Genomic DNA, 72,089 nt, shown 5'->3' on the forward strand with positions numbered 1-72,089 from the left:
GATTCGTGCGGGGTCACGATATGTAGGCAATCTCTATAGGATTCGACCATAGTATGAAAAAAAAAGAATAAATAAATAAATATATAATATATATATATATATATATATGTCAGAACAAAATAAGCCGGGATGATGCATGCGGTCAGAGCAAAAGCATGTTAGAAATGATTAACTGCCTAAGAGCATTGCATCCCCCAACGTGCAATTACAATATCTGTTAAGACTCTAACATTGACAAGTTTGTTGTTTTACCAATCATACCAGTTAGTTGTTAGAGCGTACTGGCACCGTACCATTATCAAACAAGATCGAAAGGTCCTATACCAGAAAGCATGACTGGATCAGACAACAGTGTTGAGTCGGAAAAGACGGCACATCAGATGCTGAAGGAAGCCATGGAAAAAATGGAAAAAATGAGGCTGGAAATGAATGAAATGCAGATAGCCTTAGCTAGAGCCCAAAAAGGGCAGGAACTACCTGTTACTCCTACTCTCCAACCAGGACACACGTCAGAATATCCCTCTCCCGGTCCTTCAACGAGTTTCCCAAGCCATCATTACTATCAGGGAAGAGAGGCTTATGATCCCCAAGCTCCACCACCCAGTCAAAACCCTCCTCCACCAAATGTTCCCGTCTTTGTGGCACCTCCCCCAGCCCCATTGCATAGTGTCACACCTCCTTTTTGCGCGCCCCCAGCCCCGAGGGGTTAGATGCGCGGGTGGAGTTTTTCCAATTTAAGTGACAATATTCGAAATGGGATTATTTATTTAATTCAGAGTCGCCACTTGGGAAAGGTTTGGCTTTTGGTGTCCCAAGTCACCGGTTTATCTCGAATCCCAAATCGAGGAAATTTTAGACTTTTCCAAATGAAGTCTGCGAACCAGAAATTCTAAGTAAGGAATTCTGTTGACCCGAGGGAAGGTGTTAGGCACCCCCGAATCCCGTGGTTCTAGCACGGTCGCTTAAATTGTTATAATGGCTAAATATCTGGTTTAAATACATGTTGTGACTTATGTGCTTTTATTAAGTTTAAACCGCTTTTATTATTATCACTTATTTTTTATAGAATTGCAACGTCGTGAAAATGCATCTCGAACCACGTCACAATCAATGCACCCGTGATCGTCGACACATTTGGACTTCGTTGAGATTTGGATTTGGGTCACATCAATGTGCACCCGAATTTAAGAATATGATTTAATTAAGCCGCGCCTAGAGAGTCTAACGCGTTATTATTTTGTAGAAGGCCATGAAATTTATTAAATGGCCTATCCTGAATTCTAAATAATTATCATGGTTATTTATTGAGGGCCCCGCAATTTTACATTTTTATTTGGCGAGGCTCATCTCTATTTTAGAAAGGATATCCTAAAGTGGCTACATTTCTAATGCATTTGTCTCTAAAACTAGAAGAAAAGGTACATGCTAATTCAATTATAAGCCTTTGCCTAATCTGGATTCTTGTCAATTTCTGATTAGTTATTTACAAAGTGGAGAGGCGTCATACCTTGTGAGACATGCTTCAATTGGACAAAGAAGTTACATTCGAGATTGACCCAATGCTATACGTGCGTCCAAAACCTTTCTTGAATTGAATTTAACTAGACTTATTTAGGCTGGATTAAAGGAACTAACTACTACGTCTTATTACTAATGGGGATTCGAACGCGCTGCTAGATGCTGCCTAGCGGGTGCTGATAAAGGAAAACTAAAAAAATAACACCAAATATCATTGCGTAAAACAGAAGTTCTCTATTGTATGCATCTCATTATAGTTAAACAGGAATCCGGTCGAAAATTCTATGTCAATTATCCATGCATTCTACATATTATACTATTGCATCTTGTACTGGCAAACAACTATGAACTAAGATGCAAGAGGCTAAACTTGATTAAGTATTATCTAACTAATCTTTCATTACTGAATCAAGCTAATCAATTTATACAACAGAAATCAGTATATCACAAACATTACGAAACAGACATCTAAATCTTCTTCAAGAACTCCTTTCATTTCATGCTTTTGAATTGTTACAGTTAACACCAAAATTGGATCTGAAATGTGTACCTGGAGAACACTGAATACTGAAATGCAAAGAAGAAATGAAGCAGAAAGGTCAGCAGCAGCAGGAAACCAAATAGCAGCAGCAACAGCAGGTAACCAAATAGAAGCAAAACCCAGTGCAAGAATGCAACTTAGAACCAATGAAAGATGGCAGAATGTAGCAAATTCCCAACAATATGGAATCAGATTTTAACTAGAATGGGTCCAGAACTGGACTGACACTTCACACAACCAGTAATCTCAAACAAGACTCAGGATAAGTCAATATGGAACAGGCACAATCAGACCAGTTGAGAATCAAAACAAAAGATGAGAAAAATGCAGTTCCCCTTTTTTGTGTTAGGCCTCTCTTTGTTCTATTTTTGTCCGTGTGTTTTCAGACAACTCTCTTTTCCTGCTTTCTTATCAAATCCCTCTTCTATCAGTGTATTCCCCTCCCTTTATTATCAATCTCTATCTGTGTGTGTGTGTGTGTGTGTATCAAAATCTTTGTATCTATCAATCTCCCTCTCTCTGTGTATTACTCTAATATCAGATGGTATCCCTTTTCCTCCTCTCTTCTTCCATCAGCCCCTTTTCTAATTCTCTATATGACTATCTCTAATCTCTCTGTATATCTCTGTCTCTCTCCCTGTGTCCCCAGGTCCTCCTCTTATAAGCCTTCCCCTTCCCCTTTTAACAGCCTGTTTAGAGTATATCAAACACCCCTCCCATGTGCCCTTTTCTTTTCAGTCCCACTTTAGCTAATTAAATATAAAACCCCATCATTCCCCTGGCAGCCTTAAACTTTCCCATTTTATTAACCAAAAGAAAATATGGGCAGTAGAATATATCTGACAGCATATGCTGTCAAACCATTTTTAAAATCAAAAGCCTTTTTATGTAGGAAAACAGGCTGTGCACAATGCACATGCTGTGCACAAGTGCACATGCCATCAACTCAGATTTCAGTTACAGACCAAGCCTTAGGTTTCTGAAATCATATTAACGACTATAATTTACAGGACTTGGTTCTTAATTGATTCAGGCAAATGTTCAACAGAAGCAACTCGATTTGTTATTGTTCGGACAGTTGAAACTAATTGACGACACATGTCGACTCGACTATATTAGCATTAACATACACAATCGTAGCCAAAAATCAGACATTTAAACAGTATCGATACATGGTTCGAATTATACTGACTAAGCAAAAATACATTCGAGGAGTCAACTAGTCAGTCCAAACTCGAAAATCAGCTACTTGCACAAACAAATACATAATGCCTTATCAGAATAGGAGGGGGGATTTAGACAAGCAAACAGAGGTTCAGGCAAAGTGGTTGAAGCACAGTTGATAGAGGTCAAGGACATAAACAGAAAACGAACAGACCCTTACAACAATCAAACGAACCAAAACAACTAAGAAAAGAAAGAAAACTCACCTTAAACCGCAAAAGATCAAAACCTTAACTCGGACTTGGTCAGGCCTTTCTTAAGGCTGAACGGACTTTAAACGAAGTGTTTCTCAGACGAGAAACACTTTGATTAAAGTCCATTAGACCTTAATCTCTTCGGTTGAACCAGTGACGGAGGAACACAAAATTTCCAAAACTCAGATCTGGGATTCATGCCTCCCTGATCAGATTCGGACCAAACTAAGTATGGTTTGGTCACGAGGGGGGTCTAGGGAGTGTCTGGTATGAAACTGGGGTTAAACTGAGTAGATCGAGTTTTGACTCGAATCTTCAAATGAAGATTCGAGAAGGTGGGGAGGGATTCGAACTACATGGTTGATAGATTTGGGTTCAGGATGGCAAGGGCGTTCTAGGGTGTTAAGGGGAAGGTCACCGGCGTTCATGCCGCCGGTTTTCATGGTGGGGGATACAAGGGCGGCTCTAGGGTTTGGGGGTTGTGGTAAAGACGACGGAGGCCGGGGTATTGGATAGGGGGGTAGGGTATGTTAAGGGCTTATATATGGAATGAGTAGGCGGATCTCGACCGTTAGATCAATTTAGATCTACGGTCTGGATCTGATGGCTTAAGTGGAACGGTGTCGTTTCGAGGGTAAGGGGTTTGGGTTGGTATGGGTGGAATGGGTCGGGTTTATTGATGGGTTATGGGCAATTGATCTTGGCCGTTGATCACTCTGAGATCAACGGCCCAGATCAGGCACGACTCAAACGACGTCGTTTGGACGTCCTGGGCATCAGGTGGCCTGGACCGGGCAGGCCTGGGTCTTGGGCTGTTTGTTTGGGCCAATTTTGTTAAAATTGGCCCAAGTCCGGAAGGGAAGGGGTCTTTTCTTTATTTTTTTTTTATTTTTATTTTTTATTTATTTCCTTTTTCTTATTTATTTTAAAACAAAACTAAGCCAAAAAATCAAATTAAAATTAAATACACACTCAATACAATTATTTGCACACACACTAAAAACGGGTAAAGTCAAACCAAATAAAATCACGGACGAAGATGCCTATTCATGATTTTCTATTTAACGACCGGATTACGGTTCGAATTATGCAGGACACATATATTTTTTTGAAATTTTATTTTAATAAAGTAAATAAATAAAAATGGGCCGAAGTCACAAATAAATCAACAAGGTGCCGCACAGAAATCCAAAATTGTACAGCAGGGCCAATTATTATTTTTTATTTCTTTTTGGAGCGATTGTCGTGTGAAACAAAAATCACGTGCTCACACATAGATCATCCAGTGAGCCGCTGTTTCAGGCTCACGACACACAATATTACCCCCCTGAACTCACATTCAAAGCACCCGAGCCACATACCTATAATCCCCACTTTGAGGTCCCGGCGGAGATTGAAAAGCCGGCTAAGAGCCCAGAGCAGGACGAGGTGATGCGGAAATTTAAAAGCCTGGAGCAGTCCTTCAGGAACATACACGGGTTAGGCAACCAGGTCAGCGTGGCTTACAAGGATCTATGCCCCATTTCCCTGACGTTCAATTACCAGCAGGGTTCAAGATGCCCAAGTTCGATTTATACGAAGGGCATGGCGATCCTATGACACATCTACGGGGTTTTTGTAGCAAAATGAGGGGAAAAGGGGGCAAAGATGAGCTACTGATAGCTTACTTTGGCCAGAGTTTGAGCGGGTCGGCATTAGAGTGGTATACAAGACAAGATCCGAGCAGGTGGTACACCTGGGATGACTTGGCACAGGCTTTCGCAGGACATTTCCAATACAACCTTGAGATAGTCCCAGACCGTCTCACATTGCTAAAGCTTGAGAAGAAACCCGGAGAGAGCTTCCGGGAATTTGGGTTCCGATGGAGAGAACAGGCAGCCAGAGTTGATCCCCCAATGAGAGAGGGAGAAATGGTGGATTACTTTCTACAAACTCTCGAGCCAACTTACTTTGGTCACTTGGTGACGTCAGTTGGCAAATCATTCAATGAAGTGGTGAAAATGGGAGGTATGATAGAAGAGGGACTTAAGTCCAATAAGATCCTGAGTTACTCGGCAATTAAGGCAACAACTCAGGCCATTCAGAGCGGCACGGGAGGTGCGCTCGGAAAGAAAAGGAGAGAGGAGGTCACGACAATAGAGGCCGGCAATTGGACCAGATCTAGAGGTCCTTCCCCTCATTACCAACCCAGACCCCATCATCTAAACTACCCACACATTCCAAATTACCCTCCACAACCCTACTACCCACCACAAGAACAACATTTCACCGTCCATCAAGCCCAGACATACACCCAGCCTCCGGTTCGCCCACAATAGCGCGCGCCGGCTCCCCACAATACATACCCACCTCCACATAACACATACCCACCACCACAAAACACCTATCCACCACCAAGAGCCTACAGGAACCCTCCAGGGATGGGTTTCAGGGGAAATCCGGCCGCCAGAAATGAAAGATTGCAGAGGCAAAGAACTTTTACTGAGTTGGGGGAAACTTATATTGCCTTGTTCCACAAATTGAGGCAGTTGGGTTTATTAAATCCTGTTGAGCCTAGATTACCAAATCCCTTACCCCAAAATATGGATCACTCGGTAAGATGTGAATATTGTTCGGGAGCTCCCGGACATGATACCGAGAAATGTTGGAGGCTGAAACATGCAATACAAGATCTTATTGATACCAACAAGATCGAGGTACAGGCACCGGAGGCACCTAACATTAACCAGAACCCATTGCCAAAGCACCCTGAAGCCCACATGATCGAGCTTGTGCACGAAGTAGGGGAGCCGAAGAAACCCCCACAGACAGTGATGATGATCCGTGCCACTCCAAAAGAAAAATCGATCAATGAGGAAGCAGGGGTACAGTTGAAGGGGGAAGATGTCAAGCCAGTGGTGATATTGGGGAAGAATCCATCTGCCGCTACAAGGAAACCAGAACCAGCCAAGTTGGTAATAACGGGAGCATCATCTGCACCCGTGGTTGTTGTGAAGGGGGTCTGCAGGGAACCGGTCATCATAAAACCAGTAGTCCAAACACCAGTGATTGATAGCAAGGCTGTGCCTTGGAAGTATGAGAAGGCAGTGGTGATGTACAAGGGACAACAAGTGGAGGAGAATAGTTGTGAGGCGCAGGGACTGACTCGATCAGGACGGTGTTTTGCTCCGGCGGAGTTGAGAAGACCCAATCCAGCTGCAACAAAGAAACCTGTGTCAGAAGAAGAAGCTGAGGATTTCTTAAAGAAGATGAAAGTGCAGGATTACTCCGTGGTCGAACAGTTGAAGAAAACACCGGCCCAGATCTCACTGCTATCATTACTAATCCATTCGGATGAACATCGTCGGGCCCTGATGAAGATACTGAATGAAGCTCATGTACCCAACGAGATTTCTATAAATCACCTGGAAACGATTGCCAACAAAATTTTCGAGGTGAACAGGGTAACATTTTCAGATGATGATCTGCCAGTGGAGGGCACAGAGCACAATAAAGCTCTCTACCTAACTGTCAAATGTGAAGATTCGGCAGTTACTCGGGCATTGGTGGATAACGGCTGAAGTGCCAATATTTTTCCATTATCCACCCTGAACCAGTTGAAGATCGACCACGGAAGAATCCAGAAGAATAACATTTGCGTCCGAGGATTTGACGGAAATGGAACAGCCACCGTGGGGGATATTGTACTTGAGTTGACCATCGGTCCAGTCCAGTTTACCATGGAATTCCAGGTATTAGATGCTGCGGTATCTTATAACCTTCTGTTGGGACGACCGTGGATCCATGCAGCCAAAGCAGTGACATCCACCTTGCATCAGATGGTCAAGTTCGAGTGGGATATACAAGAGGTCGTGTTGCACGGGGAGGACACTGCGTGCACCATGGGAGGCGCCATTGTACCTTCATAGAGACCAATGATGACAAAGGTCCCTGGGTCTACCAGATTTTCGATGCAGTGTCGGCAAACAAGATCCCCGAGGGTGAAATCATTCAGCACCCTAGGGTAGATTCCGCAATGGTCATGATGGTTTCAGAAATGCTGGGTAATGGGTTTGTGCCAGGAAAAGGCTTGGGAGCTGAGCTTCAGGGAATTGTTCAACCTGTTTCCTTGCCCAAGAATTTGGAGACCTTTGGGTTGGGGTTCAAACCGACTGCGGCAGATGTAAAACGAGCGCGGAAAATGAAGAAGAAAGTTTGGTTTCTTCCCAAACCTGTGCCACGTCTCTCAAGATCTTTTGTTAGAGCAAGCGCCAAGGGGTCACCGGTCCCGAAAATTCTCGGGCCATTGATTGGGATTGACGGGGATCTGAATCAGAGCTTCGAAAGATTGTTCGCTGATGTCAATATGGTAGAAGTCGAAGAGGGTTCCAGAGGAACAGACATACAGTTTATGGGGCCTGAGGCCAAAACCAACAATTGGACGGTTACTCCTCTTCCTACTCGGGGAGAGTCCTGGTAGTAGGCTTTGATTTTTGCTTTCTTGTTTTTCGGATTATTCAGGGTGTAATCCAAATCTCATTTTGTCTTGTAAAAGTGTGAACCCTGTTATCCCGCATTTTTAATAAAATTCTTTTTCTTGTCTCATTTTAATTTTGTTTTATTCTTTTCTCTTTCTGAACAGTTCTCTTTTTACTGGTTCTAATGACATGGCATGCACGGCGGATCTTCGACCTAGTCTATTAAATCAATCTGACTCTGATTTAATGATACAAGAGATCTATTGTATATGATAAGGATAAAGCCTTCGAAGAAATAAACCGAGAACTATGCCAATTTGAAGAGAAAACCAAGTCTAATCTGAATGACACCGAGGCTGTAAATCTAGGGGATGCGGATAATGTCCGAGAAACCAAAATCAGCATCCACATGGAGCCTGGCATCAGGGAAGAATTAATCAAAGCACTCATTGAGTTTAAAGATGTTTTTGCATGGTCGTATGATGACATGCCAGGTTTAAGCACCAAGCTAGTGGTTCACAAATTGCCCACTGACCTGGCGTGCCTTCCCGTCAAGTAGAAACTGAGAAAGTTCAAGACAGATATGAGTGTGAAGATTAAAGAAGAAGTAACCAAGCAGCTGCAAGCAAAGGTTATTCGGGTCACTCGATATCCTGATTGGTTGGCTAATGTGGTGCCAGTACCAAAGAAAGATGGGAAGATCAGGGTATGCGTCGACTACCGCAATCTAAACAGGGCAAGCCCAAAAGATAACTTTCCATTGCCCAATATCCATATCTTGATCGACAATTGCGCCGGACGAGAAATCGGCTCCTTTGTGGATTGCTACGCCGGGTGTCATCAGATTCTGATGGATGAAGAAGATGTAGAGAAAATAACTTTCATTACGCCATGGGGGACTTATTGCTATCGGGTAATGCCATTCGGTTTGAAGAACGCTGGGGCAACGTACATGAGAGCAATGACTACTGTGTTCCATGATATGATACACAAAGAGATCGAAGTGTACGTAGATGATGTGATCATCAAATCCAAGCGTCAGGAAGATCACGTAGCAGACCTTAGGAAGTTTTTCCAAAGACTTCGAAGGTACGACATTAAGCTCAACCCAACCAAATGTGCATTTGGTGTTCCATCTAGAAAGCTGTTGGGATTCATCGTCAGTCGGCGAGGCATTGAGTTGGATCCGTCAAAGATCAAATCTATCCAGGAATTGCCGCCACCGAGGAACAAAACAGATGTAATGAGTCTGTTGGGAAGATTGAACTATATCAGCAGATTCATCGCTCAGCTCACAACGACTTGTGAACCCATCTTTCGATTGCTGAGGAAAGATGCCGCGATAGAATGGACGGCAGAATGTCAGGAGGCATTTGACCAGATCAAAGGATATTTATCCAATCCACCTGTGTTGGTTCCACCTGAGTCGGGGAGGCCATTAATCCTTTATCTAACGGTCCTGGATCATTCGTTTGGTTGCGTGTTGGGTCAACACGACATCACAGGAAGAAAAGAGCAAGCCATCTATTATCTCAGCAAGAAGTTTACAGTCTATGAGAATAAGTACACTCAACTTGAGAAGACATGTTGTGCTCTAACTTGGGTAGCACAGAAGTTTAAGCATTATCTGTCGTCACATACTACTTACCTTATTTCACGCCTGGATCCATTAAAGTATATTTTCCAGAAGCCTATGCCCACAGGAAGATTGGCAAAATGGCAGATATTACTCACAGAGTTCGACATTGTCTATGTGACGAGGACGGCCATGAAAGCCCAAGCATTGGCCGATCACTTGGCTGAGAATCCTATTGATGAAGAATACGAGCCTTTGAGGACGTATTTTCCAGATGAAGAAGTGATGCATATAGAGGAGTTAGAACTGACTGAGGAACCAGGGTGGAAGCTTTTCTTCGATGGGGCTGCGAATGCGAAAGGAGTTGGAATAGGAGCGGTATTTATTTCCGAAACTGGATATCACTATCCTGTTACAGCTCATCTACGTTTCTATTGTACCAACAACATGGCTGAATATGAGGCATGTATTTTGGGCCTACGATTGGCTGCAGACATGGATGTTCAGGACGTCTTGGTCTTGGGAGACTCGGACCTCCTAGTACATCAGATCCAGGGTGAATGGGAAACACGGGATTTGAAGCTTATACCATATCGACAATGTTTGCACGATCTGAGCAAGCGATTTCGATCAGTGGAGTTCAGACACATCCCGAGAGTTCACAATGAGGTTGCCGATGCTTTGGCCACTTTAGCATCGATGTTGCACCATCCAGACAAAATCCATGTTGACCCATTGTATATTCAGGTTCGTGATCAGCATGCCTACTGCAACATAATAGAAGAAGAAATGGATGGCGAGCCATGGTTTTATGATATCAAGGAATACCTCAGGATGGGGATATACCCGGAGCAGGCAACCGGAGATCAAAAGAGAGCCATTCGACGACTGGCAAATGGATTTTTCCTCAGTGGAGGAATGTTGTACAAAAGAACCCCAGATCTGGGATTGCTGAGATGTATTGATGCAGGTCAAGCCACGATAGTGATGACAGAGGTACATGCTGGAGTCTGTGGGCCCCATATGAGCGGATATGTGTTGGCAAAGAAGATTCTGCGAGCGGGATATTATTGGCTCACTATGGAGCATGATTGTATCAGTTTCGTACGAAAATGCCATCAGTGTCAGATACACGGAGATCTGATTCATTCTCCACCAACGGAATTGCACACAATGTCAGCACCATGGCCATTTGTGGCATGGGGCATGGATGTCATTGGGCCTATCGAACCGGCAGCTTCGAACAGTCACAGGTTCATTCTAGTAGCCATCGATTATTTCACTAAGTGGGTTGAAGCCAAAACTTTCAAGTCAGTAACCAAGAAGGCAGTGGTGGATTTTTTCCATTCCCATATCATCTGTAGATTTGGGATCCCAAAAATAATAATCACGGACAATGGTGCTAATCTTAACAGCAACTTGATGAGAGAAGTATGTGAACAGTTTAAGATTACACACCGTAATTCCACCCCGTATCGGCCCAAGGCGAATGGAGCGGTTGAGGCAGCCAACAAAAACATAAAGAAGATATTGAGGAAAATGGTTGAAGGATCCAGACAATGGCATGAAAAGCTACCATTTGCATTGTTGGGATACCGCACTACTGTTCGTACTTCAATAGGAGCGACTCCTTATTTGTTGGTATATGGAACTGAAGCAGTAATACCAGCAGAAGTTGAAATTCCATCCCTTCGAATTGTCGCTGAGGCTGGGATTGATGATGATGAATGGGTCAAAGCCCGACTGGAGCAGTTGAGTTTAATTGATGAAAAAATATTGGCAGCAGTATACCATGGCCAGTTATATCAGAAGAGAATGACAAGAGTATACAATAAGAAGGTGCGCACCAGGAAATTTGAAGTAGGGCAGCAAGTATTGAAACGGATCCTCCCACATCAGATTGAGGCAAAAGGCAAGTTCGCTCCGAATTGGCAAGGGCCGTATATTGTGACAAGAGTATTATCCAACGGCGCTTTACGTCTGACAGATGTCGAAGGAAGATGCGTCGACATGGCTATCAATTCTGATGCAGTCAAAAGATATTATGTGTAATTTCTTTGGTTGTTTATTTGTTTGTTTGTACTTAGTGCTTATCGGATAATGAAATGACGGAGGCAATTCTTTCTTCTATCCAAACACTTTTAACTTTTGCTTTACCCCTTTGTGCCTTACTTATTCTTTCATACCCCTCCCTTGGAATCGTTAATGAAAACGAAAAATGAAAAAAAGAGAAAAGAAGGAAAATAATAACAAAAACAAAAAGGGAAGGTCGCAAGAAAAACAAATGAATTGAGTGAACTACGTTTGACCTGATTCCTCAAAGAGGATACGTAGGCGCCTCACGGCTCGGTCATAAGGTAACAAAAAAAAATCAAAAATTCCCCAAGCAAGAAAACTGGGGCAAAAGTTATGTTTTTAAATTTTGAAAAAAAGAAGAGAGTTTGATTCCAAGAGGTGTAATACTTTACCCATCAAAGTTATTTTGAATTTTATATCCTTTTCTTCTAAAACCTATATTGATGTCCAAAAAGACCTCCCGATCAGTATCCGAGGGGTGTTAAGACAGGCAAATGAAAACCGAGAATAAAATGCCGGTCCCCGACTGAATAAGGATCATGAGCTGAAAGAATTGATAGCCACAAGAATTCCCAACAGAGAAAATCTTATCGGCAACACTCTGATCCCCAGTTGAAAAAAAAAACAAAATGAGAGAGTCTTATCGGTGAAAACCTTCATAGGCACTATAAGGCGACGAGAGCTGTGAGAAATAAGAGAGTCTTATTAGTGAAAACCCCTCAAAGGGCACTATGAGGCGACAAGGTATATTGGCGGAAAGGATCCGCATTTTGCGAAAAATTGGGCACCTATTTATCCCCAGCAAGTGAAGACATCAGAAAGATTGATCGACACAAATAGACTGGGTTGATTAATCCGGAATGCACAACATGATCGTTGGAATCGGTTATATCACCCAGATAAGTTCATTTCTTTTCTTTTCCCCATCATTTGTTTAGAAAGATTTTCTCTTTTTCTATCTTTTCATTTCTTTGTTTAAAAAACTTTTTCCAGAAATTTATGTTTTAAGAAAGGTCTTTCAAAGCTTACTACCAATTGCCAAAATGGTACAACATAAAATGTGAAGAGGGCAGGCCAGAAACAAGGCAATAAGACAAAAGACGTTTGTTGCCAGGCCGAATAATATTGTCCTAAATTGGCAAGGAAAGTACGGGGAAGAACCGGAAAAAAAACATGTTGAGGAAATTGTGGGCCCAGTTGCAAGAGGATCCCCAGCAAGACTACGATCGAATATCGACCAAGTTCCGAGGGGGTCGGATAACACAGAATAGGAAAAGAAGAAAGGAAAATCCATCTTCAGCAAAATAACCCCCAACAAGTTTTGAGATATAGAACGGGGAAGGGATAAATGGAAAAGCCATCCCCAACAGAATGTTATCCCCAGCGAATAACATCATCCCCAACAAGTTTTGGGAACGCCAAACAGGAATAAGGGGAAGGGAACAATCATCCCCATCAGTAGTGACATGACCACTCGCCATATTTTTTTTTTTAAAAAAAACTAACTAAATTTTCTTTGATTTGAACAGGAAAATAAGGTGTTGATGATGGCCTAAAGACACGCCATAAGAAAGATCGCCAGAACTGGGGCATAAAATTTTCTGCCACAAGTGAAAGTTTTCTCGGAGAATCGAGGAAACAAATTCAAGTTATTCTTTACCAATTAGGCGCCCACCTGTATAACAAGGGAATATATTTCATGTCTTTACCATTAGGCGCCCACCTGTATAACAAGGGAATACATTTCATGTCTTTACCATTAGGCGCCCACCTATATAACAAGGGAATACATTTCATGTCTTTACCATTAGGCGCCCACCTGTATAACAAGGGAATACATTTCATGTCTTTATCATTAGGCGCCCACCAGTATAATGCGGGAATACATTTCTGTTTTCATTTCATGTCCTAGGTCGCCCACCAATATAATGCGGGAATACATTTCTGTTTTTCATTTCATGTCCTAGGTCGCCCACCAGTATAATGCGGGTATACATTTCAGTTTTTCATTTCTAGGTCGCCCACCAATATAATGCGGGTATACATTTCAGTTTTTCATTTCTAGGTCGCCCACCAGTATAATGCGGGTATGCATTTCTGTTTTTCATTTCGTGTTCTAGGTCGCCCACCAGTATAATGCGGGCATACATTTCAGTTTTTCATTTCTAGGTCGCCCACCAGTATAATGCGGGTATGCATTTCTGTTTTCATTTCATTTCTAGGTCGCCCACCAGTATAATACGGGTATACATTTCTATTTTTCATTTCATGTCCTAGGCGCCCACCAGTATAATGCGGGAATACATTTCTGTTTTTCATTTCGTGTTCTAGGTCGCCCACCAGTATAATGCATGCATACATTTCAGTTTTTCATTTATAGGTCGCCCACCAGTATAATGCGGGTATACATTTTCATTTCATGTCCTAGGTGCCCACCAGTATAACGAGAGAATACATTTCATATTTTTGCATTCAGGCGCCCACCTGTATAACGAGAGGAATACTTTTCAGTCTTATACTGCAGATCTTGAAATCAGTAACCCACCGGAAGGTAGAAGGTTACAACAGGAATTCCCAGCAGGAAACAATAAAAAATACCCAGTACCGGAAAGCAGAAGGTTGCAACAAGAGGTCCCAACACAAATTCAAGCGCATGAGTCAAAAGGAAGAAAAGACGCGTCTTGAAAGAAGCAGCCTGTGAACATTAAATTATGCCCAACATAACAAAGCTTAATGAAGGAAGCCATATCCCCAGCGGACCGAACAAAATGATGCAAACTGGTGATTCAGGAAAGAAAGAGGCCGGTGTCATCCCCGTCAGTTCTCGGAAGAAAGAAACACCGGAATCGACGCAAGCCGACAAGAAAGCAAGGCATCAAGAACAAATAAAGAGATCTTGTAATCCGTAGTCTAGCCTAACTTCTTCATTTTTCTTTTAGGCATGGTGTAATAAGGAGGTCAGCAAGCAGTAAAAGTAGCATGCAACAACAGTAACATTGCAGTCCCATGGTAGTCCCAGCTACCAAAACTTCCCGAACTACATTGACCTGATTCCTGTTTAGCCCAGGATATGTAGGAAACCTCTGAAGCAAAGGTTCGGTCAAATCTTTCAAAAAATGCTTCACACGGAGTACTCGAACGGGCAAAAATCGCTCGTATCCGCTCACTTTATCTTTGCACGAAAACCCTTTGTGTTTTCGGACAAAGAGGGCAACTGTGAGCACGTGATTTTCGCCCTATATGAGAATCACTCCCAAAAATTCAAAATAAAACAATTTTCCTTTATGTGCAATGTTTTTATTTTTGTGGTATTTTTGTATAATCATTTGTATTTTTGTCTGTGTATGTTTATTTGTTTAAATTAATAAAAATATAAAATATGTCGCATTTTCATTTAGTATTTATTTAAGTTTGTTTTACAAAAATGAGAAAATTATAAAAAAATAAATGTACGTTGCATTTTTAGCATTTAAACGTCTAAATTGTGCGATTTTGTCATTAATTGCTATCTAAATGTGCGATAATTATTTTTAGAGTTAATTAGTTTTTTTTATAAGATAATTTAGTTTATAAATTAATTTAGAATTTAGTTTTATTAATTAGGAAGTAAAAGAAAAGAGAACAAAAAATACAAAGAAAATCGGATTGGGCCTTTTCTTCAATTTTAAGTCATAGGCCCAAAGAGACCCAATCTTCCCAAACGACCCGGTCCATTTCAAACCGAGTCGACCCAGTCCATAACCCAACACCCCTATTTCCCTATCTTTCAAAAAAAAACCCTAACATTCTTTTCTTTCACTGTTGAAGCCCGCCCCCCCCTCTCTCTCCTTCTTCTTCCTCAAGCTCCAAGCAAGCCATCAATGGCTACCCTCTTCACCATCTCCACACACACACACCCCCTCACCTCGTCACACTCTCACACTCTCACACACACACACGTCAACACATACACACACATACACAATGGAAAATGCACACACGCAGCAGCCGTTCATGGCTGCTGCTTCTTCTTCGTTCTTCGTCCAAACGACCAAACGACCATACTATCATTGCGCAGCTGCTGCTCCGTCCAGCCAGTCACACTCAGTCCGTCGCATCGTCGACCACCTTAGATGTTTCTTCGTCTCCGAGCAGCCATGAACGAGCTCGAGCTCAAGCTTTCATGGTTGCCGACTTCGACCATGGCTTCGTCCAAATGAGCATCGTCGCTGCCACCAGTTGAGCAGCGTTGCTATTGCTGCTTCGCCCACCTGCTGCTGCTCCGACGAACTACTGCTTCCATGTCGTACGACAACATGAATTCATGTCGCTGCTACTGTTTCGTGTTGCTGCTACAGTTGAGCAGCGTTGCTAACTGCTTCGTTGCTGCTGCTGATTCGCCCTTCATCCTCGTCAGTTTGATTATAGCTTGAGCTCGAGCTCTCATGGCTGCTGCTCGTCGTTCCTCAGTTTCAATCCGTCGAGGTCGTCGTTTGTCGTTTTGAGTTCGTCGAGTTTAAAAGGAAGGTGGGTTTCGTTGAAGTCGAGATCCGTTAGGTCATTGGCAGACTTGGCTCGAGTTCATCGTCATTCTGATCCGGTTAGTTGGTTTAAGTTTCGTTTCTATCCGTAATTTGTTTGATATCTTTCGGATTTGAAATCAAATATGTTTGATATTAACTTCATGTTCATTGTTTTTTTTTATTTTCTTCAGTTTGTTTCATTCATTTTTCTTGTTTATTTTAGGTAGAAATTGATTAGTTAATTATAATGTTGCTAGATTTAAATTGAAGATTCATTTGATTATTTTTCAGTTTGTTTTATTAATTTAAAAGGATTTAATGTTAATATAAAAGAATGTTAGTTTAAATCGCTTGAATCCGTTGTTTGTTGTAGATTAAATTCGTGTTCATTTTGTTTAAAGTTCGTTTTTAATTCAGTGATTTAATGTGAAGTTATGTTTTGGTTTTTAATTTTTTGAATCATGTATCTTTGTTATAATTTTGTTCGAGTTAATTTAAAAAGATCAATTGATTATTTGAAGTTTAGTGATTTGAATATGTTTATTTGTTTTGTTTAAACTTAATTCGAGTTTAATTCGAATTTGAATAAAACTTGCTTGTTATTGTTGATGAATCTTTTCATTTATGTCCATACTTTGTTTGATTGTTCTTGAATCCGAAATTAGTATAAGTTTGATCTTCTTGTTTGTTGATTATCATTTTTGATTATTTCTTCAGTTTGCTTCATGATTTTGTTTAGTTTTAATATAGAAATTGTTGGTTGTAATGTTGTTAGATTTAATTTTAAGTTCAAATGATTATTGAATTTAGAAATCTGAATATACATGTTTGTTGGTGTTGAATCTGAAAGTAGGTTTGTTTGTTGTTAAAAATATTGTTCAATCAAAATAATTTTAATTGTTTCTTTGTTGTTCATCATTTAGTTTGAATTTGTTGTTAAAAATTTGTTTAGAAATTGGTTATATTTGTTGTATTTTGGGTTGAAATTAATTAGGTGAATTGGTTATAGCTGATGGGGGTAGTTTGATAATTTGCAGTACATTCAGGGGTAAAATGGTAATTTCAGTAAGGGCAGAGGGGTATTTTTGGAATTAAAATTCTGAATAATTATTTATTTTGAGTGTTCTTTCCATTAAAATTAAGATAATATTAAAATAATCAATAATAGGGGGACAAGATATAATGGTGGGGAATAATACATTTGTTTAATATAAGCATGGAGGACAAGATATAATGAGATATTTGTTTAATAAAGTGGAGGACAAAACATTAGGTAGTGAGATGAAAAGGGGGATGAGTGGAAGATAGTGGGTTTTAATTTTTTTAATGCTGAAAGATGTTAATAAAAGGAAGGACTTGATCAGATTTTGAGAGGACGGACAGATAAAGAGAGAGAGAAAAAAAAGAGCTGAATATTTAAGAGAGAAAGAAAAATTCCGAAAATATTAAAACTTTCAAGAAAAAAAAGAAAAGAAAAAATACAAATAAAAAAGGAGCTGGAAATTAGAAGAGAGAGTAGTACACACCTGATAAATATTCTGATATACGGGTTTAGAAATTAAGGGTTAAACATTAATTAGCTTTTCAAATCTGAAAATTCCCTTGGTTTCTGTCCGTTGTTTGTTGTCGGTGTTTCTGGATTTTATTTTGATTTTCAAATCCGTCACTGGGATTTCTGTTGATTGGATTGCTGGTTATTATTGTTGTTGCTGTGTTACGTACTACGTGGCTGACTTTCTTCTTCTTATATTGATAATACCAGGTACACAACTGTAATTTTGGCCTTTTGTAAGCTGAAATGAAGAATGGAATGTTAAATTTCTAATTTAGCTTTTTCCTTTTTTTTATTAATTGTATTTAGATTATTTTATGTATTATTATTCTGTAAATCGCCGTCGTTTTACATAACTAGACATATTGTAGCGATGTACTAAATAATGCTTTGCTTTAACCTAATTATTAGGTAGTATATATTTAAGCAGGTTTATTATTTATTAAACTGTCTAATAATTAGAATGAGAAGAAAATAACGTAAAAAATGACTTTATGAAATCAGTTTTGGCAAAAAATTGATTAAGTTCACTATTTATAAGGGTTTTAGTATCGCCAACATTAAGTTAATCGAAATCATGTAGCTAAATTTAGTTAAAACATGAATTTAAATTAATTTTGCAGATCAAGTATTAGGACATGATTTGAATTAAAACAAGGTTAGTTAAGGTTAAATTAATTAATTTTTACAAATACGGATTAGTAATCAAGATTGTTTCTAATTTCCAGTATTTGTAAATAATTAATTTCAATACCTCAAGTCATCTAACAATATGATTTTAATCCGGCTATGGGATAATTAGTTTCTTTTAAAAAAAATCAATTGACAATTCCATTGTGTTTATAATTAGAATTTTAGTAATATTACTTTCCATTAATATTTATTTTAAACCATTATTTAATATGTTATTTTTAAGTATGTAGATATTGATTTATATTTATAGACAAACTTAATAATAAAAAAAAATGTAGTCATTTTTAGATATTCATAAAATAAGGGAGGATTTCGCTAAAAAATAAATAAATATAAACAATACAAAAATTTGCAGGGTTCTCCAATCTTATTTATTTATTTTTTTTTAAAAAAATACTTAGATTCAGGGATGGGCGGTTTAGTAAATTTCATGGTTCTACCTAAAAGTATGACAACGCGTAGTCTTTAGGCGCATATTTAATAAGGGTATTTTCTTAAATATGGGTGTGCATTTATGTAACCCAAATCCCAATCTCGGCAGAGTCAAAATGCATCAACAAATCACGTGTACACTGGTTGTGACGTGGTTCGAGATGCGTTTTCACGACGTTGCAATTCTTGTATAAAATAATAAGAGGAATAATGATAAAAGCGGTTTTAAAAGCTAAATTTGCATATAAGTTCTTAATTATTTAAAAAATCAGATAAATAAGCCAAATATAATAGTTGAGCGACCGTGCTAGAACCACGGAACTCGGGAATGCCTAATACCTTCTCCCGGGTTAACAGAATTCCTTATCCGGATTTCTGGTTCGCAGACTGTAATACAGAGTCATTCTTTTCCTCGATTCGGGATTAAAATTGGTGACTTGGGACACCCCAAATCTCCCAAGTGGCGACTCTGATATAAATAAATAAATCCCGTTTCGATTGTTCTTTAATTGGAAAAAACTCTTTCGCCCCTCAATAGTATACCTTCAGTCCGCTAATAACCCGCTACCGGGTGAACAGTACCTGCAACTGCACGCGAGGTGCAGGGAGTAAAGTGAGTACTTCCAACTCAGTGGTAATAAGAGTAAATAATAACTGAGCGATAAGAAATCACGTAAGAACACTTCATCATGCTATCTAAGACGGTACAACCCTTTTTGAAAACAGTAATTCCATGAAAATCCTTTATAAAATATCTGACTCAGTTTTAAACCTCTTTTGAAAATAATCTTTTTAACAGTTGCAAAATAATTCCAGCCATCAGTGTCACTATGCACAGAAACCCGCCCCTCGGGCAATATCTTCGTTCCTGGTCAGCCACTCGGGCCCCAACACTCAAGGATCAGATAGCACCAGCAAAAGCAGATAAATATCTCCAGAAATATCACAACAACAAATAATGAACAAATGCATGAATGCAATGCAATGCATATGATGGTACATTCCAGTACCCACTGCGGCGTGCAGCCCGAGCCATCCATATTTATTTATCGTCGACGGCGCTCACTGGGGGTGTGTACAGACTCCGGAGGGGCTCCTACAGCCCAAGCGCAATATCTTGGTCAGTCATTGTTACCTGACCGGTCAGCCATTGTTACCTGACCAATTTATATCATACAGTGCCATTGTTACCACTGTTCAAGTATATCATCCAGTGTCATTGTTACCACTGTTTCAAGTATATCACACAGTGTCATTGTTACCACTGTTTCAAGTATATCACACAGTGTCATTGTTACCACTGTTTCAAGTCACTTTATAATCAGTCCAGAAAATAATATAATAAGCCCCTTGGGCATTTACAAAATCGAAGTTTCCAACCCGAAATGCATTTAAAATATCATTTAAGTTTTCAAAACTTAGAAATACGACTGGGTTTGCAAAACAGCATTTAAAACCTTGGACTGAAGTTAGATGATATGCAAATCATGCTAAGTAGTAATATCAATCCTCGAAGGATTTTATAAGCCGGCACAAGGCCCCAAACATGGCAATCAACCCAAATTATGATGATAACAAGTAATTTCAGTCAAATACACAGTAAAATCAACAACCGGGACGGACCAAGTCACAATCCCCAACGGTGCTCTACCCCACGCTCATATTCGGCGTGCAAGTCACCTCAATACAACACTATGATGTGCAAATCCGGGGTTTCAAACCCTCAAGATATCATTTACAAGTATTACTCACCTCGAACCGGTGAGATCTCTAGCCTGCGACGCCTTTGCCCCTCATCTCGGCCTCCACGCGCGTCGTATCTAACCAAAAATAGAGCGAATATATCACAATATGCTAAGGGAACAAAGCCCAAGCGAAAACAATCAAATTCGGGCACAAATTCCGAAATTACCAAAACCCGAGCCCCGGGCCCACTTCTCGAAATTCAGAAATTTTTACATATTTAGATTCCTCATCTTTCCACGAGTTCATACATACCAAGAATGTAAAAATCGGAGTTCAAATGACACCTCAAATCCTCAATTTAGAATCTCAAAACTCAAGCCCTAGTTCTTCCCAAATTCCATCACAAATCACGAATTAAATGATAAATTCAGTGATAGATTCATGTATTCTAGCCAAATCTGAGTTAAAATCACTTACCCCGATGAGTTCCTTGAAAAACCTTCAAAAATCACCAAAATCCGAGCTCTCTAGGTCAAAACATTAAATAAAACTCAAAACTTCGTATTTATATAGTACCCTTCGGATTCCGACACCGCTGACCGCATAAAAATGACCGCGGTCCGCGCAAAATCAGCGGGGTCCGCGCAAAAATGACTGCGGCCGCGCAGCTTTTTGACTGCAGTGACAGACTTCAGTATTTTGGCCATAACTTTGGCTACATATGTCTAAATTACAATATCTTTACCTTTCTGGAAACTATACACGAAGGGCTACAACTTTCGTTTTTGAATCACCTCAAAATTCCTTGTGGATCAAAATATATGAGCTTACAAAGTAGGACCAACATCCTGCAGTCTTCAGTGACCGCGGTCCGCGCCTACTTTGACGCGGTCAGCGCTGGCCAGCGCGCCCAGCGCGAAAAGGAGCGCCGTCCGCGCCACAACTGCTGGCCCCTCCATTTTCTAAGTTTCGGGGTGTCCGTACTCGCTCAAAACTCACCCGAAACATGCCCGAGGCCCCCGGGACCTCAACCAAAAGCACCAACGCGTCCTAAACATTATTCAATCTCGTTCCAATCATCAAAACACCTCGACTAACACCAAAAATCCTCAAATCACATCGAATTCAAGCCTATGAATCTCAAGAACTTTCAAATTCCATTTTTAATCAAAAACCCAACCAAACCACGTCCGAATGACCTCAAATTTTGCAGACAAGTCCAAAATGACATAACGAAGTTACAGAAACTCTCGGAATTCCATTCCGACCCTCGGATCAAAATCTCACATATCAATCGGAATTCACCAAAATACGAACTTCCGCCAATTCAAGCATAATTCTACACCGCACCTCCAAACCACTTCTGATCACTCTCCTAAGTCACAAATCACCTCCCGAAGCTAACTGAACCATCAGAACTCACATCCGAACCCTCTAACACATAAGTCAACATCCGATTGACTTTTCCAAAATAAGCCTTCCTTAAAGAGACTAAGTGTCTCATTTCCTATCAAAAACATTCCGATTTAACTCTAACACACCGAAGACTGATAACGAAACATGAAGAAGTATAAAATGGAAAGACGAATCGGTTCTCATGAGACGACGGGTTGGGTCGTCACATCCTCCCCAACTTAAACAAACGCTCGTCCTCGAGCATACCCAGAGTTATCCTAGAAGCTAACCAATAGCTGAATGACCTTACCAAGAATATACCCGGGGGTGATCCTACGTCACCCTATCTCGCATAGGCCCGATAACACAACATAGCTAAAATTTCACAATCCATCTAGTCTATAAACCATAGAACTACATTGCAATTTCCGAAATCATACACAAGATCTGATCCTCACATCCATACTCAGAATAGGCCCGAACCAGCTGTAGTAACCCTCAATCATATGATATACTACATAACCCAAACACTCGAAACAATAACTTCTATTCACAGCAGTTGCCCATAGTGCCCGAATACCGGTGGGGAACCTCTTATCAACTAAGGTCTTATTCTAACACTTCCATACACTGCCAACGATAAATGAAACACGCAACAAACCATAACCATTTCTCAGATCAACCACTCATGAAGCCACTTCCCTTTTGACTAATACCATAACAGGTTTCTGAGCCGAACCTCGATATTATCCTTCTAACAAGCTGAAATCAAATCTGTTCGTATTCATTAATGACCCCAACGATCACCTCGAATCCAATACACCACTCTGGTGATATGAAGCCTCAATACAGGTCTAAGCCACAACTTGCATAATACACGCACCAATAAGAAACGGTCTGAACATACTTAAATCATAAATAAAAAAAATGACTGAAACGAAAGAGCTGTACCTCAAGCTCATCAATACCATCACAACACAAGGCTGAGACCCCGTCTCACATCATATAAATAGAACACTGAATCCACCCCGAAAGGTCATGTCTCCATGTGGCCTCGCCACAACGCGCGATCCTATTCAATCACTGTTATACATAAAACACCTACAGTCACCATGCTCAAAATCGACAGCCACGCACAATTTGATGTTTGAAACCAAAGTAGATCATTACACCCACGGTGAAACAAGTAGCATATACCATGCAAACCCGATAGGATGTAACCGGTACGCCATCCACTAAGCAATACCCAATTATTCTTCCGCTCGACTTCCACTATGAACCCCAACAGAATCGCACCATTGGTGCCCATAACCAATAAATCATAACGTCTCGCAACACAGAAGACAACTCATGGACCTCCCGATCACTAATAGTCTCAATAACGGTCGAGTCAACCTAACCCTCAACGATACAATTCGGAGCCAACAGAGCCGACTCAAGCTAGAACACACATCCACATTAGCCTGCCAACGAACTCCTTACCGAGGAAGCCTGAAGCTGCTTCTTCCACTACCATAACTTTTGCCGGAGTCATACGATACGGTGCCCGACACCAAATCAATACTGAAATCCACAACTCCGTCCGATGACATGCCCGGCCACAAGAAACATATTCGAAAAGTCCCTCAACATCAGAACTGAATCAATGATGGCAACCTCTGCGCTGACATCCATCACGAGGCCCAAATAAGGAAAGCAACACTTCCCAGCCATCCGCTGGTTCTTTGAAACATAAACCACTCTACTAGAGCATACACCGACACACCTCGCCACTCACCTGTGGCATTTCCGGCATAACCCATAACGCAATAATCCATAATAACCCAACACTGAGAAATCCAGTCTAAACCCCGATATCATATCTAAAATCTGATATACCAGACTAGGAAAGGTCCACTCGGGCCCCCAAATCCCGATAGCCGTTACACACGATCCACAATCACAACATAGCTTAAATATGAGAACTTCCGTCTTCAAATCCACGCGACACATGAATCACCACATCATATCCCAATTTCACCGTCCGAAAGCATACCACACCTTAATACCCAATAATTCCACCATAGACTCTAAAAGTTCCCTGTACTACCAAGCCAACCCGAATATCACCAGTCGATCTGAAAAGAAAGTGCCGCAATACCACCGAAGTTCCATCCATTTAATCACATTGCCCTTTTCCTGAAACATATACTCTCGTCAAATCACTTTCAAATAGCAGTACCATTTTCCTTGATTATATGAGGCTACCCACTGCGTAAGTGTTTCATGAGCTTCCTTTCTGAACCGAACTGTAACCTAACACACGCAAGTCTCGGTCCTCCACAACATACCGCATATAACATACCATCCGAGGATACATGAAAACCTTACCTCCCTTCCGGGCCACATACATCTATGCACTCCACTAGTCAAGAACTTCCATCGATCCCATCTAGAAGAAAAATCATTACACATCCCATGTCTCTCATATTCATAGAAAATGTACCTCTTCACCACGGTAGAAATCAACAAGAACTCTCTCAATTCCGTTTGCATAAATTAAACTACCAGGACGGAATCCTTCTAACTCGACCAAGCTAAGCAAGCCAACAAAACCCAAGAGCATTTCTACAAAGTACTTGTATGAACTCATTACCTCGAACACATACCAAGAATTAATCATACCTTTACCATACCAATCCGGTCTACTATCAAGCTACTCCATCTATCTAAATTTCCTTCTGATTCATATTCAACTTGATATTTCTCCTTGCTGTAGCACCACAATTCCTCAACCCAGGCTCACTACACGAGACCCAAGCACAAGTCCACACCGTCTAAGACCCATAAGCCACTGAATCCTCTCTTAATTATTTCCAGATACCCCACATTCCAACATACTTCACTCCGAAGAACTTCCTGCGAATCTAAATCCGTTACCTTTGCTTTCCTGATACTGATACATAGGATCTTATAATCGATATAGAGATATCATAAGTCTTGACCTCATCCAATGAAAACACAGTTTCTAACCCCATATACAACTTTAAAGATACCCAATTGTTACATGTGGAACCTCGAACACATTAGGACCATTTTCGAGAGTCATTCACTCTATTCAACTTGCATTTAGCCTGCTCAACTAACAAAACCACCTGTGCCTCATTAGCACTCTGACACCGCAAGATACAACCTTATCCCAATACAATCAAGCATCTTCCTTCTCTATACGCTGAGCGTTCTTTACAACAGCTCAAGACATCCTATTATTTTCACACATCTACAAAGCACCATATAACCTTTATTAAAATTTTCCTTCACTCGTGCCATCTTCGGCTCAATTTCCACTCGCCAGCAGACCTCAATTCAAAACCAGCATAGCAACACCACCGTACAATCAGCTGACCAATAACAAGCTCCCCAACTTGGCTCGAAGCCATAGATCAGAACACACAATACTCATAACGTGTATACTCCACCGCTGCCTTAATACCATAGCGAGATTAAACTCAAATCATTTGTAAGCTTGTGAAAACACAGATCATCTAGTACTTTAAATCTTCTGCAAATCTCGCATTCATCCTCGCAACAGTTAAGCTCACTCTCTTGTGCGACCCCAAAATTTCAAACTTCAACACTTACAATTCACTGGCACATGAGGTATTCTATCATTCACATAAGGATCACACCGCCTCAGCACACCTCGCGGGAGATAACCTACCTGCTTCGCCTCAATATAACCTTTTCGTATACCTTCCATCGCCATAAGCATTACGCAGTCACTGGATCTTCTTGAGTCTGTACTCATACCGCAACGTGAAATTTACTTCACTCTCAACTAGGAGACTTGAAAAGATTCTTCACACACCTATAATCTCGGAACTACACTTCCACTCACAATGGAAATCCTACATTTAGTAGTCCATCTATCATCCAACAAATCTTCCTCGACACTTCCAAGTCATATAGAAACATCACACAGTACTAGCATATTCATCACATAGCTATCCAGTTGTCACTCCCACTATTAGGGACAATACTAAACGTATAAGTTTCAAAACACTTACTCGTACAATCAGCACCTCGGTGCTCAAGCCATAGGCAAAAATCCGGCCTCAAGTCCTCCAGACTAGCCCAACATAAACTCACAGGGATTACATCTCACCCCTCGATCGGGGATTCACAAGCCATCAAGGCACATCTGATACTGAGCACTCATGCGTGCATACGGACACGTGGAAGGAATTTCAAGAGTTACTTTTCAAGCTGAATCAAGGACGCACGATAAGAATTCAAGAATGTGAAGTTTTTCCTAAGGTTCTGCAGCCTCTCAAGGATAAATACAGACGTCTCCGTACCGATCCGCGAGACTTTAGTAAACCTGCTCATGACTCGTGAGACCTAGTAACCTAGGCTCTGATACCAACTTGTCACGGCCCAAAATCCCAACCCGGTCGTGATGGCGCCTCTCGTGGGGACAAGGCCAGCCAACAACAAAACAATACATCTCTTTATAATTACTTAGCAGGAATAAGTCTAATTCGCAGATAATATAATCACAAGTGCGAAGTAAACATGATAGAATAATGGAAACCATCCCGACTCAGCCCGAAATCGGGGTGTCACAAGCCACGAGCATCTAAAGATCTAAATACTAATACAAGACCAGCAATATACAGAATGGAATTTAGAATCAATGAAGAAATATGGTGCCGTGAACGCTGACGGTCACCTTGCTCAGCTACAATAGTATACCTTCAGTCCGCTAATAACCCGCTACCGGGTGAACAATACCTGCAACTGCACGCGAGGTGCAGGGAGTAAAGTGAGTACTTCCAACTCAGTGGTAATAAGAGTAAATAATAACTAAGCGATAAGAAATCAAGTAAGAACACTTCATCATGCTATCTAAGATGGTACAACCCTTTTTGAAAACAGTAATTCCATGAAAATCCTTTATAAAATATCTGACTCAGTTTTAAACATCTTTTGAAAATAATCCTTTTAACAGTTGCAAAATAATTCCAGCCATCAGTGTCACTATGCACAGAAACCCGCCCCTCGGGCAATATCTTCGTTCCTGGTCAGCCACTCGGGCCCCAACACTCAAGGATCAAATAGCACCAGCAAAAGCAGATAAATATCTCCAGAAATATCACAACAACAAATAATGAACAAATGCATGAATGCAATGCATATGATGGTACATTCCAGTACCCACTGCGGCGTGCAGCCCGAGCCATCCATATTTATTTATCGTCGACGGCGCTCACTGGGGGTGTGTACAGACTCCGGAGGGGCTCCTACAGCCCAAGCGCAATATCTTGGTCAGTCATTGTTACCTGACCGGTCAGCCATTGTTACCTGACCAATTTATATCATACAGTGCCATTGTTACCACTGTTCAAGTATATCATCCAGTGTCATTGTTACCACTGTTTCAAGTATATCACACAGTGTCATTGTTACCACTGTTTCAAGTATATCACACAGTGTCATTGTTACCACTGTTTCAAGTCACTTTATAATCAGTCCAGAAAATAATATAATAAGCCCCTTGGGCATTTACAAAATCGAAGTTTCCAACCCGAAATGCATTTAAAATATCATTTAAATTTTCAAAACTTAGAAATACGACTGGGTTTGCAAAACAACATTTAAAACCTTGGACAGAAGTTAGATGATATGCAAATCATGCTAAGTAGTAATATCAATCCTCGAAGGATTTTACAAGTCGGCACAAGGCCCCAAATATGGCAATCAGCCCAAATTATGATGATAACAAGTAATTTCAGTCAAATACGCAGTAAAATCAACAACCGGGACGGACCAAGTCACAATCCCCAACGATGCTCTACCCCACGCTCTTATTCGGCATGCAAGTCACCTCAATACAACACTATGATGTGCAAATCCGGGGTTTCAAACCCTCAAGATATCATTTATAAGTATTACTCACCTCGAACCGGTGAGATCTCTAGCCTGCGACGCTTTTGCCTCTCAACTCGGCCTCCACGTGCATCGTATCTAACCAAAAACAGAGCGAATATATCACAATATGCTAAGGGAACAAAGCCCAAGCGAAAACAATCAAATTCGGGCACAAATTCCGAAATTACCAAAACCCGAGCCCCGGTCCCACTTCTCGAAATTCAGAAATTTTTATATATTTAGATTCCTCATCTTTCCACGAGTTCATACATACCAAGAATGTAAAAATCGGAGTTCAAATGACCCCTCAAATCCTCAATTTAGAATCTCAAAACTCAAGCCCTAGTTCTTTCCAAATTCCATCTCAAATCACGAATTAAATGATGAATTCAGTGATAGATTCATGTATTGTAGCCAAATCTGAGTTAAAATCACTTACCCCGATGAGTTCCTTAAAAAACCTTCGAAAAATCACCAAAATCCGAGCTCTCTAGGTCAAAACAATAAATAAAACTCAAAACCTCGTATTTATATAGTACCCTTCGGATTCCGACACCGCTGACCGCATAAAAATGACCGCGGTCCGCGCAAAATCAGCGGGGTCCGCGCAAAAATGACTGCGGCCGCGCAGTTTTTTGACTGCAGTGACAGGCTTCGGTATGTTTGGCCATAACTTTCTCTACAGGTGTCCAAATTGCAATATCTTTACCTTTCTGAAAACTAAACATGAAGGGCTACAACTTTCGTTTTTGAATCACCTCAAAATTCCTTGTGAATCAAAAGATATGAGCTTCCGAAGTAGGACCAGCAACCTGTAGTCTTCAGTGACCGCGGTCCGCGCCCACTTTGACGCGGTCAGTGCTGGCCAGCGCGCCCAGCGCGAAAAGGAGCGCGGTCCGCGCCACAACTGCTGCCCCCTCCATTTTCTAAGTTTCGGGGTGTCCGTACTCGCTCAAAACTCACCCGAAACATGCCCGAGGCCCCCGGGACCTCAACCAAAAGCACCAACGCGTCCTAAACATTATTCAATCTCGTTCCAATCATCAAAACACCTCGACTAACACCAAAAATCCTCAAATCACATCGAATTCAAGCCTATGAATCTCAAGAACTTTCAAATTCCATTTTTGATCAAAAACCCAACCAAACCACGTCCGAATGACCTCAAATTTTGCAGACAAGTCCAAAATGACATAACGAAGTTACAGAAACTCTCGGAATTCCATTCCAACCCTCGGATCAAAATCTCACCGATCAACCGGAATTCGCCAAAATACGAACTTCCGCCAATTCAAGCCTAATTCTACACCGCACCTCCAAAACCACTTCTGATCACTCTCCTAAGTCACAAATCACCTCCCGAAGCTAACCGAACCATCAAAACTCACATCCGAACCCTCTAACACATAAGTCAACATCCGGTTGACTTTTCCAAAATAAGCCTTCCTTAAAGAGACTAAGTGTCTCATTTCCTATCAAAACCAATCCGATTTAACTCTAACACACCGAAGACTGATAACGAAACATGAAGAAGCATAAAATGGGAAAGACGAAGCGGTTCTCATGAGACGACGGGTTGGGTCGTCACAATAAGAGATATGAAATACATAATACAAAATATGAAATAGATGGCTGGTATAGTAAAAACTAGCAGGTAAAGCCCTGCATCAATAGACGACCAATGACATTCTTAGTCTAACTCCTAATTGGCTAGTCTCACTCTATTGTGCTGTAGAAATATTCACAACTTTCCCCTAACTTACAACCTTAATGCTCGACCTCCATAATTCCCTGTCAAGGGTCATGTCCTCAGTAACAAGAATTAGAAGAGCCTCTACCATAAATAAAACTAGTTCAAACACTGAAACCAAAATATACAATTTGCTGGAAAAGACAACCTATTTTAGTTGAATACAGTAAACCTTAACCAATGCTTGTATCTTCTAATATCAAGAGGGGTGAATCTTGTTGTATGCTCTTATAATATGAGACATTTCTAATAGTATATGAGTCCCTTGATATATTTTCCATGTGGCTGCCACGTTGCCTTAATCTTTATCCAAAGTTTTTCCATCCAATAGTCTTGATATCTTTCCTTAGCCACTTGATATATTTCCATCTCATTATCCAATAATTCACATGAGTAAGGATTATATCAAATTATTTAAAATACTACTTACTTTTAATATAATTTATACACCTTACTATTATGGTCATGTGGTACCATATAAAATCAATACATACACTATTATTTCATTAAAACATCCATGTAAAAAAAATGCACATATTTTCTCAACTTCTAATTTTCCTAATCTTATATAAAAGGTAAAAATTTTCTTATGCTTAATTCTTAAAATGGTAAAAAGATAACCTTCTTTTCTGTGAAAAAATAATTTCTATCTTTACAATAAAGAAAATCTCATAAACTTCCTCATATTATGTGTATAATTTAAAACATATTCGAAAATAGTAATATTAATAACTATATGAAATTATATTTTTTATATTTCTTTTTTTTTTTACAAAAATATTCCACTCAAAATACCACTTCAAACGTATATAACAGTGTCAGTGTTGTTAAAATCACGAGATGTAACATTCTTCCCCCCTTTAGAGTATTCGTCCTCGAATGTTAACTCTTTTTCACTAGGGTCTCCTCTCTAACTTAAACTAAAACCAAAACTACATCCGAAGCCTCGACTATTAACAATCTTTTGTACTGGAGTATCTCGTATCTTCTTCACCTTTACCTTACTTATCCTTCAATCTCGCATCATATCTTCTATTTCTTTCATAACCTCCCTTCCACATTACGCCTTAAAGCTCTAATGTGATACTTGTACCTCTGGTGCATATACAATCTGGCGAAGCTTCATACTGACTTCTTACGACTCAGCTCTATGGTACGATCTGGAAACAAAAGAAGAGTGACATTTCCTAAATGCCCTATAGCCTCTCAATTATAAATATGGCGCGCAACACACCCATAAGTGAGACTCTACAAGACACGGCTTTATAGACTCCCTAGGACACGACCCACTCTGATACCACTTTGTCACGCCCCAATCTGGGGAGGCGTGGCTGACACTCGGTACCGTACTGGCCCGAGCGAACCACTCTGTAACTCATGATCTTTCTACCAAAACTAGAACATACGTAGTTTGACTTAGCTGGACTCATTCCTTTTGTAACTATCATGGGCTCACATGGCCACAACTTGTTATGTATAACTGTAAGTGGGCAAATGCTATATTAATGAATCATCATTCATAAAACATGAATACATATATGCCGTCAAGGCCTCTGACATACTGTACATAATAAACCTGTGTCTACAAAGCCTCTAAGATTACTAAACATCAAATGGGACAGAGTACCGACCTACCCATAAGTCTATAACAAAACTCTGACACGATGACTCATAGACTCGTCTGCACTCCGAATGAGGTGGAGTTTTACCGATACTTCACTGAATGCTGACCTCGTCTACTATGAGGGCTTATCAAATTGATTATCTATACCTGCAGGCATGAATGCAACATCCACAACAAAAGAAAGTCAGTACGAATAATGTACTGAGTATGTAAGGTAGAACTGAAATGTAACAATAAGTCAACACTAATTAAAAACATATAAGAATCAACTTATCTCTAAAGTGCCACCGTATATGCACACTTATCATACTTACATATATAATGCTTCACCTTGAGACTATTTCTATTATCCATATCGTATGATGCATGACTGCCCAACTGATCAGTGGTAACTGCCCGATCGGCCGTCGCCCAGTAGTAAATGTATAACTCCAATCGATGGTAAATAATGATACATAACTGCCCAATCGATGATAACTTCCCGATCGACCATAGCCCGGTGGTAAATACATGTCTGCCCAACCGGCCATAGTACGATGGTAAATGAAGATGCATGACTGCCCAACTTGCCGTAGCACGATGGTAAATATGTAGCTGTCCAACCGGCCGTAGCACGGTGGTAAATGAAGATGTATGACTTCCCAATCGGCCGAGCTTGGTGGTAAATGCATATGCATAAAGATGCATGTATCACTGTATTGTAAACATTAATATCTTTATCAAATACCTCAATAGGGAACTAGATACATACTTAGATATGTTTGAATATCACTTTACGGGAATGAATAATATAAACATCCTTAACCGCTAAGAGTAGAACCACTTATGGAATATCATTACGTTTACATATCGTTAGGTGGATCATGCCGAAAGAAAGAAAGGATATCCTTAACATACCTGAGATGATTCTCTTGATAATCCCTCTAATACACGTCTTTTGCGAAAATATGTAATGGCGGATCGAAATAGGGAAAAACCCGTAACACCCATAGTTTCATCTCATTTTGACGAACTTACATGCTATAGCGTCCGTATTATACTCTTCAACACAAAATCAAATACTAGTTTTAACATCTTACCACAAAGACATGCGGTAGAAAGTCCAAATTCATTGGCTATGGACACAATTCACGTACCATTTAAGGGAAAATAACACAAGAATTAGAAGAGCCTCTATCATAAATAAAACTAGTTCAAACACTGAAACCAAAATATACAATTTGCTGGAAAAGACAATCTATTTTAGTTGAATACAGTAAACCTTAACCAATGCTTGTGTCTTCTAATATCAAGAGGGGTGAATCTTGTTGTATGCTCTTATAATATGACACATTTCTAATTGTATATGAGTTACTTGATAATTTTCATGTGGCTGCCACGTTGCCTTAATCTTTATCCAAAGTTTTGCCATCCAAGAGTCTTGATATCTTTCCTTAGCCACTTGATATATTTCCATCCCATTATCCAATAATTCACATGATTAAGGATTATATCAAATTATTTAAAATACTATTTACTTTTAATACAATTTATACATCTTACTATTATGGTCATGTGGTACCATATAAAATTAATACATATACTATTATTTCATTAAAATATCCATGTAAAAAAATGCACATATTTTCTCAACTTCTAATTTTCCTAATCTTATATAAAGAGTACAAATTTTCTTATGCTTAATTCTTAAAATGGTAAAAAGATAACCTTCTTTTCTTGCTAGAAAATAATTTCTATCTTTACAATAAAGAAAATCTCATAATCTTCCTCATATTATGTGTATAATTTAAAACATATTCGAAAGTAGTAATATTAATAACTATATAAATCATACTTTTCACATTTTATTTTTTTAAAAATATTCCACTCAAAATACCACTTCAAACGTACATAACGGTGTCAATGTTGTTAAAATCACGGGATGTAACACCTGCTTCGAATGAGTCCCACTTCCTGTCTAGTTTTGTAGGCGCTCTCAAAGAGGAAATCAGATATGCTATCAAACCAAAAACCTTAAATGGTGCTATAGAATAGGCAAGGATGCAAGAGAAGGCTCTTGAGGCTGTAAGTAAAAAGGGAAAAATCACAAGAAAACCTTACACTAATATGGGAGTTGCCTCAACTCACAAGGTTTTCACCATGCCAGCTAATAGAACAAGCACTTATATATTGAGCCTTGAGGTTTATGAAAATAAAAAGACTAATCATCTATGCTTCAAGTGTGGAGAAAAGTATGCACCTCGACATCAGTGTAGAAATAAATAACTAAACTATTTGTGTGGGGAGAATGAAAATAGTCCTGAGGCTATAGTAGATCAACCTGAGACTCAAATGGGGGATCCTAATTTAACTGAAATCCTAATTGAAAGAGAGGTTCAATAAGAAGTGCTGGAAGCCATTTGTCTTAGTGCTTTGGCAGGAAATAATTCTGGTATGAACTCGATGTTGGTAAGGGGCATTAGAAAAAATAGGAGTCTAATAGTATTAGTTGACTCTGGAAGCACTCATAGTTTTATTGATGCGCAAGCAGTGAAGGACACTGGACATGTACCCATTTATAACCCACCAATGAGAGTGGCTCTTGCTGATGGAAATTGTGTCATGTGCAATGCTAGCTGTGCGAGATTTAGCTGGAAGATGCAAGGTAAACAATTCCAAAAAGATTTGAGAATCATCCAATTGGGTAGGTGTGATATAGCGTTAGGCAATGATTGGATGAAAAAATATAATCCCACCAAATTCGATCATGAAAAGAAATGTGTTACAATTGGGAGGAAGGGAAACAAGACTATACTACATGCCATACCTGAAACAGGTAGTTTGAACTTGATCAGTGGGAGTTCTATGGGGAAACTTATGAGGAAAGGGCAGACACTAATTTCTCATTTGTTCATGGTAGGTGTGAACCAATTACCAGAACCAGAAGACATAGCTGATCCAATATAGGAGGTACTTGAAAAGTACCAGGAAGTTTTTGTAGAACCAAATGCTTTGCCTCCTATCAGATCCTTAGACCACCAGATTCCATTAAAACCTGGTGCTACACCAGTGAGCCTGAGGCCATACAGGTATAATTACTATAAAAAAGAAGAACTACAGAAATAGGTAGCAGAGATGCTGCTAAGTGGAACCATTCAACTAAGCCAATCTCCCTTTTATTCTCCAGCTTTATTAGTAAAGAAAAAAGATGGTACATGGAGGTTTTGTGTAGATTACAGGGGGTTAAGTGACATTACTATTAAAGGCAAGTACCCAATAACCATTGTGGATAATCTTTTAGATGAGTTGCATGGTTCAATAATCTTTTCCAAGATGGATCTCAGAGCAGGGTACCATCAAATCACAATGAAGGTAGAAGATGTGTACAAAACTGCATTTAGAACTCACTTGGGGCACTATGAATTTAGAGTAATGTCATTTGGGCTTACAAATGCCCCTGCTACATTCCAGCCATTGATGAATTAGGTCTTCCTACCTTTTTTAAGAAAGCTTGTGTTAGTTTTCTTCGATGATATATTGGTTTATAGTCAGGCCTTAGCAGATCATACAGACCATCTAGCATTGTATTTGAGACATTGAAGAAGAATAATCTTCATGCAAAAAGGTCTAAGTGTTCATTTGGGCAGCCTCAAGTTGAATACCTGTGACATGTCATTTATGCTCATGGTGTGGCTACTGATCCTAGCAAGGTGCAGGCCATGGTGAACTAGCCTAAGCCCACCACAATAAAGGCACTTAGAGGTTTTTTGGGGCTGATTGGTTATTACAAAAAATATATGGCCAATTATGGTGCCATTTGCAGACCATTAACATATCTCTTGAAGAAGCTGATCAAGCTTTTGCAGCTCTTAAAATGGCCATGTCCACTATCCCAGTGTTAGCTCTACCTGACTATTCTAAACCTTTTGTAGTTGAGACTAATGTATGTCATTTAGGCATTGGGGTAGTACTTATGCAAAATGGGAGACCGTTAGCTATTTTAGCAAGGTACTAGCTTTAAGGTACATGGACAAGTCCATCTATGAGAAGGAGTACATGGCTATACTCAATGCCATAGATAAATGGAGGCACTACCTTCAGCATAGGCACTTTGTGGTGAGAACTGATCATCATAGCCTGAAGTACTTGCTAAAACAAAAGGTTACCTCAACTATGCAACAAAAAGGGTTGACTAAGCTCCTAGGCTTAGACTATGAAGTCCAATACAAAAAGGGGGATAAGAATAGAGTAGCTGATGCACTCTCAAGACAGTTTGAGTGATTGCCTACTGAAGCTCATCATCAAGCAGCATCTCACGACCCAAAATTGACCCGTCGTGATGGCGCCTATCGTGAAACTAGACTAGCCTCAACTCAACAATCAACCCGATAATAATAAGTTTGAAAATATTTATGGAAGTTTTTAACAGTTAAAGAACTATTTGAAACATAAGAAATTCCAAGAATATATACAATCCATCCCAAAACCGGGGTGTCACTGAGTGCATAAGAATCTAAGGTAAATACATAATCTATCAAAGTGTCTAAGAACCAACAAAAAAATACATCTGGAAATGAGAAGGAGAGCCAAGTCCTGCGAACGCCATGCAGATACCTCAGCAACTTCATAGCCTGCAACCTCGATCAACGGCTGCTACTAGGACCATAGATACCTGGATCTGCACACAAGGTGCATGGGGGGTAACGTGAGTACACCAACTCAGTAAGTAAAAAGCCCAAACTATGAACTGAGAAGTAGTGACGAACTCAACCTTTTCATAAGATAAACAGGAATATCGTACAAGAAAGTAGGCATGCTTTCAGTTAATTAAACAGCTCATAAAAGAGAAATAGAGCAAGTATGAACATGATAAAGGAGTATAACTCCGCTACATCTACATGCCAATGCACATACTGTATGAAATGCACTATGCCAAGTACCTCATGTGCCCAATAACTCGATGCTTGTCCACTTAGTACTGTATATGGCTCATACGACCTAGGAAAGATCCATCCCGTATATATATACATCTCTGACATCAGTCACTCAGTACTGAGGAAGGCCAATCCAGCCTACAGAGAAGATCCATCTCCTGGTAATAATAATGATAACCTCACAACCACTCAGTACCGTATATGGCTCACAAGGCCCAGGGAAGATCCATCCCGAAATATATATATATACATCATAGACTATTAGTCTCTAGTATCGAGGAACAGGCCAATCCAGCCTCATGGAGAAGAACCATCTCCATACCAATACTTCGGACAAGATCCATGTCCAGGGAAGATCCATCCCTCAATATCATTAACTACACTCACTAGGGTTGTAAAGGGGCTTCTCTGAGCCCAAGAACTATATCAATGCCAGCGAAGGCATGATCAATATCTCGCTGGGGCGTGCAACCCGATCCCGTACTGTCAATCAATATCAGCCTCTCGGCCTTACTCAGTCAATACTCTCCAGTCTCGCACACACACGAGCTCAAATGTCATGATACTAGCCCGAACAATGATATGATATGTCAAATAGCAATAATTGAGACTGAGGCACGATATAATATGCATGGACATGACTAAGTATAGACTATAAATGAATCTAACGACATGACAACAAGAAACGACCTCTCGGGTCTCAACAGTGTTGGCGTGAAGCCTTAACAAAATAATTAGCATGATTTGCAACTCATTAACTTAACCACATAATTACAACACATATATCAACATAAAAGAGTCACTAAGCGGTGCCATGGAATGATCCATGCCGCATTCCTCACGGTGCACGCCCACACGCCCGTCACTTGGCATTTGCGTCACCTCAATAGTAATCATAGAACACATAAGTCGGGGTTTCGAACCCTAAGAACCACAAATGACCCCTCAAATCCCTAGATTAAGATCTCCAATTTCCAAGCCCTAAACCCCCAATATTTTTGCTACTAATTTCCATAGATTTCAAGCTTAATCAGTTAAAAAGCATCATAGAAATAAGTTTTAGACCAAGAATATTACCTCCAATCTCGGATAAAAATGGTGAAGAATAACTCAAAAATCGCGAAGGGCTAAATTTATATGTTATGCCCCAACTAAACCGCTTCTGCGGTCGAAATCTTGCACCTGCAGTCCCAGGTGCGCATCTGCGAAATTCACTTAACCGCCCAACGATCGCGCCTGCGATCAAAATCCCGCACCTACGCTATCGCATGTGCGCTCAAACATCCGCATCTGCAGTTCCAGCTCCTCTCGCCCATTTCCGCATCTGCGGCCCCCTGTGCGCTTCTTCGGGCCCGCACCTGCAGTCCCCAAATCCGCAGGTGTGGTTATGACAGAAAACTCAGCAGCTGAAGCTGCTCTAACAAATTTCCAAACTTTTCGTTAACCATCCGAAATCATCCCGAGGCCACCGGGACCTCAACCAAAAGTACGAACAAGTCATAATACACTATTCAAACTTATACCAATCTTCGGAACATTCAAAACAACATCAAAACACTATCGGACTCATGCCTAAGAATTCCAAAACTTCCAAATTTTGTGTCAGATCAAAAAGTCTATCAAACCTCGTCCGAATGATCTGAAATTTTGCACACACGTCCCAAATGACACAACGGACCTACTCAAATTTCTGGAATTCCATTCCGACCCCTATATCAAAATGTCTACTACCAACCGGAAAACACCAAAATTTCAATTTCGCCAAATCAAGCCAAATTCTACCACAGACCTTTAAAATACTTTCCGAACTTGTTCCGAAGTCCAAAATCACCCGACGAAGCTATCCGAACTATAAAACCCATGTTCCGAGACCATTTACTCACAAGTCAAATTCCGGTTGACTCTTCCAACTTTATAATCAACTTACGAGACTAAGTGTCTCATTTCTCTCTACAATCATTCTGAATCCTAGCTAATTAACTCAACACAACATAAAAGAGCTTAACCACACAAAATAAAGCAGAAATGGGGGAAACAGGGCTAAAACTCTCGGAACGACCGATCGGGTCGTTACATTCTCCCTCATTTAAACATACGTTCATCCTCGAACGTGCCTAGAGTTATTCCAAAAGCCAGCAAATCACTGTATAACCTTACCATGCACATACTCGAGGGTGATCCCATGTCACCCTATCCCATATAGGCCCGATAACATAACATAACTGAAATTTTACAATCCAACCTTGCCTATTACCCTTAGAACCAAATTTCTACTTCCGAAATTATCTATAAGATTAGAATCTCATATCCACACACCGAATAAGTCCAAACAAGCTGTATCAACGATATCCGTATCCAAGATGCAATTACATGATATACCACATAACTCAGACACTCGTAGCGATAACTTCTAATTAGAGCAATTGCTCAAAATAGCCGAATACCAATAGTAAACCTCATATCAATTAATGCCTCGTTCCAACACTTTCGTACTGCCAACGATGAATGAAACATGTAGAAAATCATAACCATTCCTCAAATCAACTAGTCATGGGGCTCCCTCTCCTTTGGCAAGGACCATAGTAAATTTCTAAATCGAATCTCGATATTATCCTTCCAACATATTGAAATCGAATCCAATAGTAACCATTCTAGATCCCAATGACCTCATCTCATCCAACACGACTACTCTAGTGACATGACACATTGATATAATCTAAATCCACAACTCGTGTGACCCGTGCACCAATAAGAAACAGTCCGACTGTACTCAAAACATGGAAAGATGACTCAAATGAGACAGCTGTACCGCAAGCTCACCAATACCACCCCAACGCAATGCTGAGAACCCATCACACATTATAGAATCAGAACACACGAATCTAACCCGAAGGATCATACCTCCACATAACCTCGCTGCAATGCGCGACATTATCTGAATAACGGTCTATATAAAATACCTCAAGTCATTATGCTCAAAATCAACAACTACACGTAAATTGCTATCTAGAACAAAAAGCAAATCATCATAACCATGACGAAGAAAAATGACATGACACCACACAAACCCGAAAGGACACAACCGATACACCATCCATCGAGCAATACTCAATACTCTTCCCGCTCGAATTCCGCTATGAGACCCCAATAGAACCACACCATATGTGCCTATAACCAACAAATCATAATGCCCAGCAACACGAAAAGGTAACTTATAGATCTCCCTAGAACACTAATAAGCTCAATAACAATCGAATCAACATATCTCTCAACAATAGCAACTCGGAGTCAACAAGGCCGACTCGACGCAGAACGCACATCCATATTGACCTACCAATGAACCCCTTATCAAGGAGTTCCTGAAGCTGCTCCTTCAACTTTTTTAACTCCGCCGGTGCCATACGATACGACGCCCGACCACCAAATCAATACCAAAATCAATAGTCTTGTCTGGAAGCACGCCCGACAGCAGGAAACACATCCTGAAAAATCCCTCACCACCAGAACCAAATCAATGATAGGAGTCTCTGCACTAACATTCCTCACAAAGGCCAAATAAGAAAGACAACCTTTCCCAACCATTAGCTGGGTCTTCAAAAATGAAATCACTGCACTGGGAACATAACCCGTCGAACCTCGCCACTCAATCCGTGGCACCCCTAGCATAGCCAACGTCGCCAACTTAGCGTAACAGTCCCGAATATCATGATACGGAGACAACCAATCCATACCAAATATCAAATCAAAATTCACCATACTAAGCAATAAAATATCCACTCGGGTCTCCAAACCCTGATAGATACCACACATGCCAATATACACGGCCCACAACCACAACATAGCCTTCTTATAAGAACTCCCAGTCCCCAAATCCATAAAGCGTACGAATCACTATATCTGACCCCAACTCCACCGCTCGAATATGTACCACACCTCTAATACTCAATCATTCCACGAGGGATACTCCTATAACTCTTCTGTGCCACCAAGCAACTTGAATATCAGTAGTCTAACCAACAAGAGAGCGTCGCAATACCAATGAAGTACCCTTAACTCAAACACATTGCCCTTTCTGAAATGTTTACCCTCATCAAGTCGCACAATTCGTAATATCATTTGCCTAATCATCTGAAACTGCCCGTGCTGCCTAAGAATTTATGACCTTCCTTTTAGAACTGAACTGTGACCTCTCTCACATGCCCATCTCAACCCTACACAACATATCACATATACCATGCCGTCCTTTGACCATTATGAGAACTTCATAATCTATTCCGAGTCACAAGCAACTGCGTACTCCACTAGCCAAGAACTTTCCATTTGATCCAATCTAGAAGAAAATTGCTATACATCACATGCTCCTCAAGCCAGTAGAAATTATACATCTCTAACTGTGGTAGAAACCATCAAGAATTCCCCGAATCCCATTTGCACAAATCCAAACTGTCAGAACTAAATCCTCCTAGCTCAACCAAGCCACGCAAGCCACCGAAAACCCAAGAGCATTGCCACGATACACCTGTAGAAACTTATTACCTCATAAGCACCAAATAACTAATCATATCCCTTACCATACTGATCCGGCCTACTACCAACCTACCCTATCTATCCAAGTTACTTCTATTTCTTTCAAATTGATATTTCCCCTTGCCATAATACCACAATCCTCAACCTAGACTCACCATACGAGACTAAAGCATGAAACCACACTGTCCTAAGGCTCATAAGCCACTGACCACTCTCTCTAGTATCCCCAAAAGCACCACATTCGAAATATTTACCCTGAAGAGACTTCCTACGAATCTAAAGCCATTACCTTCACCTTCTTGATATTGATACGTATAATCCATAATGATATAAAAATGCCCGAAGTCTTGACACCCTCCAATGTAAACTTCATTTTCTGACCAAATACCCTTCCTGAAGATCTCCATTTACTACATATAAGTCTTGAATCCATTAAAACCACCATCGAGAGTCATCCACTCCACTCAGGTTTTATATTAACTGATCAACCGAACCGAACGACCTGTGTCCACTAGAACAACAACACATATGGAAGTAACCCCCACCTTAATGCAACCAAATAAATTCATATTGTCGTACATCCCTCACCATTAATAACTCAAGTCATTCCGTGATTCTCATTCGCCCATAAAGCATGACATAACCTTTATTAAAATTTTCTTTACTCGATCCATCCTCGATCTCAATCCCTACAAGCCACAACTGATTCACTAATATATCTCAAATTGAAACCAATACAACACATAACCATGCAATCAACTAATCAATAGCAGACTCCCCCACTTGGCTCAAAGCCATAGGTCAAAACATACAGAACTCGCAATTCCCATACTCTACTACTGCCATAATACCGTGGTGAGATTAAACTAAATCCTTCATAAGCTCGTGCAAAACAAACCATCTAGTACTTCAAATCATCTGCAAAACTCGTATTCATCCTCGTAACAGACAAGCCTACTCTTTTAAGAGATTCAAATTTAAATTGCAACACATATATTTCACTGGTAACAGAGATCTTGCTACAAAACAACATAGGGATCACACAACTTCAGGACACTCCGTAGGAAATAATCCACCTGCTTCGCCTCAAACTAACATCTCTTTATACCCTTCCACCGTTATGAACATCACGCAATCACCTGATCTTCCTGAGTCTGAACTCATATCATAACATGAAATCTACTTCACTCCCAGACTAGACAACATGAGAGAATCCTTCAACACAGCCATAACTCGGGGCTATACATCAAATCGCGATAGAAATCAAGCACCAAATAGTTCTTTCTACCCTCAAGCAGACCCTTCTCATCACAGTCAAATCATATGAACACATCTCGCAGTCACATCATACTCATCACATAGCCATCCGGTCATCACTTCCATTAATAGGGACACTACCAAACACATAAATCCAGAAGCACGTGCCCACATAATCAACGCCTCAACGCTCAAACTATAGGCAAAACCCGACCTCAAGTCCTCTAGACTGGTCCCAACATCAACACACAGAAATCACAAGCCATCGATGCACAGCTGATACCGAGCACTCATGTGCGCACACGAATGCGTGGAAGGAATTCAAGAAGTTAAGCTTCAAGCTGAATCAATGACGCACGATATGAATTCAAGAAAGTGAAGTTTATTTCCTAAAGGTTTTGCAGCCTCTCGAAGATAAGTACAGATGTCTCCATACTGATCCGTGAGACTCTACTAAACCCGCTCATGACTCGTGAGACCTATGTAACCTAGGCTCTGATACCAACTTGTCACGACCCAAAACCCGACCTATCGTGAAACTAGGCCAGCCTCAACTCAATAATCAACCCGATAATAATAAGTTTAAAAACATTTATGGAAGTTTTTAACAGTTAAAGAACTATTTGAAACATAAGAAATTCCAAGAATATATACAATCTAGCCCAAAACCGGGGTGTCACTGAGTGCATGAGTGTCTAAGGTAAATACATAATCTATCAAAGTGTCTAAGAACCAACAGAAAAATACATCTGGAAATAAGAAGGAGAGCCAAGGCCTATGAATGCCATATAGATACCTCAGCAACTCCACAGTCTGTGACCTCGATCAACGACTGCTACTAGGACCATAGATACCTAGATCTGCACATAAGGTTCAAGGGGGTAACGTGAGTACACCAACTCAGTAAGTAACAAGCCCAAATTATAGACTGAGAAGTAGTGACGAACTCAACCTCTTCATAAGATAAACAGGAATATCATACAGGAAAATAGGCATGCTTTCAGTTAATTAAACAACTCATAACAGGGAAATAGATCAAGTATGAACATGATAAAGGAGTATAACTCCGCTACATCTACATTCCAATGCATATACTGTATGAAATGCACTACGCCAGGTACCACATATGCCCAATAACTCGATGCTCGTCCACTCAGTACTGTATATAGCTCGTATGGCCTAGGGAAGATCCATCCCATATATATATATATATATATATATATATATATATACATCTCTGACAGCATTCACTCAGTACTGAGTAAGGCCAATCCAGCCTACGGAGAAGTTCCATCTCCTGGTAATAATAATGATAACCTCACAACCACTCGGTACCATATATGGCTTACAAGGCCCACGGAAGATCCATCCTGGAATATATATATATATATATATATATCACAGACTATTAGTCTCTAGTACTGAGAACAGGCCAATCCAGCCTCATGGAGAAGATCCATCTCTATACCAATACTTCGGACAAGATCTATGTCCAGGGAAGATCCATCCCTCAATATCATCAACTGCGCTCACTGGGGGTGTAAAGACTCTGAAGGGGCTTCTCTGAGCCCAAACGCTATATCAATGCCAGCGAAGGCATGATCAATATCTCGCTGTGGCGTACAACCCGATCATATACTGTCAATCAATATCAGGCTCTCGGCCTCACTCAGTCAATACTCTCCAGTGTCGCACACACACGGGCTAGAAATGTCATGATACTAGCCCGAACAATGATATGATATGTCAAATAGCAATAATTGAGACTGAGGCATGATATAATATGCATGGACAAGACTGAGTATAGAATATAAATGAAGCTAACGACATGATAACAAGAAACGACCTCTCGGGTTTCAATAGTGTTGGCGTGAAGCCTTAACATAATAATTAGCATGATTTGCAACTCATTAACTTAACCACATAATTACAACACAGATATGAGCATAAAAGAGTCACTAAGCGGCGCCATGGAATGATCCAGACCGTATTCCTCACGGTTCACGCCCACATACCCGTCACTTGGCATTTGCGTCACCTCAATAATAATAATCATAGAACACATAGTTCGGAGTTTCGAACCCTCAGAACTAAGTTTGGAAGCGTTACTTACCTCAAGCCAAGCCAAACTCTATCCCGCGACACCTTTTCCTCTTTATTTGGCCTCCAAATGCCCCGAATCTAACCAAAACCAGAACCATAATATCAATATATGTGAAGGGAACAAAGCCTACACAAAAATAATCAAATTTCATCACAAATCCCGAAATTGGTCAAACCCCGACCCCCAGGCCCACATCTCGAATTGCGATAAAATTTACAAAACTAGAATTTTTACACTCTCACGAGTTCATACATACCAAGAATACCAAAATCCGACCACAAATGACCCCTCAAATCCCTAGATTAAGGTCTTCAATTTCCAAGCCCTAAACCCCCAATTTTTGTTGCTACTAATTTCCATAGATTTCAAGCTTAATCAGTCAAAAACCATCATAGAAATAAGTTTTGGTTCCAAGAATCTTACCTCCATGAAGTTCCCTTGAATTCCCTCTTCAAAATCGCCCACAAGCTCCAATCTCAGATAAAAATGGTGAATAACAACTCAAAAATTACGAAGGGCTAAATTTATATGTTCTGCCCCAGCTAAACCGCTTCTGCGGTCGAAATCTCGCACCTGCGGACCCGCACCTGCGGTTCCAGGTGCGCATATGCGGAATTCACTTAACTGCCCAAGGACCGCACCTGCGATCAAAATCCCGCACCTGCACTATCACAGGTGCGCTTTAACATCCGCATATGCAGTTCTAGCTCCTCTCACCCATTTCCACATCTGCCCTGCGGTCCCCAAATCCACAGGTTCGATTATGATAGAAAACTCAGCAGCTAAAGCTGCTTCAACAAATTCCCAAACTTTCCGTTAACTATCCAAAATTATCTCGACGCCTCCGGGACCTCAACCAAAAGTACGAACAAGTCACATTACACTATTCAAACTTATACCAATCTTCGAAACTCTCAAAACAATATCAAAACATCAAAACACCATCGGATTCAGGCCTAAGAATTCCAAAACTTCCAAAGTCCGCTTTCGATCAAAAGGTCTATCAAACCTCGTCCAAATGACCTGAAATTTTGCACACACGTCCCAAATGACACAATGGACCTACTCAAAATTTCGGAATTCCATTCCCACCCCTATATCAAAATTTTCACTACCAACCAGAAAATGCCAAAATTCTAATTTCGCCAAATCAAGCCAAATTCTACCACGGACCATCAAAATATATTCCGAACTCGCTCCTAAGTCCAAAATCACCAGACGAAGCTATCCGAACCATAAAATCCAAGATCCGAGACCATTTACTCATAAGTCAACTTCCGGTTGACTTTTCCAACTTTATAATCAACTTAAGAGACTAAGTGTCTTATTTCTCTCTACAATTATTCCGAACCCGAGCCAATCAACTCAACACAACATAAAAGAGCTGAACCATACAAAATAAAGTAGAAATGAGGGAAACGAGGGTAAAACTCTCAAAACAACCGATCGGGTCGTTACACAACACTTCTTGCCATTAGCATGAATGTGCCAGTTTGGGTGCAAGAAATTAGTACAAGCTATTAAGAAGATGCACTAGCTGATAAGTTGATTGCTCAGCTTACAATTGATTTACAAGGACCCTAGCTCTGGTAGTATACTTCTGGATTTCTAAGGAAAAAGGGCAAAATTTACATTGGGACCACGAGTACCCTCAGCTAACAACTTATTACAATCTTACATGATTCTTCAATAGAAGGGCATTCAGGACAACTAAGAACTTATAAGAGGCTGGCTCAATTGTTCTACTGGCCTCTTATAAAACAAATGGTCATCCAATATGTAGCTGAGTGTGATACTTGTACAAAGAATAAAGATAAAAATATGTCATATCTGGGGTTGCTGCAACCATTCCCCATTCCTAATCAAGCTTGGAGACACATCTCTATAGATTTCATTGAAGGATTACCTAAATCTAAAGGTAAGGATGTCATTTTTGTTATGGTGAATCGAATGACTAAATCTGCTCACTTTATGGCCTTAGCACCCCCCTCTATTGTTGTTGATGTAGCCAATAAGTTTTTGAAGAGAGTCCACACTTTACATGGTATTCCTGAGTCCATTGTCTCTAATAGAGAGAGGATTTTTCTCAGCAACTTTTGACAAGCCTTATTCAAACTGAAGGGAACTCAACTACTGTACAGTTTAACTTACCACCCTTAGACTGATGGTCAAACTGAAAGAGTGAACAGATGCACCGAGAACTACTTAAGGTGCATGACTAGCCATCAACCTACTCATTGGAAGAATTGGTCGTATTTTGTAGAATGGTGGTACAATACCAATTTTCATACCAGTCTATAGTGTAATCCGTTCGAAGCTTTGTTTGGCTTCTCACCTCCACAACTGTCCATGGGTCCTCTTTTTGAGACTATAGTCCCTGCTGTTGTTGATGTCATGATGCAGAGACATCAAATGCAACAATTGTTCAAGGATAACTTGCTAACATCTCAGGAGAGAATGAAGTTGTATGCTGATCAAAAGAGAATGAAAAGAGAGTTTCAAGTTGGAGATATAGTATATTTGAAACTATAGCCCTATAGACAGACATTTTAGCTCTCAGAAAGAATTTGAAACTTAGCTCCAAGTACTATGAACCTTATCAGATTTTGAGTCAAGTTGGACAAGTTGCCTATAAACTGTTGCTGCCTCCTACTTCTAAAGTTTATCCTGTTTTCCATGTTTCATTCTTAAAAAATAAAATTGGCTCTAGAGCAGTGGTCCAGCCAGTCTTGCCCATGACCAGTGAAGAAGGCCAATTCCTAGTAAAACCAGTTGCAATCTTGCAAAGACAGCTTGTTCAAAAAGGGAATGTTGCAGCTGTTAAGGTTCTTATTCAGTGGTCAAACTTACCCCCGAGGATGCTACATGGGAGGACTATGACTTTATTAAAGCTAAATTTTCAGAGTTTAATACTAATCCTTGAGGACAAGGATTAATTGAAGGAGAAGGGTATGTCATGACCTGAGAAATGCAAATAAATGGAAATGTAACCAAGGGAGCTCGAAGCTAAGAGGAGAAGGACAAGAATAACTAACACTGAATCAACCGCCGTGATTGATATTTTTAGTTAATGAGCTTCAAGGGCTTCGATGTTGCCAGCTGGATGAGTTTGTTATAAAGCTCAACAAACTAGTTGAGCAGGGGTAATTTTTGAACCAACAGGAATTTTCCCAATTCTCTCTTCTCTTCATCTCTTTCTCTTCTAATTCTGCTCTTACAGATCTGTAACCCAGCTATGGAATTCTGATTAGCTCAGTTTCTTTAGAACATTTTCATTTCGCTTAGTAGTTTGTAATCGCTGTTGTTTTAATTTCAATATAAACAGAAAATTGTCCCAAAATTTAATTGAATTTCTTAGTTAATTAATTGAGATCCTGACATTGACCCATTTGAAAGAGATAAGATTAAAGGTAACTTTCTTGAGAGAAGTTGCCATACACGGTTAATAAAAAGATGAACTGCTTCTCTAGCGCTCTGTCGATCCCCAACGTACGCTCCTCTCTTGTTCAACAGAGAAGTCTTCTCTGTTTCCTAGTCCAATAAACACAATATGTAAAAGATATCTAGTTCATGGATTAAATTTTCTTTCCTAGTGAATGGAAGTTCGATTTGGGATAATTGTTTTCTTTGGTGAGTTCAATAATTTTTTTACTACGTTAGAAAGGTACTCAATTCATTGTTCTCGTTCCGCCATTTATTCTTTCAGTCCTAATGATAAACTGTTTAGGCCAAAGATAATGGTATTGCCAGTATGCTGAAGTTCTCACGAGTGTATACAATTTTAATTTTTAACCTAATTAAATAGAATAATCCAATATAACACCATGCATTACAATTACAGGACTTTCTTTAGACATTTAGCGTGTGAGAGTAAACTTTGTAATTTACGCACGTGTGTTTAACCACAGTTACAAGTCTCTTCAATATCATGCGTTCTTATACAATTCTTTGGTTCCCTCGTGCAGGAAAAGAAATTAAACAAAAATTAGCTGACTTTTGTTGCTGTTTTATAAGTTCGAAAAGTGATGCGGTTGTGCATAAACATGAAATACTGATTAAAGCTTAAAATAATAACCAAAAAAACTAATTAAGCAGATCTTAAATGGGACAGTCTTAAGTATTTGTGAGAATAGAGCTTGGACCACAATTGCAAGTCTTGAATATTCTGCGTTCTCCATTTTCACCTGTAGAGATATGTATAATATGTAGAAAAAAGGATTTATGATCATATGGAACATAATTTTCCATCAGATAGCATCTAATAGAGTTATTAGATTTATCTCTTAAACTTTGTCAACATTATTCATTTAAATGTCAAAGTGGATATGGTCAAAGTTATTTTTGGAACAATATTCATATAAGAAAATTGACACAAAAACAAGAAACCCATCAATTTTCATGAAAAATGCTTTTTTAATTAAGATTTAATTTGATATTTGAAAAGTCAACTCGGACAAAAGTTTAAATTAAGGAACTGAGTATTTGTTTAGTCATTATGTTCGTATATTCCATTAAATGCAGAGGAAATGCTAATTTTTTCACATAAGTTTCTTTATTAATTACGAGCGATGTAATATATTGACAAATTACTCTAGTCGCGAACCTATATATGCTGAAATTTGACTGAGTGTTCTTAACATCTTGGTTTTTGATTTGAACGATGAAGATCGAATTTGGAGGCCTGTAGCATCCGATTTCGAGCCCCGAACATCAATTCTATTTTTGTAATTTCTCCTCTTTCTTCAATTGATTTGTTGTTGCTTTTATTGCTATGTTGCTCCGTGTTTGACACTTATTGTATAATCAATTTGGAGAACTTTTGTAACCCTCTTATTGTTATAGTGGAGCTTTTCGGATCCTTGTGATCACGTATTTTATACCTTGGACTTGAAGAGTTTTTACGTTATAATTTAGTGTTCTTTGTGTTCTTTATATTCGGGTTTACCTCTTTCTCAACGTAACACGATCTTCACCAGCTGAATAAGGAATTTACGAAAAGAAAGAGCAAAAAGTACTCCAGAATGCATTCTCATTATGGCTGGTAAGTGACTCCAATATTATGCAATTATATCAGAGTATGTGTCTTAATCAAGTCTAGAAGACATGTAAGGTTAAATTTCTCGGATTAGTTTATTCAAAATACTATTACATGTTACGACCAAAAAACGTGAGGAAGCGTGAACATCTTTTATACTCATGAATAATAAAAATGACGAGTCTTTAAAATGGATATACTTTTCTTGCACGGAAAAATTACAATTGTATTTACACTTTGGAAGAACGTATGTTCCAAGGTAAAACAACTATTTCTGCACATCATTTTTCATTTTTTTTTTATTTAGCTCACTAGTTTGTAAACTAAATAACGGTTGTTAAAACAAAGAATGAATCTAAAAATAACAAGTACATAGTGAAAGAACACACCAGCCCAGCTACTACTCTTTAATCTTTAATTAGCACTTAGGGGTGTTAGTTTCTGCTGAAAAAATAGGGTTACATGCATGGTTAACATCAATAGAGAAAGAATATCTGCATGCAGATAGACTTCAATTTTCTTTTTACAACTAAAGATAATCGTTGACAATTCTACCACAAATTAGGAAATGTTACACGAAAGAGGTCGGTGAAAGCATTAAAATTCTATACCACGCGGTCTTAGGGTTTGAAACTAAGCTTCTTTTTTCTCAAGCCAAAACTATAAATAGAAGTTCTTTTGTTTCCAATTTCACCATCAAACTTTGCAACAAAAAATCATGACAACTTTCAACAAGTTAAAAATCTTTCTCTTTCTTTCAATTTGCCTTTCATCATCATGGTTTACCTCAGCAAATATGCATGATGACTTTCTTGAATGCCTTTCTCACAAAACTATGAACTCAAATTCAATGTCACAAATCATCTACACACCCAAAAACTCATCATATTCCACCATTTTGAAGTCTTTTGAAAGTAACCTAAGGATAACCTCCGACTTCAAACCATCAATTATTTTCACTCCTATAGACGAATCTCAAATCCAGGCAGCTATACATTGCTCCAAGAAACATGGCCTACAAATCAGAATTCGAAGCGGTGGACATGACTATGAAGGCCTTTCCTATATTTCTGAAACCCCTTTTGTCATCATTGATCTTAGAAACCTAAGATCAATCTCCATTGATACCGAAAACAAGACTGCTTGGATTCAAGCTGGCGCGACCCTTGGGGAAGTTTACTATAGAATCGCCGAGAAAAGCAAAACATTGGCCTTTGTTGCCGGGGTTTGCCCTACTGTTGGTGTTGGAGGACACTTTAGTGGTGGAGGCTATGGCATGATGTCCCGAAAATTCGGTACTGCTGCTGATAACATTATTGATGCTAAGCTAATCGATGCCAATGGAAGAATACTGGATAAAAAATCAATGGGGGAAGATCTGTTTTGGGCTATTAGAGGAGGTGGAGGGACTACCTTTGGTATCATTATTTCATGGAAGGTGAAACTACTCGATATTCCAGAAAAGGTGACCGTGTTCAACGTGACACGAACATTGGAAGAAAACGCAACTCAACTAGTCTACAAATGGCAACATATCGCGGACAAAGTTGATGACAATCTCCTTCTCAGGCTTTTTCTGAGTAGCAGTGAATCTCCATTTCGGCGTGGGCAAAGGACTGTCCACGCCTCTTTCACTACAATGTTCGTCGGAGGAGTTGATGAACTCCTCCACGAAATGCAAAAGAGCTTCCCTGAACTAGGGTTGGCGAAAGAAGATTGCATTGAGATGAGTTGGATCGAATCTATACTCTTCTTTGCTGGTTTCCCTAGGAGCACATCACTTGATGTGTTGCTAAATAGGAACATCACAACTAATCAAAGGGGATACTTCAAAGGGAAATCAGATTATGTCCAACAACTAATTTCTATAAATGGTCTCAAAGGTATATGGAAACTGTTCAACCATGTAGATGAAAATTCAGCGGAATTGCAATTCAGTCCTTACGGAGGAAAATTGAATGACTTCATAGAATCTGAAACTCCATTCCCACATAGAGCTGGAAATATATTTATGATCCATTATGGGGTGGGTTGGGAAAAAATGGAAAGTTCTAAAAAACATATAGCTTGGATTCGAAATCTTTATCGATACATGGCTAGGTATGTGTCAAAATCTCCTAGAGCTGCTTATTTCAACTACAGAGATCTTGATTTGGGAGTGAACAACAAAGGAAACACAAGCTATGCACAAGCACGAATTTGGGGAGCGAAATACTTCAAGAACAACTTTGATAGATTGGTGCAAGTGAAGACTAAGGTTGATCCAACAAACTTCTTTAGGAATGAACAAAGTATTCCTCCTATCTCATCTTAATTAAGCTTAGTGGTAATTTATGTAGTCCGCAAAGCCATTACTGTTGTCAAAAAATAAGGATTTTCTTACCGTTCTTTTACGTATATATTTACTAATAGTGAGAAATAAATGGAGCCATGGTGTTCCATAAAATTGTGTAAGATATCTTCTGATTTATGATTAATACATTTTATATTAAATGTTTTCACGTTAGGATTTGTGAACTTGGACATACATATGTGTTAATTAATAATAAATGTATGGTATTTGCTATCATATTTCAATCACAAAGCTCTGGCAGAAATGCAGGTTAAGACTGCGTAAAATAGACCCTTGTGGTCCGATCCTTTCCTGAACCCCGCACATAGCGAAAACTTATAGTGCCCCAGAGTTGCCCCCTATTTCAATCACCAAACTGTATCTTGATAATTTGACATGATTATCTGGAAGAGATGATGGTTTTCATCTTAAAGTTATGTATTAACAATATAATTAATCAACCATCTATATCGTATTAAATCATTGAGAAATGACACGGAGAGATTTTGAGTTGATTTTTGGTTAAAAATTTATGGAATAAGTGAAACCCTATAGGGTGTACAAGTATACGACTTGTAGAGCATCAGGTACAAATACATAGAGTCCCATAAATTTTGTTTGAATTTTTCCTCTTGACACCTTAACGAAGATCTTGGCCTATTGAACACCTAATGTTATCGATGTGCTAATTGATTACATTTTTGACATCTCTAAACAATCTAAAATGCTTAAATGCTAATCGAAGTTAACATGAAAAATAGTACAACGAGAAAAAGACTTGTCATCAAAGAAATTAAAATAGAAAAGTCAAAATCTAAATAAAGAAGAAGAAAGATTAACTGGAAAAGAAGAATTCCGGAAAAGCTCCATCTCTCTTGCCTTTTGCCTCTCTTCTGGCTTCTTAAAGTAAAAAGTTAGAATTGTGGGGCAAATCATTTTTCTTTTGAGAAGTGTTTGAGACAACAACAAAAAATTTCGAAGTCGAGTTGGAAAAAGATGGTCGGAATTCAACATTATGATGATGGCAGAATCTAAAAATTAAAAGTGGGAAAGAGAAGAAGGTCGTAATTCGTAAATTAATTTTTCCAGCAGTATGTTGAGATACAAGCAAATAATATTACTTAAGCCACTTGGGCCACCTCTTTCTTTTACTATTGGGCCCAGAAGCCCACAGTGTATTTATTTTAGTTTGTAGTGTAATTAATGGGCCAGCCCATTTTATAGATAGAGAGAACAATACATTTGTATGGACAGATTTTCATTCTGAGAGTGAATTTGCAAAATGGAAAACCTAGAAGCTTCCGTCTCTCTCTCTCTCTACCCTTACCATAAACTCAAACAAAACTTCAACGATTTGCGCGTCGATCAAGTTTTAAAATGGTATCAGAGCCCAGATTTGGATTGATTGGGTAATAATCTCTCGTCCGATGTTACCCTCGCACATTTTCATCGGGGTTTTGTGGTTCCGCTATTTCTTGGCATTTCTAAGCTTTTCCGGCGAGATTTTCCGGTGTTGCCAACGAAATTTAGTGCCTTTCTACTAGCACTTGAATGTTTCTGGTGATTGATCGAACCTATTTGGTATTATCTGAGACGTCTTCCTCAACCTAGGGTTTGGTGGTTTCTGCAATTGCACATTAAGCTGGGTTCGTTTGTTCTTATCACTGATTTTTTGACAAGGTCGTTATTCCTTCCGGTCGCAAAGGAAATTTGGTAACCCTAGTTATCTCTCCTCATTGTTTAATTGTGTGTGTATTTTTTCTGATTAATTATGTACAAAATTTTGAATGGTGATGATTCCACATCTGCGTTACCAACTGCTCGTTCTACTACTTCTAGTTCTGTTTTTATGAGGATGATTATACACATCCATGTCATCCCTTTTATGTGCATCCGTCTGATGTTTTAGGGTCTTCATTAGTTTCTGTACCTGTTGATGATACTGGGTATGGGAGTTGGAGAGGAACCATTCTTGTGGCTTTGTTTGTTAGAAATAAACTGGATTTCATTAATGGATCTTCAGTTAAGCCTCCTGACAGTTCTCCCTTGGCGAGACAGTGGCAGAGGTGTAATGATTTGGTCATCTATTGGTTAACCAACTCCTTGTCTAAAGACAGTGCTCGTAGTGTTGAGTACCCTGAACTTGCCAAAGATATTTGGAGTGAGTTGGAGAAAAAATATGGTCAAGTAAATGCTGTAATGGTTTTTGAGCTTCCGAAAGAACTAGCTCACATCTCATAGGGGTCACTTGATATTGCTTCTTATATCAATAAAATGAAGCAATTGTGGGATGAAATTGACGCCTTGTCAATCAGTAGAGTCAGGTCTTGTAGCAACTGTGGTTTCAAATCTGATTATCAAAAAGATGTTGATGTTCAAAAGGTGTATCAATTTTTGATGGGTATCAATAATGTATATGTGCAAATTAGAAGTAATATATTCATGATTAAACCTTTTCCATCTATGAACACTATCTATAATATATTATTGTCAGATGAGAAGCAGAGGCAGGTTTCTACCTCTCCTCAGCTTCTCCCTACATCTGCCTCTTTCAATGTTGGGATGTCTAAATAAGGCTTTCCTTCCAAAGTTAATTTTGATGCTCAAAGACCCCTTACATGAAAATATTGTAAGAAACCAGATCACACCGTTGACAAGTGCTACAAACTACATGTGTATCCTTCAAACTTTAAATTCACAAAAGGGCCTGGCAATAGGAAAACTGCAACTCATATTGAAGTGAACTCCCCTTGTCCTCCTGCTAATGTGGATTCTAATATGGTTCCTGATTCTGTCAAGTCATTTGAGTTTGGTAATGTTTCAATGGTTCCTGGTTTGACACAAGATCGATTCTCCCAGTTGATGATGATACTACAACAGTCCCATGTGTCTGCTGATTCCTCCTCTACTCCCACTCTGATGGTTTCTACTAACTTTGCTAGTAAACTGTTATCAGAAAGTATTCTGCTAAAGTCATGCATGCTTTCACAAGTATATAGTTTTGTTTGGATAATAGACTCTGGAGCTTCTGATCACATGACTTCTCGTAAGGATTTACTTTTTAATCTGCAACACTACCTATACCTTGTCTAGTTTCTCTACTAAATGGTTACAAAGTCAAAGTTCATTTAGTAGGATATTTGACTTTGTTTCCAAATTTCACAATTCATTATTTTTTTATGTTCCTTCATTTCAATACAATCGTATTTCAGTTCATAAGCTATTAGAACAATATAATGGGATTGTTCTATTTACTAGAACTCTTTGTGCTACACAGGCCCCTTCTCTGAAGATGCCTTTGGTTCTTGGTAAATTAGACCACAATCTCTACAAGCTTTTACTTCCTCTTGTTGCTTCTCCTAGTACCATATCCACTTACTCTTCTAGAGATACTTTCCCTGTTATTCCCCCTGTTATTTTCCCTGTCTGTGTTTTTCCTGAGATACAAGCTAATGCAAAGAATGTAAATCTTACTGATGTTGATGAAACACATTTAAATACTGATGAAGTTTTGAATAATATCAATAAAATGGATGTGGTTTGGCATTATAGGCTTGGGCATATTTCTTTTTCTTGAATGAAACACATTTATATGCTTGGTTCACAGTTATCTTCCAAACAGTCCTTTTCTTGCCCAATATGTCCACTAGCTAGACAAATAAGATTACCATTTTCTGATAGTAGTATACAATCTACAAAGCCTTTTCAGTTGATCCACATTAACATCTGGGGTCCATATCACTCTCTTACCTATACTAGCTCCAAATACTTTGTAACCATTGTTGATAAATTTTCAAGAGCCACTTGGATCCACCTAATGGGAGTCAAAAGAAAAGCTTTTGACCTCTTAAAAGCCTTCATTGTCATGGCTGAAACTCAATTCCAATTGAAAGTCCAACATGTAAGAAGTGATAATGCCTTAGAGTTGGGATCCAACACTCTTGGATCAAATTTATTTTCCTGAGATGAATCAGACAACATGTCCTCACGCTCCACAACAAAATGGAGTTATGGAAAGGAAACACAGACATATTTTGGAAACTGCTAGAGCTCTTCTTTTCCAATTTGGCCTTCCTCTTAGATTTTGAGGAGACTGCATACTCACATCAACCTATTTGATAAATAGGTTCCCTTCTAGTGTGTTAAAGGACAAAAGTCCCTATGAAATCTTATATAACAAAATCCCCACATACTCAAATCTTAGAGCCTTTGACTGTTTATGTTACTCTACTATCCCAAAACCTCATAGGGACAAACTACAGTGTAGGGTCATTCCTTGTGTGTTTATTGGTTATCCCTTTGGGAAGAAAGCCTATAAGTTGTATGATTTACAGAATAAAGTCTGTTTTATCTCCAGAGATGTTATATTTCATGAACATGTTTTCCCGTTTGTTCAATCTGGATCTACTTCTCATACTATGTCAAATCTGCCATTTTCTACCTGTTTTGATCACTTTGTTAAGCAAAATTCTTCATTGTTGCATGATATCTTTTACCCTACTCCATTAGTTCCATCTTATGTTTCTCCTCATCCATCTAATCCTGCTCCTTCTGTTTCTGCAATATCTCTGAACAACTCTCCTGCTTCCTCTAATCTCCCTCTTTCTTTCCCTGAATCTGATTTTCCTCCTTTAATGAGATCATCTAGGCCTCAGAATTCTCCTTATTATCTGCAAAATTATGTCTGCACTCTACCTAATTCTAGCTCTAGGTCTTCCAAGTCAACTGTTATGTCTACTTCTAGTGAGCATCATGTATTTGAGCCTACTACTTATTCTTAGGCAACAGCTATCCCTGAGTGGAAAAATGCTATGAGGAAAGAGTTTGAGGCATTGAAGACTAATGGTACTTGGGACATAGTTAAGTTATCCAAGGGCAAGAAGCTAATTGATTGCAATGGGTATACAAAATTAAGTACAAAGCTGATGGGAGTATAGAAAGATATAATGCTAGGGTTGTGGTAAGGGGTATACACAAGTTGAAGGCATAGACTTCCATAAAACCTTCTTACCTGTAGTTAAAATGTCTACTGTTAAAACTTTAATTGTTGTAGCTGTTAAAAGAAACTGGCCACTATTCCAACTAGATGTTAATAATGCTTTCTTGGATGGGGACTTAGATGAAGAAGTCTTTATGAAGCTTCCACCTCGTCTTTCAGTATCTAACGTATCTCTTGCTTCTATTTACACTCCTTTGGCCTATAAACTGAAAAAATCTTTGTATGGATTGAGACATGCTTCAAGGCAATGGTATGCCAAATTGTCTCAATCTTTGTCCTCTAGAGGTTATGAGCATTCCTTCAATGAATATTCACTTTTTACTAAAGGTTCTAGTGATACCTTGGTACTCTTAGTGGTATATATTGATGATATCATCATCACTGGGACAAATCTATCTGAGATTGTTGCTGTGAAAACCTTCCTCCATGATCAATTTAAGATTAACGATTTAGGCCATCTTAACTATTTTCTGGGTATTGAAGTGTTGTATTCTGAGGGTGGGGGCGTTGTTGTATCAGAAAAAGGTTGTGCATGATATCCTCAAAGAGTTCCACTCATATGATTGTTCTTCAGTGATATCCCCCTTGAGATGCATGACAACCTGCAGGCTGATCATGGTGATCCCCTGCCCAATCCTGAGACTTATAGGTGTTTAGTAGGTAAACTCAATTTCTTAACCGATACAAAACCTGACATTTGCTTTGTAGTGAAACATTTAAGTTAGTTTATGCAGAGGCCTTGCCTTCATCACATACAGGTTGCTTTACAATTGCTTAGGTATCTCAAGGGTTCTCTTGATTTTGGGATCTTCTATAATAATTCTCCTAATCTTTCTCTTAGTGCTATTGTGATAGTGATTGGGGATTTTTCCCGGACAGTAGGAAGTCTATCAGTGGGTTTTGCATTTTATTAGGGGGATGTCTAGTCGGCTAGAAGTCCAAGAAGTAATCTGTTGTCTCCTTGTCATCTGCAGAAGCTGAATACAGGTCTATAAGTAAGGCCACTGCTAAAATCACTTGTGTTTGCAGGCTTCTTTCTGATTTTGGTGTTATTTTTTCTTCTCCTATTAGTGTGTTTTGTGATAACCAGACAACCATACACATTGCTAAGAATCATGTCTTCCATGAGCGCATCAAACACATTGAATTGAATTGACATTTTGTTCGCATCAAGTTGAATGAAGGTATGCTTTAGCTGCTTCACACTTCCAGTGCCAATCAGCTTGCTAATATGTTCACTAAACCATTGGGGGGAGTAGTTCATCATCTGTATCTTCGCAAGTTGGGGGTTATCTCACCCTCCAACTTGTCGGGAGGTGTTGAGATACGAGCAAATGATATTACTTAAGCCACTTGGGCCACCTTCTTTCTTTTACTATTGGGCCCAAAAGCCCACAATGTATTTATTTTAGTTTGTAGTGTAATTAGTGGGCCAACCCATTTTATAGATAGAGAGAACAATACATTTGTACAGACAGATTTTCATTCTGAGTGAATTTGCAAAATGGAAAACCTAGAAGCTTCCGTATCTCTCTCTAACCTCACCATAAACTTAGATAAAACTTCAACGATTTGTGTGTCAATCAAGTCTTAACACAATATGCGCTCAAGCTCAGGAAGGAGACATGCACTCTATCGCGTGTATTTAATAGGCATGTTTTTCGACAACATAAGATGCTCTATAGATTGATCTAAAAATACAAGTTAGAGAGAGCTATCTAATATTCTACCTATATGTTGAATATCTTATTAACAAAGATATCATGCACTTTAGGGGGCAATGATCGATTGAATTTTTTTGGTCCTTTTGATTATCTAATTGCTTATTTATAAACCCCCTTGTAAATTCGAAGAGGTGAGAGGGCGGGAATCGAGTTAGTTAGGTGGTTAAAAATAGAGTTTCCTTTTACAATGGAGGCCCCTAAAGTTTGAGATTGTGCACTTAAATCCTTTCCGGAAAATAATTAGGGAATTTGAAACAATATAAATAACAACTCACAAATAATAGAACTAGCTGATAGTATTGAACTTCTCAAACAAAATTACAATAGTCTAGTAAAGGAAATTGCAATAGATAGTAATTAAGGAACCCACATATAATGAAAAGAGAAGAATGGGGATGAGAACAGAGTTAACAGAAGGAGGTGAGAGGATAGAAACTTTCTTCAACAAAATAGCATGTCTCAGTAAAGCCTACTACTGACTACTTATAACTAACTTTGGCCCTTCACACGCTGCTTGGCACATGCCTCTCTACATGTTTTCTTTTTCCCAGCCTCAACAACAAAATCCACCAACTTTCTAGAGGGAATTTTCACACGCTTGCTCTTCCTGATAGCAGTGGCAGCAGGTTCATTATTCTTGTCCTCCATGGTTGCCAAGGTGTTGCCTATGTCATCAGTAGTATTCATAACAATACTCCCTTCCCGTGAAAAAACCTTATCCTCAAGGTTTAGTGGAAATTCATCACTGGGGGGGGGGGGTGAAATCCGTTAGTTGTAAAGGCGTAACTTGTTGAGCAGGTTCGCCAATACAATGCTTGAGCATAGAGACATGGAAGACATGATGGATTCGAGTAGTGTCCGGCAATTCCAGTTTGCACGCCACTTGGCCAATGCGCTTAAGAACGTGAAAAGGCCCAAAGTAGCGCCTGCCCAGTTTGGGGTGTTGCAACATACACACTGAATTTTGACGATAAGGCTTAAACTTGACGAACACCTAGTCCCCTTCTGCAAATTCAAGCTCAATACGATGTTTGTCAGCCAAATTTTTGATACAAGTCTGTGCCTTAAGAAGTTTCATCTTAAGCAAGGCTAGAATTTCATCCCTGTTAACAAAGTACACTTCAACTAGATCACTGGGGATGCAACCCAGTATGTATCGTGCTTTAGTATAAGGATCTCGTCCACAAAGTGCCTTGAAGGAAGACATACCCGTGGAGGTCTGATATGCCGTGTTGTACCAATATTCCGCCCATGGTAACATGGTGACTCACTTGTGTGGTGTATCAGCAACGTAACAACAGAGGTACTGCTCGACGCACTTGTTAGAGCTTCAGATTGCTCGTCGGACTAAGGGTGGTACACCGTACTCAAGGCCAATAATGTGCCTTACAAACGGTTGATTTCCTGCCAAAGTGCATGTAGAAACCCTCGATACCGATCAGTAACAATGGTTCTGAGGGGTCCATGGAGACGAACGACCCCAATAATAAATGCTTTAGCAATAGTTCTTATGGAGAAGGTTGAAGGCAAAGGAATAAAGTAGCCATACTTTGTCAAGCGATCAACTACAGTTAGAATGGTAGACTTGCCCCTGGAGGTAGTTAGACAAGTAATAAAATTCATTGCAATATCTTCAAAAACCATGTCGGGAATTGGTAATGGTTGCAACAAGCCCGCCGGATGGTGATGTAAATTTTTCATCTGTTGGCAGGTTTGGCAAGAAGCCGCAAAAATCTTAATATCTCGCCTCATGTGCTTCCAAGATAAATTAGAGGACACACGATGATAAGTTCGAGCCACCCTAGCGTGTCCCCCAATAATAGTGTCGTGAAACTCCTGGAGCAAAGATTGGCGCTATGGAGAATCACAGGGAATAACCAATCGACCTCTAAAGAATAATAATCCATCACGAAACACATAGCCCAAGTTGGTTTCTAGTTGTTCTACTATCATTCGCTGAATTTCAATCAATTCATAGTGAGTCTGATTGAGTGCTCGAAGTTCTTGCTCCAGTTCATAACTCCGAGCAGCAATAGTGAGCAAGACAACTTCAGATGTTTGAAAAAGAGCATCAGCTTCTTGATTCAACTTTCCAGGGCAGTTGACGATTTGGAAGTCATAGCCAACTAGCTTCCCAAGCCATTTTTGTTGTTCTGGGTCTGGATAGTATGGTTAGTTAAGTTTCTAAGGGATTGTTGGTCCGTATACAAGGTAAATCTGTGCCTCAATAGATATTGACGCCATTTACTCACTGTCTGAGTTATGGAAAACATCTCCCTATGATATGTAGAAGCTCCTTGCATTCGTGCACTTAACTTCTGGCTAAAATATATGACAAGATGCCCTTTTTGTGATAAGATAGCCCCAATTCCTTGTCCTAATGCGTCATTTTCTACTTGAAACTCTTGCGAAAATTAATACCAACACAAGTGTAGAGCTCAATTTTGCCTCCAATGTTTCAAAGGCAACCTAAGTTGACTGATTCCAAGTAAAAGAGTCCTTCCTCAGCAAATCTATAAGAGGCCCTGCTATTGAAGCATAATGATGGATAAATCGCCTATAATAACCCGCAAGTCCAAGTAAACTTCGGAACATTCTTAGGAACATGCCATTGTTGAATAGCTGTAATTTTGGTCGGATCGACACTAAGATCTTTATCTGATATCACGTGTCCTACATAATCCAAAGAAGTTTGCCCAAACAAGCATTTGGTGCGCTTCGCCACCGGTTGATATTGTCGTAACATAAGCATAACAGAGCATAAATGGCTAAGGTGCTCTTCCCAGGACGGAATATACACGAGAATATCATCAAAAAATACCAACACAAAATGACGCAGGTAAGGTCTGAATACCTCATTCATAGTTGCTTGGTATGTATACGGGGTAGAACGACATAACAAGAAATTCATAATACCCATCATGTGTGTGAAATGCAGTCGTAGCGACATCATTCGACTTGACTCTAATATGATAATGACCGGATAGCAAGTCAAGCTTTAAAAAATAAACTGCCCCAAGCACCTCATCAAACAATTCATTGATCGAGGGAATCGAAAATCTGTCCAGACAGTGATAGCATTAAGAGCCCTGTAGTCCATGCAAAACCTCCATGTCCCGTCCTTCTTACGAACCAACAGTACCGGGGATGAGAATGTACTTGTGCTAGCCCTAATAACCCCATCCTTGAGCATATCAGTGACTAATTGCTCCATAATTTGCTTCTGAAAATAAGGGTAACGGTATGGCTTGACATTAACTGGTTCAGCCCCTAGATTCAAATAAATAGTGTCACACCTCCTTTTTACCACCCGAGGGGTATAAGAGAGTTTTTTCAATAGTGACATTATTCGAAATGAGATTATTTTATTTAATTAAGAGTCGTCACTTGGAATATTTATTTTTTGGTGTCCCAAGTCACCGGTTTATTTTAAAATCCCTAATCGAGGAAATTTTGACTTTATTTTAAAAGCTTGCGAACCAGAAATTCTAAGTAAGGAATTTTGTTAACCCGTGAGAAGGTGTTAGGCATTCCCGGATTTTGTAGTTCGAGCACGATCGCTTAAACTATTAAAATTGGCCTAATTATCTGATTAATTACATGTTTTATACTTATTGTGCATTTTTAGCTTTTGACCGCTTTTAATTATTTAGAACTGCTTTTTAGGATTTATGGAATTTTTCTTGAACAAGTTACGATTGTCGTACACTTGCCGTTTTGGAACACACCGCAAACCACCTACATGAAATGCACCCGCGATTTACTATATATTTGTTTTATTATTATTAAAAGTTGTTATGATCGGGTCACATGAAATGCACACCCGAATTAGAATTAGATATCACGACCATGCCACGAGAACCGTACTCATAGCCGCGATAATTTATTATTAATCGCGCCTAAAGAAAACTACAATGTTTGAGGGTTGTTTACATTAAAATTTTAAGTATTAAAAGTCCGTCACTTTTCAATTCTACAGTCACTAATTTTCATCCAAAATCCAATTCTAACTTTACTCTCCTTAAAAAATCAAGCATAAAAAAACAATTCTTAAAGAGAAAGTTCTTTTGGCCCAAGAATCTAAAATCGTTCTTTACGAAATATCACTTCTTTTGTCATCAAAATTTTCTATCTTCCTTTCAAGTTATTAAACAAACAGATGCAATTCAATTATTTAAATATCCCATGTCCAACTCCAAATAACTAACCGTGAGCTCATTTAGTAACTTAACTGATTTCAAGAGACAAATCGTATTCAACAATCATTAATCTTTAAGGCATGCTAACACACATTAATATATGGTGGCATTCAAGAATTTTCAAACAGAAGAAGAAAACACTTTTACAAAAGATTTATCCACTAATAGAATAATATGAAAATAAAAGTAATTAAGGAACTGGACCTTTTGTGAAGCCAAATTGATTTTCCAATTGATTGGATACATAAAACTCCTTGAACAAAGTTGTATAGTAGAGACAAGACAACAGACAAAAGCTTCATAGCTAATATTCCAATAGACTGAAATCTATGCAGTGAAATTCGAGCAAAATTCGGAAGCCAAAACCTCGCTGAAGACCTCGTCGGCGACTCAAAACCTCGCCGTAAAACTCGAACGACGACCTCACAAAATCTTAAGTTTTATAAGCAGAACGAGAAGTGGTAGCAATGTCACAACGACGAAGAGATCTGAGCAATACGACAATTGCCATAGGAGAATACAGTAAGGAGACTAATTGAGCTTTCTTGATTGCAGCTTCTGTAAATAGAAGTTGTTTGTTGCTGCTGCTATAGAGAAGAAGTAGAAGGACGCACCCAAATTCCCCTATTTCTCGTCACTCTCTCTACTGTATCTCACTATTTTTGTGTGTAGCTTAGAGACATGATAGGGGAAAAGGACGGTCGAATTTTTTAAGGGGAAATGGGGATTGTTTTCTTTCTAATCAGAATCGTAAAAAAGAGATTCAAGGGGAGGCGTTGTTAGAGGATTTTAACGGCAGAAGCTTAAGCAACTTTTTGGTCCTTTTGTTTCAAGACTAGCTTCCTACTTGTCAAAAAATGACGATGGAGATGGATTTTTTTTTCCAGAGAATGTGAACGCTGCCTCTTTTCTTTTTTAGTCTAGGCGTAGGAATTGAAAACTTAGGGTAAAGTTTTTATAATTGGGTATTTTATATGGAGGTGGGAAGAGATGATGACCATTAGATTAGAAAGAAATAGATGACTAGGATTAAATCTTGCACTTAAGTGGGCTAATGGGTTGGGAAGAATGAACTAAGAGTAATTGGGTTGGACCATGTCTTTTGGGTTTGAATTTAGGCTAAAAAGACCAAATTATACAATGTATCTATAAAAATATAAAAATCACTCTAAATTAAATAAACTAATATAAAACTAAATACTACGAGTGAAATAATTTTTTTTGTATTTCAAGTGTTATAATACTATAAATATAAATATATTAATTTTTTTTTTGGCAATCCTCTAGGCAAGCGCCTAGGGCTAGTTTTTTATTAATAAAAGAAAGTAAAAATACAACAATTAGGAAAAGTATAAATAAGGGGGGCAATAGCACCGGTATTGTTACCCATATGCCTTGGCTATATAATCACTCCTCTACGCCTCACATTGCCTTATGATGGCAGCCTCATGTAGAGGATTCATGGTGTAGCTGTCAGCACAGCCTCACGAGGGCATATAATCTCATAGCCGTGTGGATATTTTTCCAAAGGCATAGGACCAAGACAACACAAACCGGGCTAAACCTTAATTTTTTTAACCCAAAGATGAAAGTATTTATTTTATTTTTTTGTAATAATTTTTTTATATTTTTTGTGATAAAAATAAAGAAAAAGAGTCAAAACTATTTAGAATAGTAATATTAGACCTAAACTAAATATTTAACGCTAAAATGTGTAAAATCTTGGGGAGGGTCAAAAATTACATGTCTACAACTGCCCCTCTTTGACCGGAAACTCGAAGAGTTTTCGGACAAAGAACGACGAAACATATTTTTTGACCTGACTCTTATTTAGAGAGACCAAAAGCTAGAAGAAATGAGAATGTGACCGAGCCCTGATATCTGAGCTGCCTACATATCCTTGGCTATAAAGGAATCAGACCACGTGTAGTTCAGAAGTGAATGCGGTGATGGAGTATGCCGAGGTGGAGAGCCGATTGAGGTTCCGTTCCTTCGAGGTTCCGGTCCTCGGTCCTATTATTACATCAAAAATCAAAATTGAAAAGACTAACTAAGCCTATCAGCTACGAGTTACAAGATTTCTATCTATGAGTCTTCTGAAGCTTGATCTTGAGTCTTGAATGATTCTTCATGCGGACTTTAGATTTGAACCTTGGCGCTTGCTAGCTGCAGGTACTAGTTCATTCTTCTTCACCTTTTGGATCAAGGCCAGACATGTAGCGCTCATGACCTCAACCACGTCTTGAGCAGTTCACATCTTTTTTCTGGTTATGCATTTTGGATTCACTTTTTCTTTTCTTCTTTTGGATTGAGACTACTTCTGTTGGCCATCTCAGATTGTTGACTTGCATTCTTATCGCGAGCATCTGCTACTTCTAACTTGAATTGAATTCTGAAATAACTTTCCTTGTTCTCCAGGTGGGCGCCTACTACTACAACAAAACAGACAAAACAAAAGAAACTTTTCTTCCCCAGTTTACACTAGGAAGATTTGTGAGTTGTACGAAAAACTATAAATCACCTACGTTGCTGATGAAAGATGCAATGATGAGAGCAAAATTAATGATTCGACTAGGATGTGCTTCTCCTAAAAGTGATTGAGCTTGCGGAAAACTATAAACTAAGCTTAACTAAAGTAAAAACTGACCCTATTCTCCAGGCGGGACCCCTGATTTCAAGAATACTAAAGATTAATAACTTAAGAAAACTAAAAATTGACCTCTTTTTTTTTTAAATCCAGACTTCCCTTTTTTTTTTAATTATTATCCTAGGAGAAAATTCATCGGACTAGGTTTTCTATATTAGAAGAAAGATTCATCAGACTAAGATTTCTATCCTAGGAGAAAGTTCATCAGACTAGGGCTCTTATCTTAGGAGAAAAATTCATCAGACTAAGATTTCTAACCTAGGAGAAAGTTCATGAGACTAGGTTTTCTACCTTAGGAGAAAGATTCATGAGATTAAGATTTCTTATCCTAGGAGAAAATTCATCAGACTAAGACGTTTATCCTAGGAGAAAGTTCATCAGACTAAGATTTTGATCATACGAGAAAGTTCGTCAGACTAGGTCTATTTTTTGTTATCTTAGGAGAAAGATTCATCAGACTAAGATTTCTATCCTAGGAGAAAATTCATTAGACTAGGTTTTCTATCTTAGGAGAAAAATTTATCAGACTAAGATTTCGATCCCAGGAGAAAATTCATCAGACTAGGTCCTTTTTCTTGTTATCTTAGGAGAAAGATTCATCAGACTAAGATTTTGATCATAGGAGAAATTTCATCAGACTAGGTCTTCTATCTTAGGAGAAAAGTTCATCAGAATAAAATTTCGATCCTAGGAGAAAATTCATCAGATAGGTCCCTTTGTTTGCTATCTTAGGAGAAAGATTTATCAGACTAAGATTTTTATTATGAGAAAATCCATCAGATTAGGACTTTTTATCCTAGGAGGCAAAATGTGACGAGAAAATGGCAAAACTTTATGCACACGAACAAGATAGATAAAGGCAAAGATTTGTGAAACTTCCCTTTGTCGCCTCTTCCCTTGTTTCATTTCTTCTTCTTCTTCTTTTTTTCTCTTTTTTTTTTTCTGGAAACATTTTCCTTGCATTTCTTTGTTCCTGTTTCAAATAACGAAAATTTTGTCAGTTTTGAAAGTGGTGGTCAGTTTGTGTTCTAGGTCTTGAGCAACTTGGCTTTTGCTCGATCAGCTTGAGTTGGTTTCAAGAGACTTTTGCTCTGCATCAACCCTAATTGTTTCATATCCAGTACCATTTGTATTTGTGGCTCTGATAACTAGGGATTCTGATACATTTTATACTCCTTAATGCTAAAGTTTTGATTAGAAATGTGTACAAAATAATCCCAAAAAGACTCACAAGTTGTGCTTGATTGCAGGTTTGATCAACAAGGTGACAAGATGTCAAAGATCAGCTCAAAAAGGAGTGAAACTTGCACAAGTATCAAGACAAGACAAAACTCAGGCAAAACAGGGTCAGTGCGGCTGCACACCATTCTGTGCGATCCGCACAAGTGAGGTTCAGAGAGGCTGCTATTCAGGCAAAAAGGTAATGCGGCCACACGAGATTTTGTGCGGTCTGCACTGGGATCAATACGGCCGCACTTGATTTAGTGCGGTCCGCAGAGCTAAGGTTCAAAGAGTTGCCAATTCCAAGTTTGAAGCCCAATGCGGTCCGCAGTCCATTTCATGTAGACCGCACTAGAAGCCATCACAACCGCACTTTATTCTGTGCGGTCTACATTGCCAAGTTCAGAGAGCCGTTTATTCAAGTTCAGAGCCCTAGTGCGGCCGCTCGTGATTTTGTGCGGTCCGCACTAACCCCGCAGGGGTATTTTGTCCAGATTTTCAGCTTAGTATAAATAGCTTATTTTCCCATTTTTAGGCCATCAGATAGTTTTTGTACTGGGCTGCGCTCGTGACTTCGATATTTTTAGCTGTTTTGAGTAATTTAGCTTCATTTCAACATTGAATCTTCCAGTTTAATTTAGTAATTAATTAATATGAGTTTTTCTTCATCTTTTTCTTTGTTTTCTTCTATAATTATGAGTAGCTAGACCCATAAGCTAGGATTGTGGCTCAACCCTAGTATGGGTAATTGATGGGTCTTGTGTTTTAGGGCTTGATTGACCATGAGTGTTTGATATTTGGACTAATTTCATATTTGATTGCTGAATTAGTGGTTGCAAACACTAGTTTGTGTTTAGTTGATTTTGGCTCTTCTTAAGAAAGAGAGCCTAAGTGTTTGAAATTGGTCCAACAAAGAATTGGGACATACTCAAGAGATTGATAGCCCCAATTAAAGGGTTAAACCTAGAGATAGTAATACCCGACTTGAACCTTGATTGTTTGTGCAAATTTGCATACCCAATTGGTCTTGAGAAGTCAATTCGGGCAAAATCACTTGAACTATTGAGAGGTGTAGAGTGAGTAGAATCGTGCAATGATTATATCATACTCCCCAAATTTGACAATCATGCCTTAGACTCAAGTATCCGTCAATTGACTACCTAGGCGAAAGTCACTACCCTACTGCCTTTTATCCATTTGAACAAATCGCAATAGTTTAATCTTAGCTTATTTTAGTTTAATTGACCATTGTAGTTCTATACAATTAGAAGTAAAACAAAAACCCAAAAATGTTTAGAAGTGCAATTAAGAGCAAATACACATCTCCACTTTAGATAGACACCCGACTCCAACTTCTAGCTCCCTATGAAAATTGATCCCGACCTTAATTGGGTAAAAGCTGCTTCGACCTCTCTCGCTACTCAATAGTAGTGTAGGGTTGGCCTCGATCACCTTTTTGGCATCGTTGCTGGGGAGCTAACGGTTTTGGCTATCTATCTAGATAGATTTGTGTATTGTTCTTCTTTCCTTATTTGCTACTAATTTGTTTGTGTCACAACTTCAGGTTCAAAATGGAAGCGAACTTAAATAATGCATCTCTTGGAGATCTTCCGCCGGGGGAGGAAGTAGATGATAATGTTGAAGATGTGGTCCCTATTGTGCCTCACGGACAAAGGAGAGGCCGCCAGGGTAATGATAATATTCCATACCCTCCCCCACCACCTCCAAAAGTGGCTCCTAGAGTACTTCCGAACCAGGGCTATGCAAGTGCTATCGTGCCACCCCGAATTCGGGCGGGCAATTTTCGAATAACCAATGTGATGCTGACTTTGCTAGAGCAGCGTGGGTATTTCACGGGCGTTGCAAATCAAAATGCTTACAAACTTCTCAAGGGGTTAGTGGATACATGTTGGGGGAGCAAGCAAACTAATGTGTCCGAGGATGCTCTCCAGTTGAGACTCTTCCTATTTTCACTTAGAGGGAAAGCACTTGATTGGCTTGAGGGACTTCTCAACCATTCCATCACTACTTGGGATGAGTTGGCAGATAAGTTCATTGTAAAAATTTTCTCACCGGGGCATATGGCTGCATTGAGAGATGAGATCTTGGCGTTCAAGCAAGAGCCCACAAAACCTTTGCATGAGATTTAGGAGCGCTATAGAACAATGGTGAAGGAATTCCCCAACAATGATATGACTGAGGCGATGATCCAACAAACCTTTTATCGGGGCATTAACACAACAAACCAATGCATAGTGAACCAACTTGCTAGGGGCAACTTTATGAAGTTGTCTTATGATGAGGCTTGTGACATTCTTGACGAGATGGCTGACACTTCTTCTATGTGGCAAAGTAGAGCCAACGTGCCCCAAGGTGACCCCACACGGTCACTCATTTGCACAAGGAGTTACATGATCATGGGCAGGCTATAGCTGAGTTGACAACTACAATGAACCAACTAGCAAAGGCACAATTGCAACAAGTTCAAAATTCTTGCTAAGTGAATGCCATGAAGGGTGTTAACATGCTTGTCAACAAAAAAAGACAAAGAGGTCAACAAAACCAAGGGAATTCGGAGCAATTTGACAATGATTGTGGTGGATTTCAAGATGATGTTTTTGATGGACAGAGTGAAGAGGTGCAATACGTGAATAATTATCAAGGCCAAAGGGGCAATTTTTCCAACCAACAATAATGGAGACCCCAAGGCAATTGGGGCAATCAACAACAACGAGGCAATGGTAATTGGGGGAATAACAACCAAAACTCCAACTGAAGCAATCAGACAACAATCAAAACAATCAAGGAAATTGGAATGGTAATAACAATTGGGGTGGCAACAACAATCAAGGCGGATGGAATAATGGAAACCAAGGAAATCGGGGCAAGGCTTTCAAAAGCCCTCAATGTACCAACAACCGAACAATCCACCCCCTTTCCATCTCAAGGCCACAGTTCTTCTAGCAATGATATGGGGAGAATTGAAATGATGTTCGAACAGATGATGAAAAAGAGTGCGGATTTCGATGCTCAATTGTCTTCTCACAATACCTCGATTCGGAATTTGGAGGTTCAGTTGGGCCAAATCTCACAGTCCTTGAACACTCGCCCTAAGGGTGCCCTACCAAGTGATACGGTAGTAAACCCGAAGGGTGGGACCAATCATGTTAAGGCGGTAACTACAAGGAGTGGACGAGGCGGTGATGTGAATGCCTCCAAACAAAAGCAAATTTTGTGTGATGATGTTGAGTTGCAAGAAGATGAAGTTCCTTTGGTGGTTGAAAATGTGATTGATGACAATGTGAATGAAGAAGTGAGGATTGATATTCAAGATGCCGAGGTGGAAACTCAAAATGATGTGAACCCTTCTAGGGAACACATAATAGGCATGCCGGTTGTGCCTAAAGCCAAGGCTCCTTTGCCAAGGCCACCTCCACCTTATCCTCAAAGGCTCGCAAAGTAGAAAAATGAGAATCAGTTTAAAAAGTTCATTGACATGATGAAATGCTTATCCATTATTATGCCTTTGGTGGAGGCTCTTAAACAAATATCGGGCTATGCTAAATTCATGAAGGACTTGGTGACAAAGAAGCGGTCTATGGATTGTGAAACTATAAAAATGACTCACCAAGTTAGTGCAATAGTGCATTCAATGGCTCCGAAGCTTGAAGATCCCGATGCTTTCACCATTCCTTGCACCATTGGGAGTGCGGATTTTGTCAAGGCTCTATGTGACTTGGGTCTAGTATCAATTTGATGCCCTACTCAGTTTTCAAAACATTGGGCATTGGACAACCTAGGCCGACTTCCATGAGATTGCAAATGATGGATAGAACGATGAAGAGACCATTGGGTATTATTGATGATGTGCTTGTCCGGGTGGACAAATTTATCTTGCCAGCTGACTTTGTGATCTTGGATTGTGAGGTGGATTATGAAGTTCCTATCATTTTGGGGAGACCTTTCCTTGCTACGGGGAAGGCCTTAGTTGATGTGGAAGTAGGGGAACTCACCTTCCGGGTGGGTGATGAAAAAGTGGTCTTTCATATTTGCAAATCAATGAAGCAGCCCAACAGTACCGAGGTGTGCTCTTTTGTGGACCTTGTCACAACAGTGATAGTCGATGGCACCAGTGCAATGATTAATCTGGAGGATCCATTGATGCCATATTGTTGAATCTTGATGTCAATGATAATGAGGGCCGAGTGGAGTGCATGAATGCTTTACATGGAATGGGCTCTTACTCTTATGAGCCTAGGAAATTATCTTTGGACCTCGAGAATAGGAAGACTCCACCAACAAAACCTTCAATTGAGGAGCATCCGGTGTTGGAGTTGAAACCACTGCTGCCACACATTAGGTATGAGTTCTTAGGCTCAAATTCTACTTTTCCAGTTATTCTTTACTCTGTCTTACTAACATGCAGGTTGATGTCATATTGGCGGTGCTTCAAAAGTGGAAAAAGGCAATTGGATGGACTATGCACAAGATCATTATGTAAGATGATGCAAAGCCCTCCTTGGAACATCAAAGAAGGTTGAACGAGGCAATGCAAGAAGTTGTGAAAAAGGAGGTGATCAAGTGGTTGGATGTCGGGGTTGTGTACCCCATCTCTAATAACTCTTGGACTTCACCGATGCAATGTGTACCGAAGAAGGGTAGCATGACCGTGGTTGCAAATTCACAAAATGAGTTGATTTCTACAAGAATCGTCACCGGTTGGAGGGTATGCATGGACTACCGCAAGTTGAATAAAGTGACCCGCAAGGATCACTTTCCTTTGCCTTTTCTTGATCAGATGTTAGACCGACTTGCTGGGCGTGCCTTCTACTATTTCTTGGATGGGTATTCTGGGTACAACCAAATCTTGATTGCTCCGGAAGATCAGGTGAAGACCACATTCTCTTGTCCATATGGCACATTTACTTTCTCTAGGATGCCTTTTGGATTGTGTAATAGCGGCTACATTTCAGCGGTGTATGATAGCCATTTTCACTGATATGGTGGAAGACATTTTGGAGGTGTTCATAGACAACTTTGGTGTTGTGGGAGACTCATTTGATGAATGCTTGAAGAATCTTGATAGAGTTTTGGCCCGTTGTGAAGAAACCAATTTTGTTCTTAATTGGGAGAAATGCCACTTTATGGTGGAAGAATGCATAGTTCTTGGGCATAAAATTTTAAAGCATGGTATTGAGGTAGACAAAGCAAAAATTGATGTTATTTTAAGGCTCCCTCTCCATACATCTGTCAAGGGAGTTCGAAGTTTTCTTGGGCATGCGGGGTTCTACCGGAGGTTTATCAAAGATTCGAAGGTGGTGAATCCCTTGTGCAAGTTGTTGGAAAAATATGCCAAGTTTGTGTTTGATGAAAAATGTATGCAAGCCTTTGAACTTCTCAAGCATAAGTTGACCACCACTCAAATCATTACCGCATCTAATTGGAGCTTGCCCTTTGAGCTCATGTGTGATGCGAGCGATGTTACGGTTGGGGCGGTCTTGGGTCAAAGAGTGAACAAAATGTTTCAACTGGTGTACTATGCGAGCAAGACAATGAATTATGCTCAAGTGAACTACACGGTGACTGAGAAAGAGCTTTTGGCTATTGTGTTCGCAATGGAAAAATTTCGGCCGTATCTCGTGGGTGCTAAGGTTATTATTCATACCAACCATGCCGCACTCCGGTGCTTGATGACGAAGAAGGATTCCAAAGATAGACCGATGCGATGGGTCTTGTTACTTCAAGAGTTTGATTTGGAGATTGTGGACCGGAAGGGTAGTGAAAACCAAGTGGCGGACCACTTGTCCCGCTTGAAGGAGGAGGGGTGGACTCGTGATGGCCTAGAGATCAATGATTTATTTCCCGGTGAACAACTCCTCTCGGTGTCGATGAATGATATGCCATGGTTTGCGGATGTTGCTAATTTCCTTGTGACTGGTATAATCCCGTGTGAGCTCTCTTCTAACCAAAGGAAGAAGCTCAAACGGGATAGTTTGGATTT

The 72,089-nt window shown here is 39.5% G+C and overlaps 2 protein-coding genes across 2 annotated transcripts; both read left to right on the forward strand.

The window, feature by feature from the left end:
- Window positions 1-49,674: 49,674 nt before the first annotated feature.
- On the forward strand, window positions 49,675-51,456 carry LOC104227327 (tetrahydroberberine oxidase-like). Its single transcript, XM_009779551.2, has one exon. It carries the CDS (start codon window positions 49,685-49,687, stop codon window positions 51,278-51,280), a length of 1,596 nt encoding a protein of 531 aa, XP_009777853.1. The 5' UTR covers window positions 49,675-49,684; the 3' UTR covers window positions 51,281-51,456.
- Window positions 51,457-53,069: 1,613 nt separating this feature from the next.
- On the forward strand, window positions 53,070-53,539 carry LOC104227328 (uncharacterized). The gene is made up of 2 exons (XM_070165803.1): window positions 53,070-53,121; window positions 53,208-53,539. Exons 1-2 carry the CDS (start codon window positions 53,070-53,072, stop codon window positions 53,537-53,539), a joined length of 384 nt encoding a protein of 127 aa, XP_070021904.1.
- Window positions 53,540-72,089: the final 18,550 nt, after the last annotated feature.

Source organism: Nicotiana sylvestris, chromosome 2, assembly GCF_000393655.2.
Source record: "Nicotiana sylvestris chromosome 2, ASM39365v2, whole genome shotgun sequence".
Taxonomy (NCBI): Eukaryota; Viridiplantae; Streptophyta; class Magnoliopsida; order Solanales; family Solanaceae; genus Nicotiana; species Nicotiana sylvestris.

Bases quoted from the DNA above. Each gene is read 5' to 3' on its own strand.
- LOC104227327 (XM_009779551.2), top strand. From the start codon at position 49,685: ATGACAACTTTCAACAAGTTAAAAATCTTTCTCTTTCTTTCAATTTGC.
- LOC104227328 (XM_070165803.1), top strand. From the start codon at position 53,070: ATGTACAAAATTTTGAATGGTGATGATTCCACATCTGCGTTACCAACT. The intron at 53,122-53,207 runs GTTCTACTACTT...CTGATGTTTTAG, and splicing joins ATCTGCGTTACCAACTGCTC to GGTCTTCATTAGTTTCTGTA.